Here is a 72089-nt window from a genome sequence, read left to right on the forward strand (position 1 = left end):
CATATGGATGGCCTGAGCATAATGAATTACTTCGAATTGTCCCTCTTCAATGTGGAATTAAAGGTGAGTTTAACGTTTGATATCTACGCGACATGCATGTATTAATACGATTGACATTGTGACAAGATTTTTTAGATTTTACGTCCAAGAGTGTGTATTATGTTACGGATAAGGCAAGGTATGAATATCAGTTGGGGACGTTGATTCATGATGCAAAATTCAAGCCCGGTGAGGAAACATGAAAGGTAATGGCGTGGATTTCATTTCCAAATTTGTTACTAAATGTTTTCATCAAGGAGTGCCTATTCTTATTAGCTTCAGGTGTGGGTAAACCTCTTCATCTTGACATGGCTACAATTAATAAAACGAGGTCTAGTTGTGCGCGAGTGGAAGTTCTTGTTGATCTTCTAGCTGACTTACCTAAAAAAGTACGTATGGACATCGAGAATGAGGCAATTGGATTCGTGAGGACTGAATGGGTGACCATTAAATATGATTACCTACCCAAATACTATAAAGAATGTAAGCAGGGCCATGACATGATTGATTGTTGGAGGCTTCATCCAGAATAAATTAATAACTCTGCTAAGTAACATGCTGGGAATGAGGCTGCGAAATAGGTTGATCATGATAATTTACCAGCAAATTTGAATCAACAGGGACCTTTAATGACCCAGCCGAGTGGGAAAGTTATAGGCAATGTCACTGGTAATGGGAAGGAACAATGTAAAGTAGTTAGGTATTACCGTGCTAAGAATGTTGTTAACCAGAAGGAAGCTCAAAGAACTACTTGAAAAGAAATAGTTTCAGTTATTCAAGGTGAAGGGCAGAAGATGCAAGTGGGAAATAAATTTGCAGTATTGGAAGTTGAGGAAATTGGGAATGAGAATTTAACTATGGTGCAGAAGCAGATTCAAGTGGATAATAATGTTGTGGTAGTGCAGAATAATGGGGGAGATCATGAGGCTAATAATCAGCTAGTAGTAATAGAAGATGGTAATAATCGAACTCCTAGACCTAGTCCGGTTCCTACTGGGAAAATACTAGTGAATGCCAACAATGTTCAAAAACATCCAAATCCTACTCCTAAGGACACTAGGATAATCCTAAACCCTAAAACACCTAGTTTCATTCCTACTTCATCTGAGATTAATGCAACAAAAGAGGCTAATGTTACAAAGAAAGACAATCATGATGTGGGGAAGTGACATGACACTTTAAAGGAAACCACAACTAAATGGGTTAATCGAGCTTTTGTTACAAACAATGTCACTATGAATCAGTCATGCCAAGAAATACCATCACAGTCACTTGTTACTGGTGCACTTGCTTAGCATGAATTGTTGGAGGAAGAAATCAATTTCACAGGTGGAAGGCTGTGGTGTGATCACGAGGAGGATGATTCAGATGAAGGTGATTTATCTGAAGGGTACGAGGAGAAAGATAATGCTATTTTGGAAGCTGAGGATGAGCCACAAGGAGCAGAAATCAGTGTTAATGGAAAAACTAACAAAGATGATGTGCATACGGTTGAGAAGGTTCCAAAAATAACTGATGCTTCAACTGAGGTTGAAGGTTAAAATACAAAAATACAGAATTTAACTAATAGATCTAATACAACTTTTATACCTAAAGCACCTATTGAACCAATTGATCCTGGTGATTCTGGTGGAGGTGAGAAGCAGCAAAGTGCAAATAAGGTGATTGAAAATCAAGCTCATGCTACCTTGGAATTGGTGCAGAATCCTGAAGGAATTACAAATACAAAGAGCCTAAATGTTGCTGAATGGAAGATCAAGGAAAATGCAGAAAAAAGTTTGATTCCTAAGCCTGCTAAAAATGCGGTTGTAGCATCTCAACAACAGAAGCAATTGGAGGATAATACGGTGCGTAAGGGCAGAGATTTGGATGCAGAATCAACATGCAAAAATCTCATGAATGTGGCTAGGCAAGGGGACTTATCTCCTTGACATATAGAGAAAGGAAAGTTAGACGGTCGAGGCAGAAAGAAGCAAGTGCATGAACCTAATGTACAACCAGCTGGAGTCCAAATAAGGAGGACTATGTCTAAATCCATTAATTAGAGATGCATGCTCTGATATGGAACATTAGATCAGTAAATACAAAAGAGCCTTTGAAAGGATCATAACAATGCATAGAAAATACTATTTTCAGTTCATAGGAGTAATGGAGCCAATGCAACAATCAATAAAACTAGATAGATACAGGAAGTAGATAGGTTTTGCACAGGCTATTGTGAACACTTCTAATAAAATCTAGGCTTTCATAGACGAAAAATATGATGTAACAATGGAGATTGATTCGGTGCAACAACTAACTCTAACGCTATTTGATAGAGAAGCGCAGAAAGTTGTTATGCTCACACTAATCTACGCTAAGTGTGATGCTATAGAGAGAATTGAGCTCTGGGATTCTTTGTATTAGCTTGCTAGAGACATGACTATACCATGGCTGGTAGGGGGATTTTAATATTATATGGGATGAAGAACAAAAGTTTGGAGGCCTGTCAGACTCATTTAATGAAGTAGATGACTTTAGACATTCTATGAACACCTGCAACTTATCTGATATGGGGTTCAAAGGAAGTATCTACACTTGGTGTAATGGAAGAGCAGAAGAAGACTGTATTTTCAAGAGATTGGCTAGATGATTTGCAAATATTGAGTTTCAACAGTTGTGGCTAGGAATAGAAGTTACGCACCTACCCAAGTTTGGTTCAGATCACTGCCCTTTGCTGATCACATATAATCTAGATGCTATCCAAATTAAGAAGAGCTTCAAATTCCTATCTTTTTGGACAAAGCATGATACATTTAAGGTAGTGGTTAAGGAGAATTGGCAAGCAGACTTTCATGCCAATCCTTTTGTTCTGTTCAATCACAAGCTTAAGAAGTTGAAAAAGGCACTGCCAGCATAGAGCATGACAACTTATGGTGATATATTTCAAAAGATCTCGAGTCTAGAAAAGGTGTTAAGAGTCCATGAAGCACAATTTGAATTCAGTCCTACTTTTCAAAATAGAGAAAGATTGCAGAAAGTCCAGGTAGAGCTGTTTAGATATTTAACTTTGGAGGAGTAGTTTTGGAAGCAGAAATCAGGGATGACCTGGTTTAATGAGGGTGACAGGAATACCAAATTTTTCGATGCACGTGTTAATTGGAAAAGGAAGAGACTACAACTGAAGAGAATCCAAAATAGTGAAGGGAACTGGATTGAAGATACTGAGGCAATGGCTGAGGAAGCATTGAAGTTTTTTCAAGCTCAATTCCATGAAGATAGTGTACCTATACATTTTGGAATAATCAATCATCTACCTTGTATGGTCACTAGGGAGCAGAACCGGAACTTGACAAGATTAACTACTACAGAGGAAGTAAAACAGGCAGTGTTTAGACAAAATGGAGACAGTGCTGGGGTCCTGATGGATTCAATGGCAACTTCTTTCATGTCTGCTGGGATATAATTAGTGCAGGTATGGTGGGAATGGTGCAGGCATTCTTTACTGGGCAGGAGCTTCCTAGGTTCATTACCCATACGAACCTAGTGCTATTACCAAAGAAAAAAAGGGATCAACACCTTCTCATACATGAGGCCAATAAGACTCGGTAACTTCATTAACAATATATTCTCTAGAGTCATTCATGAGAGTCTAGTTGGTTTGCTTCCCAATCTTATTTTTGATGAATAGGCAGGCTTTGTCAAAGGTCCAAGCATTGTTGAAAATGTCCTATTAACTCATGAAATTATCACAGACTAAGGCAGGACCTAATGTAGTTATCAAACTACACATGACAAAGGCGTATGATAGATTGTCATGCATCTTTTTGACAAAGGTGCTGCGAAAGATGGGCCATAATGAGAGATTTATTGTCCTAGTGTTTGGAACTATCTCAAATAACTGGTACTCAGTGATTATAAATGGGCAGCCTCATGGATTTTTCAAGCCGACTAAGGGGGTCAAGCAAGGTGATCCTCCATCACCTGCCTTGTTCATCATTGCAGCAGAGACATTATCAAGGGGATTGAATGCTCTTCATTTGAACTTATATTTTTGTGGTTATGGTTTGCCTAAATAGAGCCCCAAGATCAACCATTTGGCTTATGCATATGACACAATAATATTTTCCTCTTCTGATGAAACTTCTCTGCATTTGATAATGGAAGTACTGGTAGCTTATGAGGTAGCATATGGTCAGTTGATAAATAAAGCTAAATCAGATGTGTACATGCATCACCTTACGGATGAAACTGTGATAAAGAAGGTAGAAAGAGCAACTAGAATAGGGAGGCAAGAATTTCCATTCACCTACTTGGGATGTCCAATCTTTTATGCTAGAATAAAGCTAGCATATTATCAAGGACTAATCATTAAAGTACTTGATAAGATACAGTCGTGGTAAGGCAAACTATTGTCTATAGGAGGTCTAGCAGTTTTAATCTCTCATGTTCTACAAAGTATGCCCATACACCTACTCTCAGCAATTAATGCATCTGAATTTGTGATCAGTAGAATACATAAGCTTGTGGCTAGATTCTTTTGGAGTAACTCTGTAGATAGGACAAGCAGACATTGGGCTTCTTTGGACAATCTATGTTTTCCATATGAATAAGGAGGAATAGGTTTTAGATCATTGCACGATGTGTCTAAAGATTTATTTTGCAAGATATGGTGGAATTTTAGAATGAACCCTTCCTCGTGGAGTTCATTCATGAGCCAAAAATATTGTAAAAAGTTGAATGCTATGGTTGTTTCTTGGAGAGATGGGTCACATATGTGGAGGAAAATGTTAGAATGTAGAGACTACATAGAGCATCAAATTGCTTGGTAGCTAAAAATGGGCTCATCTCTTTTCTGGTTTGAAAACTGGACAGACTTAGGTGCTCTCTATTTTGTAACTCCCCCAGATTTCTTTTGTGATGAAACAGTTCAAAATGTATATGAAGTTGTACAAGGGAATAGGTAGAATATAACTCGTTTAAGGGAACAATTACCTGAGGATTTGGCTGACTTTATATAGAACAATGTGAGGCCTCCAGTTCATCAAGATACTTTAGACAAACGTGTGTGGAATCTTGAACCAAGAGGTGAATTCAGTGTTAATTCTGCATGCGAATATGTTAGGAGAAGGAAAGATCCAATCACTGTATATAGGAATATTTGGATGAAGGGTCTGCCATTTAAAATATCCTTCTTCATGTGGAAGGTTTGGAAAAATAAGTTACCATGGGATGATTTCTTCAAGATGTTGGGATATTTAATGGCATCAAAGTGTTGGTGTTGTGTGCTGCCACATGAAGAAACAAGGTCACATTTATTTTTCACATCATATACTGCCAGAAAAGTGTGGAATTATTTACTTGCAACTGCAGGAATTGCTATGGAAGGATTGGAATTCCATCAAGCTATCGTGAAATGTTGGACCGTGCAGATTATCCCAAGCCTGCAACCAATTCTTCAAGCTCTGCCTTCGATCATTGTTTGGGAATTATGGAAAAGGAGAAATGGTTATAAGTATGGGGATCCAGTTTCTGTAAATAGGGTGATATACTAAGTCTCAACTATGCTTCAATCACTAGTGAAACTTAGGAAATCAAGCATGCAGAATGTCCCACACAAATGGTGAGATTTAATAAACATGATGGAGCAGTATACTCCTAAGTTGAAATACACTAAAGTTCTATGCGAACTTCCTGAGCAGGGCTGGATAAAAGTGAATACAGATGGTGCTTTGAGAGGCATCCCAGGAAGGAGTGCATTTAGTTATGCCCTAAAGAATGAAGAAGGGAATGTTGTCTATTCATGTGGCAAAGAGATCCAGGAAGGAACAAATACAAAAGCTGAAGTGAGGGGTATTGTAGAAGCCTTGGAATACTGTGTGGACAATGACTACATACTCATTGACTTACATACAGACTCGATGATGATCAAGAATATGTTACAAGGGGTGTGGTATGTACCATGGACAATTACAGCAGAAGTGGAGGAGATACATGAGTTAATGGAAAGATGTAATCTGAAGCTATCACACACACTCAGAGAAGGCAACCAATTAGCAGATCACATTGCTAACTATGCTCTATACACAGGACCTTTGGAATGCCATTGTTTCTGGGATTTGGATGTCAAAGGAAGAAAGATTGAGAATAGTGATAAGTTACAATGCCCATATCTAAGAGTGAAGGTTGCAAGAAGCTAGGCGGAGAGGAGGAAGGAAGTAGCAAGAGCAGAAGGAATGCTGGGAACACACTAGATCATCATGCTCAAGTCCATATGGAGGAGAGTATGGTGATCAGTTTTACTAACCTAGTTTCCGTTTTTGCAGGGAATGTTACTGTGGTCATGCCCTATCCTTTGAACAACTCCCATTTCATGGTATAAGTACTATATACTCATTCCAATGGGAGGGAAGCAGGGGTAGGCACGAGCATGGCATTGGAGATACTCAGCAAAACACTGAGATATTACGTGCTTCTGGTGGAACTTTGTCACGAGAATTTCCATGTTCATGGTTCTATTTTGATCAGGAATGTATTTAACTCAGCAATTGCTTGCAAGATACAAGCTGTCAATGATCCAAAAAGACACAAGACACATTCACTGCCTAGATTTACATGCACAAGGCAATGTATTGCAAAGGAATCCACAAGATGCACATGCTGGACAATAGGTAGTTGTTTTATACCAACAACACTGCTAACATGCAAAGAAGTTGTTCTTGAAGAGAAGTCACACATGTAGTCAAGGATTGAGCTGCAATTCTGGACACAAGTCATAAGGTCGAGGTAGGGTAGTCATATTAGATGGATATTAAGGAGATGCTCTACATAAATAACACTACTAAGCTACAAGGAAGGTTTTATGGGAAAGACAACTGCTGCAACAAATGGCTAGATGTTTTCTCTAATCTTCATGTATTCTATCAAAAAACAGAATTCAAGGAAGATGCAACATATGAGTGCGAAATACAAGCTGTACTATTTCTGCACATCTGCCAGCTGCTTCTGCTATTATGAAATAGACAACATGTGTACACAAGTGAAAGATATCACTGCACTACTCAACAACTTCAAGGGACTATCCGACCTGCTGTACTTATACTGTAGAGCTGGTTTTTCATTCACTGGATGCACTGGATATGGCACTTCAAAGTCATAGCCACGTAGCTGAGTTTTGTACAAAAGGTACCACAGAAAAATGTATCGCAACCAAATAAAATAAGTATTCTTTGCATACAAAGTTGCAGGAAGTTTTCAACCCCAATGAGAAGATGTTCGCAATGCTTTTCTTGAGTCGGCAACATTTGGACATTTCAAAATTACTACCTTTTTAGTTTTTATCTATGATTACGCTACTCCTACATTGTATTTCGTAGTAGTAGCCATTTGTTTTCTTTTGTTATTTTTGGTCTAATTTTTTTGAACAATCTGTAATTTTGACCCAATTTGGGAATTATTAATTAAATTAGCTACTAGGTGAACAACCTAGCAGTATAATTTGCCAGGAAAAAAAAAGTTGAAAGAGTTGACAGAAGTTTCACTTTTACGTAGATAATTTCGGAATGGTGTTTTGATGGTACAAATAGATTTGTATGGTAATTTTGGACTTAGGCACATATCCGAATGTTTATTTGGAGGTCCATAGGTTGATTTGGTGCTTTTTGGTGTAAGTAGGAAAGTTGAAGGTTGAGAGAGTTAAGAGGTTTGATCGGGAGTTGACTTTTTGATATCGGGTTTAGATTTTGGTTTCAGGTGTTGGAATAAGTCAATTGTGCCATTTGGGACTTGCATTAAAAATTTGAGATCATTCGGAGTTGATTTGATATGCTTCAGCATAAGTTATGGAAGTTGAAAGTTCATTAGTTTCATTAGGATTAAATTTGAGTGAGATTCGTGATTTTGGTATTGTTTGATGTTATTTGAGGCTTTGAGTAAGTTTATATCATGTTTTAGGAATTGTTGGTATATTTAGATGGGATCCCAAGGGCCTCGGTTATGAATCAGACAAGTTGTAGATCATGTTTGGACTTAGATGAGTGGTGGAGGATTGCAGGTTCTGGTACAATCACACCTGTGAGGGGTTGGCCGCAGGTGCGAGGCCGCAAAAGTGGCATGGTAATCGTAGATGCAGACTCGGCAAAAGCTAGGGAAGAGAACAAGTGCAAGGGTATTTCCGCATCTACGAGCCCGCAGATGCGGGCATGTTAGCGCAAAAGTGAAGGAGGGAGCCTACAGAGAAAGCCCACAGATGCAGGCACTAGGGCGCATGCATAGATGTGCAAAGTAGACCGAAAAGCTAAATGTTGCTGGAAGGTCACGGACCCCAGATACGGAAAGAGTACGCAGAAGCAGACTTGCAGATACGGTGGAAAGTCCGCAAAAATAAATGGTCGGGCGCTTAGAGGGAGCCGCAGATATGGCCACCTTTTTGCTTAAGCAGAACAGCAAATGAGGTTAAGTGAGTCACAAGTGTATGAATCGCTGGGTAGAAGGTTTTAAATGTGGGTTTGGTAATTTTCTCATAGTTGGAATTTTGGAGCTGAGTTGGACGCATTTTTTGAGAGGCTTTTTACTACAATTCAAGAGGTGAGTAAACATTATTCAATTTTATTGATAGATATTGATTACCCATTGATTATTACACCTGGTTTATGTGAATTTGAAGTGAAATTTGGGAATTTTGGGCTATGTTATTGATGAGTGAGATTTGGTGATTTGAGGGTCGATTTATGGATGGAATTGGATGAAATTAGTATGGTTGGACTCGTAATGGAATGTGTGTTATGAATTTATGAATTTTGTAGGGTTATGGGGTGCAGGCCCTAGGTTGAACTTTTGGGTTGAATTTGCATATTTAATTCAGGACATACATTTATCTTTTGGAGGTGTTTTCGATGGGTTATATCGATGATATTAAGTTGCTTTGACTTAGATTTGAGTAACTCGGAGGCCGATTCACGTGGTAAGGTCATTTTGGAGTACTGGTTTTCACCCTTTGAGGTAAGTAATATGTCTAAACTCGGTTTTAAGGGTACTTAACCCTGGAAACTATGTTATATGAGAGGTACGCGTATGCGTGCACCGACGTGTTCAAGATTAGAGGTGGATCTTAGGCTATCATGGGATGATTTTGCTATATTGCCTTGTTATATTTGTGTTTCCTAAACCTGTATGATGAGCTAGTTAGAAATCATGTCTAGACTAGGTGTTATTTGTTTGAGTCTTGATAGGACTATACTTGCCATTTTTGAGCTATTTGTCTTAATTGAACACATATTCTCAGTCATGATGCTACATCTGTTCCAATTTGATTCCTCACATGTTGTTGATGTCTCATATGTTTAACATTGTTGAAATTGAATATTGTGAGATATGGGTAATTAAGACCTGACCAGTTAAAGACTGAGCTTAGGCCACAGTGCCAATTTGGTATTGATTTTGAGGTGACGTGTACTCCAGCCTCATATCGGGCTAAGTGTTATTATTTTGGGGTGACGCATGCACCACGCCCAATTCTTTGGGGTATGTGATTATAATTAGCGCTTGTGTAGGATTTGCCCCTCCAAAGTATGACATACCAGCAGTGGGTGCAAGCACAGTGTTTTATATACGTGCTTGATGATGGGCAGTTATGCCAGTCACCCACACAACACTAAGTGTTGATGTGTAGTTATTCATAATAGTTTTACTATGATATTATTGTTTTGACAAGTAGGGATACAGATGTACCTTCCTCATGCTAGATGGTAAATAAAACGTCTTATTAGTGTTGGGCTTAAACTGCTATATTTGGAAAGCATGCCTAAATTTATTAAATGTGAACAAGCTGAACATAATATCATCCAATTACTTGCTTCTACTATTTCCTTCATATTCTAAACAGATATTGGTTATTGATATAGGTATCTGAATGTTTATTCTTAGCTCGTCACTACTTTCAGATCAAGGTTAGTTTTGTTACTTATTGCATAGGGTTGGATGTACTCATACTAGACTCTGCACTTCGTGTGCAGATCCAGGTACTTCCGGACAAGGTGATCTCTAAAGTTCTTGTAACAACATGATTAGTCATTTTAAGTATTGTAGCCATGTTCCCCTATTTATTATCTTCTCTTTTAATATTGCTATTATTACTACTCTACTATTCAGATGGTTGTATTGAGAATTTGCCGTTGTAATTTTATACTCAGTAATGCCCATGTACTCGTTGATACCAGATCTTTGGGATGGTTATAGTAGTATTGTTTCTACTTTCTCAACTATTTTAGGATATTTCCACTTTTGAGTTTATTAAACCTTGTTTTACCAAATTAGTTGTTCTCATGTGACTGTTGGCTTGCCTAATAAGTAGTGTTAGGAACTGTCATGACCCCGGTGGGAGTTGGGTCGTGACAATTGGTATCAGAGTACTAGGTTGCTTAGGTCTCATGAGTCATGACCAAGTTTAGTAAAGTCTTACGGATCTGTACATAGACGTCTTTACTTATCTTGGAGAGGCTACCGATCTATTAGGAAACTTCACTTTCTTGCATTCTTATCATGCGGATTTGTTATTTCTGACGTTTGAACCTTGACTCTTCTATTCTCTCATAGATGGTGAGGACACGTGCACGAGCCTAGATCAGGTGGTTTTGATTCTAATTGCACCGGCTACCTCACATGCTGGGGGAGGTGCCTAGACTCTCACTGCCCGTAATCCAGAACAGCTAGCTCAGGGTCGTCAGACATCGAGGGTATTACAAGTTCAGTTGGTTGCTTCTGCTTGGGCCAAGGTTGGTCCATCTATGAATGATGAGGAGCAGGAAAGGTTGGAGCGATTTAGGAGGCTTAAACCTCCAAATCTCAATGAAGAGGAGTTGGAGAATTCTTAGGATTTTCTAGACCGGTGTCAGCAGATTCTTCACATTGCGGGTATTTTGGAGACCAGTGGAGTTGTATTTACTATTTTCAAGCTGACATGGGAAGCCTACAGATGGTGGAAGGATTATGAGTTGAGCAGTCCAGTTAGCACAGCACCACTTACATGGCATGAGTTCTCAGTTCTCTTCTTAGAGTAGTTTGTCCCACAGACTCGCAGAGAAAGGCTAAGTAGAGATTTTGATCATCCACGCTAGGGAGCTATGAGTGTGACTACGTATGAGATAAGATTCATGGATTTTTTCCTGTCATGCTATATGGTTGGTTTCCAATAAGAGACAGAGAGTTTCAATAGGTTCATTGATGGACTCAACTATTGATTGCATTACAGTTTGCCTTGAGATGTCGAGATGGATGCTAGGTTTGACCAGGTGGTCGAGATGTCTAGGCGCTTGGAGTAGGTTCGCAGGCTTGAGCATGAGGAGAGAGAGGTAAAGATGCCTCGTGGTTTAAGTGTTCTTAGTGATACCTCATTTGGAGGTCATTCACATCACAATAGAGGTCGTTCCTTATATACCCACTCAGATGGCTCGTCAGGTTCATCGTGGTTCATCTGCTAGCCACGGTTCATATAGCACTCGTCCAGTTCAATCATATTTCAGTGCTCTCCTAGCTCAGAGCTCCTACCATTCCCAATCAGTTTAGGGTTCACTAGTACCTAGTTCTTCAAGTGTTTATTCTACCTCTCGGGGTCCTATTTAGGCCCCACAATAATTTCCAATTAAAGGTTTCTACAATTGTGGAGAGTTGGGCATGCGAGGAAGTATTGACCCGTCATTACAAAGGTCTAGTGCAGCAAGGAGGCCATTCTATGACTACTGCAATAGTTGCTACACAACCCGCTCATCCAACTTGAGGTGGAGGTCATGCGGGTCGAGGCCGCCCCAGAGGGGGAGGTCGGTCAGGTTTTGTTCAGGCTCATTTTTATACATTTCCTATCAAACCATTAGAAGTTACTTCCAATGATGCGATCACATGTATTGTTTCAGTGCATCACAATGATGCTTCCGTATTATTTGACCCTGGTTCCACTTATTCATGTGTGTCATCATAATTTGCTCGTTACTTAGATATGCCTTGTGATTCCTTACTTATACATGTTCATATATCTATATCGGTGGATGATTCTATTATTGTGGACCGCATGTATCGATCGTGTGTGGTGACTATTGGGGGTTATGAGAACAGAGTTGATCTTTTAGTGCTTAGCATGGTTGATTGTGATGTAATTTTGGGCATGAAATTGTTGTCGCCATGTCACACTATTCTTGATTATCACGCTAAGACCATGACTTTAGTGATGCCGAGGTTAGAGTGGAGTATCTCCTTGGATTATGTTCCTAGTAGGGTGATTTCACATTTGAAGGCTCAACGGATGGTTGAGAAGGGACGTTTAGCATATTTGGCCTTCATGAGGGATGTTAGTGTTGATACTCCTACCGTTGAGTAAGTTCCAGTAGCGAGAGACTTCCCATATGTATTTCTAGCAAACCTGTCGGGCATGCCACCCGACAGGAACATTGATTTTAGTATTGACTTGGTACCGGGCACTTAGCCCATCTCTATTTCACCATACCACATGGAACCTATAGAGTTGAAGAAGTTGAAGGAACAATTGTAGAAATTACTTGATAAGGTCTTCATCAGTCCTAGTGTGTGACCTTGGGTCCATCAGTTATATTTGTGAGGAAGAAGGATGGTACTTTGAGGATGTGTATTGACTACAAGCAATTGACCAAAGTTACAATATGGAACAAGTACCCACTACTACACATTCATGACTTACTTGATCACCTTCAAAGTGCTAGAGTGTTCTCGAAGATTAATTTGAGGTCGGGATATCATTAGTTAAAGATCCGGGATTCAAACATTCTGAAGATGACATTTAGGACCCGCTATGGTCACTATGCGTTTAAAGTGATGTCTTTTGGGCTGACCAATGCCCCAACAACCTTTATGCACTTGATGAACATCGTGTTCCATCCATATCATGATTCCTTTATCATAGTATTCATTGATGATATATTGGTGTGCCCACGCAGCAAGGAAGATTATGAGCGATATCTGCGGATTATATTCCAGATACCAGATTAACATCAATACGCTAAATTATCTAAGTGTGAGCTTTGGCTTGATTCGGTGGTGTTCTTGGGGCACGTGGTGTCTAGAGAAGGGATTAAGGTGGATCCGAAGAAGATTTAGGCAATTCAGAGTTGGTATAGAGCGTCTTCAGTTACATAGATTCGGTGCTGTCACGTCCCAAACTCGGGGAGCACGATCGGAACTCAACCGAGTGAACCCAGCCGAGCAAGCCTATTAGATTTACTTCTACCAAAACTCATCCATGAATAAAGAGGAGATGCACTCCATAAATCAAACACTGCAAATATTTTATTAACAACTCCCATTTCATTCCATTAGCTACTTCATTCATAATTTTCAAAGTATTACAAGTTTATAGATATAATGTAAAACTTGTTTTCAAAATAGCAACATTTCTAGTTCAATTCCCAACATCATACACCACCCACAACCTGTCTACGGAGCCTCTAAATATGACAGAAGAAAGAATGGAAGTGCCAGCAAGAAGGCACCGGCTATACCTCAAGACACAAAGTGTAACATCAAGTGACATCTGTACCGAAATAGAACAGGGATCACCAAAACCTGCTAAATAGGGAGTAACTACTAACGAGGACCAAAGTTGCACCGCTGATGAATCACCTGCATCCATTGAAGATGCAGTGCCCCCGGCAAAAGGGACATTAGTACATATGGAATAGTACTAGTATGTAAAGCTAGCTGTCCTCTTTCAAAATAAAAACAATAAGTCACAATCTTGTTACCTTGAGAAATGGAAGAGTGTTAGAAGAAGTTCCAAAGAAAAAGAAGTATATGGCTAGTCTTGAAGGAGAATTAATTCCCAAGCTAGTTGAGGAGAATGAGAAAGACAAAAAAGGATCAGAGCCAGTAATTATGACAAGGCCACCACCTCCGTTTCCACAAAGACTGCAGAAGCAAAAAGATGATGCTAAGTACAAGAAATTCTTAGATATTTTGAGCCAAGTGCGTGTGAATTTGCCTTTGGTGGAAATTTTGCATGAAGTGCCTAAGTATGCAAGGTATCTCAGAGATATTGTGGCAAACAAGTGATGACATATAAAGTTTGAAACAGTTGCACTTACTGAAGAGTGCATTGCTAAAGTTGAGAGTAAACTTCCTCCTAAGTTGAAGGATCCTGGGAGCTTCACAATTCCTCTATCTCTTGGAAAACAAGAAGTTGGTAGATCCCTGGGTGATTTAGGGGCTAGTATAAATTTGATGCCATCCTTTTTGTTTAAGCAACTCGGATTGGGGGTGCTTAGACCTACTACAATTACTGTACAGTTAGCAGATAGGTCACTAGTTATGCCAGAAGGAATTATTGAGGATGTGTTAGTTCGAGTTGGAAAGTTTATTCTTCCTGCTGATTTTATTGTTCTTGATTATGAGGCAGATGAGGAAGTGCCCATTATTTTGGGGCGACCATTCTTAGCTACTGGTGGAGCGATTATTGATGTGAGGGAAGGGAAAACTCGAGGAGATAGACCGACACTCAACCGAGTGAACCCGGCCGAGCAACCCTATTAGATTTTCTTCTACCAAAACTCATCCATGAATAAAGAGGATATGCACTCCATAAAACAAACACTGAAAATATGTTATTAACAACTCCCATTTCATTCCATTAGCTACTTCATTCATAATTTCCAAGGTATTACAAGTTTATAGATATAATGCAAAATATGTTTGCCAAATAAAAATATTTCTAGTTCAATTTCCAACATCATACACCACCCACAACCTGTCTACGGAGCCTCTAAATATGACAGAAGAAAGTATGGAAGTGCCGGCAACAAGGCACCGGCTATACCTCAAGACACAAAGTGTAACATCAAGTGACATCGGGCCCGGAATAGAATAGGGCTCACCAAAATCTGCTGAATAGGGAGTAACTGATAACGAGGACCAAAGTTACACCGCTGATGAATCACTTGCATCCATTGAAGATGCAGCGCCTCCAGCAAAAAGGGACGTTAGTATATATGGAATAGTACTAGTATGTAAAGCTAACCATCATCTTTCAAAATAGAATACCAATGTTACAAGGGGATCAATAAAAACAACAAGTCATCAATGATATTCAAATACCAAGTGAAAACATAATAATTTCCAAAATATGAAGATAACAATGGAAGTGATAATCAAATTATGATGATAATATTATTTTTGGTTGGGAGATCTTTAGCACCGATATACCACTGTTCACAATACCAATGTTCATAATACTAGTGTTCACAATACTGATGTTCACAATACCAATGTTCATAATACCAGTGTTCACAATACCGATGTTCACAATACCAATATTTATAATACAGATGTTCAGAATACCAATGCCACTGTACTTTTAGCACGGAGTCCGATCACGACCCGATCGGATAGGCTATCTCATTAGAGAAATCAACCACAATTACTATCAATACCAATACCATCGTAATTTTAGCACGGAGTCCGATCACGATCTGATCGGCTAGGCTATATCACTAGAGAATCAACCACAATTACTATCAATACCAATATCACTGAAATTTTAGCACGGAGTCCGATCACGACCCGATCGGCTAGGTTATCTCATTAGAGAGTCAACCACAATTACTATCAATACCAATACCACCGTAATTTTAGCACGGAGTCCGATCACTACCCGATCGTCTAGGCTGTCTTATTTGAAAACATCAACCAAAATCTCAATATCAATTATAATTTCTAGCACAATCACCACCATGTGTGCGACATGGTGTCCGATCACGACCTGATCGGATAGGCTGTCTTATTCGAGACATCAACCCTTTTATATCAATCAATCTTATCCCAATTAAGAGTAATAATTTTATCACATCAATCTCATCCCAAATAAAGGAAATAATTCACAAAAATAACATAGGTGCAAATGTATTTACTTCATCATCTTCTATATTGTATAAATCTCCACTAGTAGTTTCAACCAATAACAACAATAATATTTCCTTCGCTCTTTTGGCCATTCACAAGATTCTTTATTCAAGGCACGGTGGCCATATTTGTTATTCCATACTTTTATTTCTTCCCTCTCATGTATCATAATCATAAATATCAACATACATATAATATTCCATAAATCATAACTTTAACTTTATTAGAAATGAACAATTTAGGCACCATAGATTTCTTTCCGAGAAATGGAGTAAAATGATTGGCAATTGATGCAAAAGTTAAAATCATCAACAAATAATACACCATTTATTCTTGACTCATTTCCCCCCACAAAGGGCAATACACAATTTCCACTCACGAATATGCAAGAACGCAAAACACATTGAAAATACTCACAAATCATAACGTCTATTAAAACAGCCACATATGAGCATGACTTGAGATTATAGGCTTTTAGGAAATTCTATTTTCGAAGTCAATTCGGAATAGTTAAATCAAGGCTCATTTCATAACCTTTCTCACATCATTTCGTTTCATTGGCTCCATTGGCCATAAGTATGACTTTCACTCATATCAATCATTGCATTTCATACTTCTTTCGCATCTTGTAATTCATTAGCACCATTGGCCACAAGTATAACTTTCACTTATATCAATTATTGCATTTCATACTTCTTTCACATCTTTATCGGTTATCAACAGTAAGACATTTCCAATCAAGTCTTTAAGTACACATATGAGCAATTAAGAGTCTTAATCATATTGAGTTTTATCACACAATTTGGAATCATAACCTTCATTTGAAACACAACTAAAAGATATAGCATTTAAATACACATATCATTCTTGAACACATTCCCAAAGGATAACATAATGTGTTTGGAACATTCGGAACACATTTTGAATACTTTATTCTCGACACTTTACTTATTCGGGACAATCAAATTTATTAGAAACAACTCGGAACATAGAACAAGGAACTTGAGACAACCATACTTGAAACTTATGAGAACATCATTGAATTCAATTCTAAGAGAGTAGTTTAGCCAACATACCTTGCTTTGAGCTTTCCTTAAATTACTACAATGTTCCGAAAATTCTAGCAATCCCAATATATTTTGAGACATAATAAAATTGAACCATTATTAGGAAGATATTAATGATCTCAGCTCATTTGAGCATTTTATCAAGCACTAGGTGTGCAAATTTAACTACAAGGTTATCCTACAAGATTTCCTTCACTCCACAACCCAATATTTACTTATTTGAGCTCAACAATCTTCCCACAAACCTTATTAGTACAAGCATGTATAAATAATACTCTTACTCCCAAAAATCATACTCCCAAGAATCATACTCCCAATCACCCATCTTTTACCCCAAACTCGAAATTAAAGACTAAGGGTTTGAATTTTACCTCTTAGATGAAGATCTTATGAGATTTCCTTGTTGGATTTCAAAGCTTGGGCAAGAACTTGATGAAAAAACACTTCATCTACTTTATCTCTCTAGAACACTCTCACTTCTCTCTAAAAGCCCTTAGATAATTGCCCCGAAATAAACCCCAATGCCTATTTATCAATGGACCGCAGAATGGCTATGCGGGTCGTAAAATGGTCGCAAAATTGGTGCCTAGAACGGAGCTGTTCTGGTCCATTCTGCGACCAGTTTGCGGTCGCAGAAGCACTTTCGCGGCCGCATAATTATTCTGAGATCGCAGAATTGGTCGCAGAATTGTATTTTTCCAGCCTTTGGTAATTTGATCATAACTTCTTGTAGGAGTGTCCAAATAACAAACGGTTTAAAGCTTTAGAAACTAGACACATATACCTTACTGTTGATAGGTAATACATCATATAACTCTACTTATCAAGAGAGGTATGCTCGTTTGAAATTAAATTTTGTGCAAACTCACTTGAAACTTTATCCCATCATAAAATTTTCCACTTGACTTAGCCTTGGAGCTCTTCTTAGACCATAAACCATTCTTAATGCACATCAAACATATATTATCATGATCAATTGATATAATTCATATAATATTCCTTTTCTACACATAAAATAATATAATTAGCGCACATCAACTTTCTTAATAGCGCTTAAGTACTTCAAAAAATATTTTCGGGGTTTAACAGGTGCTTGTTGGGTTTGGGAGGTTATAATCGCTGTTTTGTGGAGGGTGTCTAGTCCATTGATGCACCTTTGACTAGATTGACCCAGAAGGGTGCTCCTTTCAGATGGTCCAACAAGTGTGAGGTGAGATTTCAGAAGCTCAAGAATGCATTGACTATAGTTTCAGTTTTAGAGTTGCCTATAAGTTTGGGGTCTTACACTGTGTATTATGATGCATCGCGTATTAGTCTTGGAGCGGCGTTGATGTCGGACGCTAGGGTGAGTTTTCAAGAGAAGAATTACCATGTGCATGACTTAGAGTTGGTAGCAAATGTTCAGGCACTGAAGATTTGGAGGCACTATCTGTACAACGTTCCATGTGAGGTTTATATCGACCATCGGAGTCTGCAGCACCTGTTCAAGTAGAAAGACCTTAATTTGCGGGAGCAGATATGGTTAGAGTTTCTAAAAGCCTATGATATCACCATATTATATCATCCCGGGATGGGGAATGTAGTGGCCGATGAATTGAGTGGGAAGGCTGAGAGTATGGGCAATTTGGCATATATTTCGGTAGCGAAGAGTCCACTAGCCTTTGATGCTTAGGTTTAGGCCAATTAGTTTGTGAGATTGGATGTTTCGGAGCCTAGCCGGGTCCTTACTTGCATTGTGGCTCAGTCATCGTTGTTGGAGCATATCAAGGCTCGCTAGTTTGATGATCCTCACTTGTTAGTGTTGAGGTACACGGTGTATCGGGGTGGTGCTAATGATGTTGTGATTGGTTATGATGGTGTTATGCGGCTTCAAGTCCGGATTTGTGTTCCCAATGTTGATGGATTGAGAGATTTGATCCTTTAGGAGGCTTACAGCTCGCGCTAGTCCATTCACCCACCTATCACAATAATGTACCATCACTTGAAACACCACTATTGGTGGCGTAAAATGAAGAAAGATATTGTTCCTTATGTCTCTCGATTTTTGAATTGTCAACAGGTGAAGTATGAGTATCAGAAATGGGGAGGGTTGACTCACAGATTGGAGATATCATAGTGGAAGTGGGAGGGAATCACTATGGATTTTGTGGTAGGCTTACCACGGACCTTGAAGAAATATTACACAGTATGAGGTATTATGGACCAGTTGACAAAGTCCGCACACTTTATTCCGGTGATGACTTTCTATTATTCAGAGGGAATGGATTAGATTTACATCCGGTAGATTATAAGCCTGCATGGCTTGCCCGTTTACATCAATTATGAATGAGGCACAGAGTTCACTTCACAGTTTTGGAGAGCATTGCAGCTAGAGTTGGGCACACGGGCAGAGTTGAGTATAACATTACGTACCCAGATGGACGGGCAGTCTAAGCGCACTATTCAAATCTTGGAGGACATGTTACGTGCCTGTGTTATGGATTTCAGAGGTTCATGGGATCAATTTCTACTGCTCATAAAGTTTCCTAAAACAACAACTTTCAATTGAGTTGTAACACTCTATGTCTTCGTACGTAAGAGTACGTCATAAGACAATTGATGTAAGATCATAAATGAGATAATTATTTAAAGTGTATAAATTAAGTTAATCATGTTACCTTAGAGTTTATAAATCTTTAAGATAATGAATAACAAGTACCAAGAGGGCTGGAAAGCTTAGAAGCTAAACGAAAAAAATGTTTCGTCGAAAGTCGATATGTTTTGAATGTTATAACATGCACTGTGGGTGAGCCTAGTGTTATTAACATGATAAGGAGGTTATGTTATGAGTTATTTTAGTCGTATGATAGTCGTGTGTTACGTTTTAAAGTCAAGCGACTCGTGGAACAAAAGTTGGCAAAGGTCATCACAAGTTACATTCATAATGTGCTGAACATTAGGTCAAATGTAGCAGAGCTTTTCTCCTAATATACTTGGAAATACATAATTATCCCCATATCTAATTTAATATATACGAGTCTATTTTCTAACGCATTAAACCGTTCGTCGATACGATATCGAAGTAGGGAGATATTTGCGTTTTTGCAAGACTGCGCAAGCAGCTCCCAATGGGACCCAGGTAGATGGTGGTCGACCTACTTCACTTTAAAAATGATTTGAACGACCTTCATTTATCAGTTTTCGACCCAACCTTGTCCCTACACTCCTCCTAACCCTCCTAAACAGATACCATAAGGGTTTGAAGTGATTCCAAAGTGATTACACCACATTTCAACATCAAAAGTTTGTACTAGTGAAGAACAACACCTCACTGAGGTTGTGTTGTCATTGAGGATAATTGTGGGCAGTGTTTGGAAGAAATTTCAAGTTTTTGCTAATGGATAAGGTGAGTGTAACAGCCTACTATTTGTGCTTAAGCTTGCTTGTATGTTGGTTAAGTTGTTAGGATGATAAACTACAAGATAATACTTGGATTAGCTTGAGATTTTAATGTTATTGCTGGATTGATTTGAAAGTTGCTATTATGGACATTAAGTGGCTGGAAATTAAGGAAAATAAGTTGGCTATGATATTTTCAGTATGATTATGTTGGTTTACATGTCAATATTGTTGAGAAAATTACTAACTAGAAAGGAAATGGCTATAAAGCACTTGGAAGTTGTCCATAATAATATTATCTTGTGTTAGGCTATTTCGCATAACTTTGAATTTGAGAACAAGGTTGGAAATCCTTTAAAAATGTATTGGTTATTATACTGGGTATATTACTAAATTCAAGAATGAATGATAACTGGGTTGAAGAGTGCTAAAGGGATTCAATCCGAGCTTGCCGCTCGTCGCGATATGTTGATGACTTGTTAATGAAATATTTTGTACCCTATTGTTGGTGTTTTTATTATTGTATTTATATGGTTGTTGTTCTTGGTATATGTTATTTGAGGGTGCCCTTGTTATAGGGGATATGCTATCCAAATGTTACATAAACGAGCTACTAGTTTAAGTGGCGGACTTAGCCTTTACTCAGCACTGATTTTGAATCTCCTTGTGCAATGGTAGATTGAGTTGAGTTGTTTGAAGAATTGATTGGAAGGTATTAAGAAATCAATGGAGTTAAGTCATGTTAAGGCTATCCATTCTTTCCTTTGGGCATGATCCATATTATACAAAAGAAACGAGCAAACACGGAACTTTTACAAATGACTCTATTCTTAGAAGTACTAGGGGTGCATATGTTCTTGATTCCCCATGTGTCCTATTACTATATTTTCTGTTCATGGGTCTCAGAAAATACGTAAGTTGATAAATTTTATTTCATGATATGAACCGAAGGCATATTGATTTTATGACATCCCGAGAGATCTTATTGACTTACTTCTTATGCATTACATTCATTTATACATGTACCTTGACCCATGAACACATGGCTTTATATACGCGTATATTATATTTATATGGGGTATGGGGAAATGGTATGGCGTTATATATGCACCACCACCTGATCAACCGGTATACGTTGATGATTTCGCCCATAGAGGCCGAGATGATATGATAGGATACCCTCAGAGGCTTGATGATATTATGTACGCATATACATATGCATGATATGACATTTATACGCATATGCATGACATTATAGATGTTTCATGATTCACTGAGCTATTCAGACTTACAGGTTGAATTGTTTACTCCATGTTTCTTTCATGTCTTCTATATAATGCTTTCCTGCCTTACATACTCGGTACTTTATATGTAATGACGTCCCTTTTTCCTGGGGATGCTGCGTTTCATGCCTACATGTCCCGATAGATAGGTGACAGTCCTCCTAATAGACTATCAGCTCAGCGGAAGGTGTTGGTGCACTCCACTTGCTCCGGAGTTGCCTATTTGGTCAGTATGCTTTGGACATATATTGATTGGTATGGCGGGGCCCTGTCCTAGCCTTTATGATGTTTATGTACTCTTAGAGTCTTGTAGATTATTTTCATGTAGATGGATGATTGTATGGCCTTGTCGGCCTATATTTTGAGTGTACAAATGATCATTTCGATCTTATAGGCCCGTAGGTCACATTTATAAGTTTTTATATCATATTGGGTCGTCTTATCTCGAGTATTCCCTTAGATTATTCTGGTTATCTCATGAGGTCCTTCTGGCCCATTTCCATGATGGTATGATAAGAAAAAATGCTACGTTGGTACTCGATTGAGTAAGGCACTAGGTGCTTGTTGTAGCCCTTGGTTTGGGTCGTGGCACTAGTATCCAGATGGCTCCTTATGAGGCCGTGTATGGGAGGAGATTTAATTATCTGGTCAGTTTGTTTGAGCATGGGGAGGCTAGATTGTTGGGCACTTATTTGATCTGTGATGCTATGGAGAAGTTTAAGGTGATTTAGGAGCGACTTTGTACAACTCAGTCTAGACAAAGAGTTATGCAGATAGGAAGGTACGAGATGTAGATTACATGGTGGGTGAGAAGGTTGTACTTAGCGATTCCCAATAAAGTGTGTGATGCAGTTCGGGAAGAAGTGTAAGTTGAGCCATCAGTATGTTGCCCCTTTTGAGGTGCTTGAGAGAGTGGGAGAGGTGGCCTACAAACTTGTCTTGCCACTATTCTATCGGGAGTTCAGTTAGTACTCTGTGTTTTGATGTTCTGGAAGTATTATGGTGATCCATCACATGTTTTGGACTTCATCACGGTGCAACTAGATGAGGATTTGACTTCTGATGTGGAGCCGGTGGCCATTTTGGGTTGGCGGGCTCGAAAGTTAAGGTAAAAAAATATCGCATCAGTGAAGGTGAAATGGAGAGTTTAGGCAGTCAAGGAGGCTAATTGGGAGACCGAGAATGAGATGCAGACCAGATATCCTCACCTTTTTTAGACTCCATGTATGATTCTAGACCCGTTCGAGGAGGAATGTTTATTTAAGAGGGGGAGAATGTAACGACCCGGACAATCATTTTTTGTATTTCAGCCATGTTACACTATTTATTGACTATTTTGTGTTCATTTGTTGTTAGGTTACTTAAGGAGGTGGTTGTATTGGTTTTGGGGATGTTTCGGAATGAATTAAGACACTTAGTCTGAGGTTAAAATCTTAAGTCGAAAGAGTTGACCATCATTTGACTTCTTTGTAGACGATTTCAGAATTGTATTTTTAATGTTTCAATAGCTTCGTAGGGTGATTTTGGACTTAGGTGCATATCCGGATGTTGATTTGGAGATCCATAGGTTGATTTCGTGTTTTTTGGCGAAAGCAAGAAAGTTGAAGGTTTGGAAGGTTGAGAGGTTTGACCGGAAGTTGACTTTGGGATTGGAGTTTTCGTTTTGGGAGTTGGAATAGGTCCGTTGGGTCATTTGGTACTTGCATGAAATATTTGAGGTCATTCAGAGTTGATTTGGCATGGTTCGACATGAGTTTTGGAAGTTGAAATTTCATTCATTTCATTAGGCTTGAATTGGAGTGCGATTCTAGGTTTTCATGTTGTTTGATGTGATTTCGGCTTCAAGTAAGTTCATAGCATGTTTTAAGACTTGTTGGTATATTTGGATGGGGTCCAAGGGGCCTCGGGTGTCACTCAGATGAGTTACAAATCATGTTCTGGATTTGGAGGAATGGCTAAAGGATTATAGGTTCTGGTGCAATCACACATGCGAGGGGTTGGCTGCAGGTGCGAGGCTGCAGAAGCGTCTTGGTGATCATAGATGCAAGCACGGCAGAAGCTAGGTAAGACAACAAGTGCCAGGGTATTTCCGCATCTACGAGATCGCAAATACGAGCATATGAGCGCAGCAGCGAAGGGGGAGGCTACAGAGAAAGTCTGCAGATGTGGGGATCGAGGCACAGGTGCGTATGCACAGATGTGCAAAGGATACCATAGAATAAAAATGTTGTTGGGATGTCGGGGATCGCATATGCGTAATGAGTTCGCAGATACGGTGGAATGTCTGCGAAAGCAGATGGTCAGGCACTTGGAGGGAGCGACAGATGCGGCCACGTTTCTGCTAAAACGGGACCACATATGTTGTTAAGTTAGTCGCAAGTGCGAGAATCGTTGGGCAGAAGGTTTTTGAAGTGAAACTTGGGGATTTTAGGCTATATTATTGGAGAGTGAGATTTGGTAATTTGAGGGTCGATTTGTGGATGGAATTGGATAAAATTAGTATGGTTGGACTCGTAATGGAATGTGTATAAGGAATTTGTGAATTTTATAGCGTTTCGGGATGCGTGCTCGGGGATGACTTTGCATATTGTATTCAAGACTTAGCTTTATTATTTGGAATTGTTTTTAATGGTTTATATGTATTATATTAAGTTGCCTAGATTTGAGTCACTCGTAGGCCGATTCTCATGGCAAGGATATTTTGGAGTATTGATTTGCGTGCTTTGAGTTAAGTAAAATATCTAAACTCGGATTTGAGGGTACTTAATCCTAGAAACTATGTTATTTGAGAGGTATTGGGATGACATGTGTGCTAGGGCACGGGCGCGTGTGCGTGCACCGAAGTGTTCATGATTAGAGTGTTCTTCTTTCCAAAACCTGCACGATCATTTGAACTGTGATTCCTTTTAGAAATCATTTCTAGGATATGTTCTATTTATTTGAGACTTGATAGGACTATTCATGTCGTTTCTGATCTATTTTCCTTAATTAAACACATACTCTCAGTCATGATGCTACATCCGTATATGATATCTCTGTCTTAGTACGTTCTTATTTTATTCCTCACATGTTGTTGATGCCTCATATGTGTAACATTGTTGAAATTGAATATTGTGAGATGTAGTTAATTAAGACTTGACCAGTTGATGAATGAACGTGGGCCATAGTACCAATTTGGTATTGATTTTGAGGTCACACATAGGCTCATATTCGGATAAGTGTTATTGTTTTGGGGCGACGCGTGCACCAGTCCTCATTATTTGGGCTATGTAATTATAATTAGCGTTTGGTAGTTATGCCAGACCCGTACAGTGCTAAGTGTTGATGTGTGGTCATTTTTAATGGTTTCACTATGATATTGTTGATTTGACATGTAGGCATAGAGACATACCTTTCTCATGCTAGCCGGTAAATGAAGTGTCTTATCAGTGTTGGGCTAAAACTGTTATACTTGGAAAACATGCCTAAATTTTTAAAATGTGAACAAGTTGAACATAATATCATTGAGTTATTTGTTTCTACTATTTCCTTTATATTCCAAACTCTTACTCGTTATTGATATAGGTATGTGACTATTGTTTATGAGCTTGTCACTGCATTTTGCCCAAGATTAGTGTTGTTACTTATTGAGTACATGGAGTCGGTTGTAATCATACTATAGTCTGCACTTCATGTGCACATCCAAGTACTTCCGGACGAGGTGATCTCTAGAGTTTTGTTGCTACTAGTTTTTGAGACTACAAGGTAGTTGCTATACCATCTTAAGACCTTGAGCTTCTCTTTTATTATTTCTATCTTTACTACTCTACTCTTGAGACAGTTGTATTGAGAATTTGCCATTGTATTTTGATATTCAGTAGTGCTCATGTACTCATTGAGACCAGATCTTTGGGATGGTTATAGCAGTATTGTTGTTACTTTCTTAGCTATTTCAGGATATCTTCATTGTTGAGTTTATTAAACCTTATTTTATCAAATTTGTTGTTCTTAAGTGGCTGTTGGCTTGCCTAATAAGTAGTTTTAGGCGCCGTCACGGACTCGGTGGGAGTTGAGTCGTGACATAGGCATTGAGTGTGCATACGATGAAGTTTACTAGATTCCAGACTTTTTGTGGATCTAGTAAATAGTGTTTGTTGATTCCTCCTAGAGATAGTTGATTATCTTCAGCCTTTCTGTCATTTATTCATTTTATTATTTCAGGGGCATGTCCCGAAGATATTATTTCAGTTTTATTTAGTAGAGGCTCATGATTGTCATTAGAAAGTTTAGATTTTCATATATGATTTTGTTAAAATATCATTAGCTATTTTTAGATGGTTGTAATATAAGACTTATTCATACTTGGGTTATTTAAATAACCTTACCAGCATGTATAGTTAGATAGAAAAGAGCTTGCTCGATGGGGTAAGGTAGGTTGAGCGCCATCACGTCCCTCTCCAGTTTTGGGGCATGACAACAACAACAATAACAACAACAACAACAACAACAACACCAGCAGTAGCAGCAGAAACAACAATAACAACAACAATGATGACAACAACAACAACAACAATAATAATAATATTAATAATAATAATAATAATTGTCACGATCCGAAATCCCACCAAAGAAGGTAATAACGCTAACCCCGCTCGTTAGGCAAGCCAACATAATAACAATCATAAATCTAAAGCAGATTAGTCAACCTTTAACAAAATGCTCAATAAGATAAGTAAACCAAGATAATCTCAAGTCTAATTATATAGATAACTATCCAAGGCAGGGTCTAAATACGACCACAACTACCAACATCACCCAAAAACGGATGTCACAATAATCACAAACATCTAATAAATGAATGAGAAATCATCTTAATACACTGTCTATCTAAATAAAAATAGATAGACATAAGAGAAACATAAGCATGGAGAATCAAGGTGTTGCGAATCGATCAAGTAGAGCATCTCGTCATGAAATCTCTACGGATACACCTACCATCCCGGATGAATACAACTCAAACTAGCCGCAAACCATGCACAAAATATGCAGAAGCGTAGTATGAGTACAAACAACGGTACCTAGTATGTATCAAATCTAGCCTCGAAGGAGTAGTGGCGAGGTGTCGACTACCACACTCACTAGCAGTCAAATAAACAGGTGAGAGAAGAATCTAATAGAAAGCTAGACATTATGTCATCAACAAGCATAGAAGCACAAAATACAGCTCACACAAAATTTAGGCATTCTTTTTAAATAACCAGAATCATATAAAATAGCAATTATCTCAATTCTCGTGCAAAACCGATACCCGCCTATAACACTTACTTGAATTCATAGCATAAGTCTAAACAAAGATAAATATGCATGCTCGGGATCCTTTTCTCAACAACTAACAGCATAGTCCATGTGCATGACCCAAGCCACGTGTCCAACAAGCTCCAAAAGAATCACGGGGGCCAATGGTCACAAGTCCCAAGGTAACATGGGTAATCATGTGACTCCGGGGGGGACATATACATAATCCAAGCATCGATTATTTTACAAATAACAATCATCAATCAACTATTGAAGCATGCAATCCGATCAAAATCATTACCTCATCGATCTAATAATTAGTACAAATACCCGCTCAAGTGACCAAATGCCAAAATTCTCAACTTTGCTCAATAACCAGTTTCTACTCATGCATATGCATAAAATTCATAACCCTAGGTATTCTATTAAATTATAAATATAAATAATCGAGTATTCATTGAATCAATTTCAATATGGATAACAACTTCACATAATCAAATAAAGCACAATTCGAGTCAACAAATACCGGATACGGTCCAAAACCGAGCTATGCATATACGCTCCTCACCTCACATATATGTGTCTCCAAAATCAAGAATCAAATATTAATCAAGTCACATATGCGGAAAATTCTATCTTACAAGGATAGACAAAAGACTTACCTCCGCCCGGCAACCTCAAATAATGAATGCCCAAAAGGTGTGGATATCTGCTATGCATCTCGTGCTCGATCTCCCAAGTCGCCTCCTCAACTATTGGCCTCTCTATTGAACATTCAATGATGCAATATTCTTCGACTTCAGCTTCTGACCCTCTCTATCCAAAATGGACATCGGCTGCTCATCATAAGCCAAGTTCTCATCCAACTACACCGAGCTAATATCTAATACATGTGACTGATGCTCATGATACTTCCAAATCATAGAAACATAAAACACCATATGAACTCCCGATAATATGGGTTGCAAAGCAAGTATGTAATCCACCTCACCAACCCTCTCTAATACCCCAAGTAGACCGATATAACGATGACTCAACTTGCCCTTCCTCCCAAACCTTATCACACCCTTCATAGGCAAAACATTGAGAAGAACCTTATCACCCTCCATGAAAACTACATCACACACCTCCCTATAATCATAACTCTTTTTCCTGGATTGCGATGAGAAGAACCTTCTCACCCTCCTTGAAAACTACATCACACACCTTCCTATCATAATAATTCTTTTGCCTAGATTGTGCTGTGTGAAGCCACTCCTGAATCAATTTCACCTTCTCCAAAGCATCACGAATCAAAGTGGTGCCCAGCAACCTAGCCTCCCTATGATCAAACCAGCCAACCAAAGAACGACATCAACTCCTGCAAAAGCCTCATACCGAGCCATTTGTATACTCGATTGGTAGTTGTTGTTGTATAAAAGCTCCGCTAATGATCGAAAATGATCCCACTGGCCACCGAAGTCAATAATGTATGCCCTCAACATATCCTCCAAAATCTAAATGGTCCGTCGGACTCCCCTCCATTTGAGGGTGAAATGTAGTGCTGAACTCAACTTTCATGCCCAACTCACACTGAACAACCCTCTAGAAATGTGAAGTAAACTGATTGTTGCCATCCGATATGATAGAAAAAGGTATACCATGCAAGTGGACAATATCCTGGATATAGATATTAGTTATCTTCTCCAAACTGTAGGAAGTCATGACTAGAATGAAATGTGAAGACTCAGTCAGTTTGTCCACAGTGACCCAAACTATGTCAAATCTCCTCAATGTCTGTGTCAAACCTAGCTCAAAGACCATAGTGTTTCTCTTCGACTTCCATTCCAGTATCTCTAACTTCTGAAGCAAACCACCAAGTCTCTAATGATCATACTTGACATGGTGACAATTCAAATATAGAGCAACATATCAAACATCTTTCAAATCGCGGTACATCTTTGTAGCACCCGGGTGAATAGAATATCATGAACTATGGACCTCCTCAAGGATCAACACTCTCAACCCATCCATGTTAGGAACACAAATCCTACCGTGAAGCAGCAACATACCATCATCACAAATAGATACTTCCTTAGCACCACCTCATAGCACCATGTCCTTTAAGAAAACCAAATATGTATCATCATACTAGAAAACCTTTATGCACTCAAATGCGGACGATTGATATACAACGCAAGCAAGAAATTTTCTAGGCTCCAAAATATCCAATCTCATCATCCTGTTGGCAAATGCATGAACATTCATAGCCAAAGGCTTCTCCCCACCTGGAATAAATGCCAAACGCCCCATACTCCTCGCCTTTCTAGTCAAGGCATCCCCTACCACATTAGCCTTCCCCATATGATAAAGAATGGTGATATCATAATTTTTTAATAGCTCCAACCATCTCCGCTTGCTCAAATTCAAGTATTTCTATTTAAATAGACATTATAGACTCTTATGATCCGTATACATCTCGCAAGACACGCCATACTGATAGATCCTTCAAATATTGAGCGTGTGAACAATAGTTTGTAACACCAAATCATGTACCAGGTAGTCTTTTCATGAGGCTTCAACTGGCGGGCCACGTAAGCATTCATCCTACCTTCTTGCATCAACACATACCCAATACTAATCATTAAAGCATCTCAATACACCGTATATGACCCCGATCTAGAAGGCAAGACCAAAACTAGAGCCGTAATCAAAGTTGTCTTGAGCTTTTGAAAGCTCTTCTTACGTTCATCCAACCACCTGAATAGAGCGCCCTTTTGAGTCTACTTAATTAATGGGTCTAAAATAGATGAAAATCCCTCTAGGAAGCGATGGTAGTAACTAGCCAAACAAAAGAGGCGCCTGATCTCTATTGCGCTAGAAGGTCTGGGCCAACTCTGGACTACATCAATCTTCTTCGGGTCCACCTTGATCCCATCACCAAATACCACATGGCCCAAGAATGCCACCGAGTCTAACAAAAACACGCACTTGGAGAACTTAGCATTCAACATCTTCTCTTTCAAAATCTGAAGCATAATCCTCAAATGTTTCTCGTACTCCTCGCTGCTACGGGAATACACCAATATATCATCAATGAACATGATAACAAAAGAATCCAAATAAGGATGAAATACACCGTTCATCAAATGCATGAAGGATATTGGGGCATTAGTCAAACCAAATGACATCACCAACAACTCATTGTGCACATAACGAGTCTAGAAGGCAGTCTTAGGGACGTTTGAAACTCTAATCTTCAACTGGTGATAACCCAATCTTAATTCGATCTTCGAGAACACCTTAGAATCCACAAGTCGATCAATCAAATCATCAATGCGCAGCAATGGATACTTATTCTTTGTAGTAACCTTGTTCAGCTGCCAATAGTCAATACACATCCTCATAGACCCATCATTCTTCTTTAAAAATAACACAAGTGCACTTTATGGTGATACACTAGGCATGTTGAATAACTTATCCAGCAACTCTTGCAGTTGTTCCTTCAATTCCTTCAACTCTGTTGGAACCATGGGATACATAGGAATAGTTATGGGATTCATGCCGGCACCAAATCAATACCAAAAATCAATATTCTTATCGAGTGGCATGTCTGGTAGGTATGCAGAAAACACATCCAGAAACTCCCTCACTACTTGAATTGAATGAACAGTAGGAGTATCAATACTAATTTCTCAAACAAAAGTAAAATATGCCAAATATCCCTTCTTAACCATCCGTTGAGCTTTCAAAAACGAAGTTACCCTACTATGAGTGTGACCAAGAGAACCACTCAACTCCAGCCTAGGAAATCCCAGCAAAGCTAATGTTATGGTCTTAGTGTGATAATCAAGAATAATATGGTACGGAGATAACTAATCCATAACCAAAATCATATCAAATTCCACAATATTAAGCAATAGGAGATCAACACTGGTCACATACCCACAAATAGTGACAACACAAGACTGATACACATGCTCTACCACAATAAATTCACCAACAAGTGTAGACACATGCATAGGAGTGTCGAGAGAACGACAAGGCATGTCCAAATAAGGAGCAAAGTATGATGACATATAAAAATAAGTAGATCCTATATAAATAACAGAAAAAGCATGTATCCGACATACCAAACAATATATGTGATCACAGCATCATAGGCCATTTCCTCAAGCCTCCCTAGAAAATAATAGCAACGGGGCTGGCTATCACTTGCCCGACTAGCACCAACCTGACCTCCCCCTTGAGAGTGTCCTCTCACTGCATGACCTCCCAATCTAATTGTTCGAGCTAGAGGTGATGCAATTGGTGCCACAACTACATACTGAGAACCCTAATGAGTACTGATATGTTTGGGGAAATACATCTATATGCCCAAGCACTCCAAACTCATAACAACCCTGAGATGAATGAGGTTGTTAAGACTAATACTATCCTTGAGGACCTGAATACCCACCATAGGAACCCTTCATCGACAGAGCACTGTATGAGCTCGCTGGAAGAGAATTGAAGGATGATAGAACTGGAGAACTAAAAGATGACCGAGCCACTGCACTGCGGGCCCCACGCTACACATAGTAAACTGGCCCTCTAGGAGGGGCCCTGCTGGTTTGCCCTCACCTCCAAAGGAGGTACCACTAAAACCAATAAAATGACAATGCCTTTTATCCCTTATCATGACCTATCTACCTTGGCTGCGAACACGCTTGATCTTACGAGCTACCTCTGCTGCCTGTAATAAAGTAGTCTGCATCTCTGACTCTCGATCCATAGTAACCATGATGCCATAAGTCAGACCATCAATACACCTCCACGCCTTCTCTACCTCGGTGGGATAAGGAGATCTCTATGACGAGACACTCAGTGAATCTTGCCTCATACTCAATCACTAACATACGACTCTATTGAAGGTGATCGAACTGGACCCTAAACTCTTCCCTCATCGTGAGTGGAATGTACCTCTCAAGGAATAGGAGGAGCTGAACCGGCTATCCTTTCTATCTCATATGTCTGCCACTACCTCCCAGTAGCTCTCTTGCACTAAGAAGTAGTAAAGTCCACACCGTTTGAATCTATGAAGCCCAAATTACGTAACATCTAATTGCACTTGTCGAGAAAGTCCTGGGAATCCTCAGAAGCATTGCCCTCAAAATGTGGAGGAAATAATTTTTGGAACCTAGATCTCTAACCTATTCTACTCATCAACAAACATGGTAGATGGCTGCTCTGGTGTACGAGCCACAAGGGTCTAAGCCCCCCTCTTGCAAAATATATGGCTCGAGCCACTGGGACCACCCTGGCCCAGGTTAAAGCATCGATGAAACAAACGATCTTGGCCATAGCCTCTTGAAATATGGGTGCATCAATGAAACCCCATAGTTGTTGAGTGTACACTAGAGCCTCAATATGCTCGTATATGATCTGCTCCTCTACCTGCTCCATAAGTGGGTTCACTGCAATATCCATGGCCTGGCCATTGGGCCATGGTGGATTACCCACCCCACCACAACATATGCCTCTCTCATCACAACTGGTGGTACTACTCATGCATCCTCTGTTTCTCCAGGCGTGCGAGTCCTCACTGTCTGAGATAGAACAGAATAGAAGGATTTAATTTCAAGTCAATAATCAACGTGCGATGAGGAATACAGACAAGGAAGATTCCTAAAGACCTATAGCCTCTCAAAGATAAATATAGACATCTCTGTACTGATCTATAAGACTGTACGAGGCATACTTGTGATTTGTGATACTCTTAGAAACATGGGCTCTGATAACAACTTGTCACGACCCAAAAGTTCCACTAAAGGTCGTGATTGTTCCTAACCCACTTGCTAAGCAATCAAACATAATAACAATCATAATCCTAAAACAGATTAGTCAACCATGAATAAAATGCTCAATAACATAAGGAGAACATGATAATCTCAAGTCTAATGATATATATAACTATCCAAGGAAGGGTTTAAACGCGACCACAACTACCAATACCGCCTAAAGCATGATGTCACAATAATCACAAGCACCTAATGAGAGTATGAGAACTCATCTGAATACGTTGTTTGTCTAAATTTAAATAGATAAACATAAGAGGAAAGTAGGGAGAGGGACTCCAGGTGATGAGAATCGATCAAGTAGAGTAGCTCACAATGAAATCTCCATGGATAGACCTATGGTATCATATGAATACCACTCGCACCAGCCTCAAAACCTACACAAAATATGTGAAGTGTAGTATGAATACAAAAAACAATACCCAATAAGTATCAATTCTAGCGTCAAATGAGCAGTAGCGAGGGGTCAACTCCGACACTCACTAGTAGGCAAATGAACAGGCGAGAGAATAATCCAACATAAAGCTAGACATTATGTCATCAACAAGCATAGGAGTACAAAATACAACACACAGAGAATTTAGGCATGCTTTTCCAATAACTGGAATCAAATAAAATAACAATTATCTCAATTCTCGTGTAAAATTGATACCCATCAATAATACGCACTTCAATACACAACATGATCTAAATAAATATAAATATGGATTCTCGGGATCCTTTTCTCAACAACTCACATCACAATCCTTGTGCCTAACAGATGTCACATATCCAAGAAGAACCAAAAGAATCACATGTGCCTATACTCATATGGTCCAATGTTACACTGGTAATTATCTAACAATGGAGAGACAGATCCGTAATCCACGAGTTGATCATTTTATAAATAATCATCATTAATCAACTGTTGCGACGCGCAACCCCATCCAAATCATGTAACGATTTGGCCTGTCATTTTGTATATTTGATCTTTATTTCCCTAATTAATGCGTTCTGTATCTGTATTTATTATTATATGACTTGAGGGGATGGTTGTTTTGGTTTTGAGAAGGTTTTGGATTATATTGGAAAACATAGTTCGAAGGTTGGAAGCTTAAGTTATAAAAGTTGACCGGGGTTTGACTTTTGTGTAAACGATCCCGAAATTCTATTTTGATATTTCTAATAGGTTTTTATGATGATTTTGAACTTAGGGGTATGTCCCAATTTGGATTTGGAGGTTTTCTAGGTTGATTTGTTTCTTTTTGGTGAAAGTTAGAAAATTGAATGTTAGAAGTTCATAGGTTTGACCGGGAGTTGACTTTGAGGCTATCGGGTTTGGATTGTTTTTCTGAGATTTAGAATAGGCTCAATATGTCATTTAGAACTTGCGTGCAAATATTTGGGGTTAGTTCGAGTTGGCTAGACGTGGTTTGGCAAGAGTTTTCGAAGTTTAAAAGCTAATTAGTTTATTATGATTGAATTGAGGTGCAATTCGTAGTTTTGATGTTATTTTATTTGATTTGGGACCTCGAGTAGGTTCGTGTTATATTTTGGGACTAGCTGGTATGTTTAGATGGGGTGGTCCCAGGGGCCTCGCGAGTATTTCAAGCGAGTCTCGAATCATTTTGAGGTTTGTAGGCAGTTCTGGACTTGTGTTTTAGCACCTGCAAGATTGGGTCCGTAAGTGAGAATACGTAGAAGCTGAACTGTGACAACACATGTGGAGTTGGCTAGGATTAGGGGTTTCTGGAGGTGCACCTAAGCATCCACAGAAAAATAGCGTAGGTGAGCATTATTCTCCGTAGAAGAGGCTACGTAAAAGCATTCTTCTATTTGCAAAAGTGAATGGGCCAAGTATTAAGTGGAAACTGCATCTGCGAGGATTTTCCTGTTGATGCATAGTCACAGAAGTGGGATTTTGTCCTCAAAAGATGAATCCCTGGGCAGAATATATCTTGAGCGAGGGTGTAGTTTCATTTATCACATTTTGAGCTTGGGAGCTCGGATTGAGGTAGTTCTTTTAGGCATTTTTCACCCACTTGGATTGGGTAAATGTGCTTGACTTATATTGTATATTGGGACTCATATTCGAATGGGTGATCGGGATTTATAATTTTTGTTGTTTTTCGGGAGGCAGGCTCGGGTTGAGGTTTGGTTTAATTTTTTTATATTTGATAAAGATCGAAGTTTTATTAACTGGGATAGATTTTTATAGTTGTGCATGTGGGGCGAAATAAGGGTGGTGTTTTCTCGGGTTGTCCACGTGGCCAAATAAGGGTGGTGATATGCGTATATGGTGAAATAAGAAGGGCATTTTATTATTATATGCACATGTGACGAAATAAGGGGACATTGTTGATTATATTATGTGATGATGTGGGGGCGTCTTTCATGATGTTGTTTATGTGTGGAACGGGAATGATATTTTGATCATAAACATATTTTTCTTAAGACTCTGTCTTGCATTTTGAATGAGTTCTTGGTGGATTTTGAATTGCTATCATGTGCCCCACCTCTATTTGATGATTTTTTGACAAAGGTGGATTTTTCTACATTGACTTATTATCACATGTTCTACGAGATTGTTGATGTTGTTTTCCATTGTATATTCTATTGCCAATTATTGATATATTGCTTAAGTTATTGACTAGTGAGTATCATATGACCTGAACCTCATCACTACTTCACGGATGTTAGTCTTGATACTTACTGGGTACCAAATGTGGTGTACTCATACTATAGTTCTGCACATTTTTATACTGATCTAGATGTTGAAGGAAACGAATCTTGAGAATGAGAGCTTGCATCACATGTGACGATTCAAGGTAGAGATGCATGTTGTCGCAATCCCTTGCAGTCTCACCCTATTTGTTGATAATGTTGATTATTTATTCGAATAGTATTAAATATTGAATATTCTATATGTATTTAGTTAGAGCTCATAACTATGTACTACTTAATTTTGGGGAGACATTTAGGTATTTCCATTTTAGCTGATATTAACTCTAATTATGCTTTTATATTAAACTTTGCATTATTATTTCTTGCTTTATCGATTTAATATTGTTAAATGATTGGCTTACCTAGTCTTCACGAGCCCGTTGGTCGGATTTTGGGTCATGAAAAGTTGGTATGAGAGTTGTAGGTTCATAGGTTCGATGAGTAAGTTTAGTAGAGTCTTGTGGATCGCTACGGAGATGCTTGTACATATCTTTGAGAGGCTACCAAACTGTTAGGCAGATTCATGTTATTTCACTCTTTACCGTGTAGATTTGGTTATTCCAAGTTTGAATCTCTATTATTTTATTCTCTCACAGATGGTGAGGACATGTTCTGCCAGATCAGCTCAGCAGGCACCAGCGCCCCCTATTAAACCACGAGAGAACGGGGTCGAGGTAGAGGCCGAGGAGGGGCACGTGTTATAACAAGTGAACTTACTAGAGTAGCAAGTATGGAGCCTCCAGTAGCACCTGTTGAGGATCAAGAGCCCGAGCACGTTGAACGTGAACCAGAGCAGCCTATTGCTACACCAGGAGACCTTGGCACTCTTTATGAGTATGTTTGGGAGATTCGCCTAGGTAGGGTTGAATCTAGTTGCACCAGCTACTTCACCGGGTGGGGAGGAGTTTAGACTCGTGCTGCCCGTACACCGGAGTAGCCAGCTCATGCTTACCAAACATCAGGTGTTGTGCTGGTGCTGCCAGTAGTTGTAGTTCAGCCCGAGATACGGACAGTTGTGTCGGCTGAGGGATGGAGGAGTTGGGAGAGGTTTCAAAAGTTTCATCCTCCCCAATTCAATCGAGGGGCTTCTGAGGATGCACATGGTTTCTTGAATTAATGTCACCACCTTTTGCATACTATGGGTTTAGTGGAGTCAAGCGGAATCAGCCTTACTACTTTTCAGTTGACAGGATCGGAAAATAAATGGTGGCAGACTTGTGAGGTGAGTTGACCATCTAGCGTAACAGCACTTACATGGTCCCAGTTCTCTTATCATTTATTTTAGGAGTTTATTTCGCAGACTCACGGGGACGAGTTGCGCAACGTGTTTGAGTATGATATGAGGTTTACAAAGATATCTCGTCATGCACCTTCCTTGGTTCCCACAGATAGATAGAGAGTCCATATATGTATTGAGGGACTCGCCAACAGTTTCACATTTTGGATGGCACGGGATTTAGAGACTGAGACAACATTTCATCAGGTTTTAGAGATTGTTAGGAGGTTAGAGCGTATCCCCATGCAGGATAGGGAGGATACGAAGACTCATGGTTTTAGAGAATTTGTTAGCTCCTACTCCATCGACATGGTCTGTCATGGCACAGGATTTATCAGTCGACCAGTTCATTCCCCACATCAAGTTCTCCGTTGTGTTCCAGCTAGCCATGGATGTCAGAGCACTCGTACCCGACAACCATATATCAATGCGCCTTCTTCCCGGGGTTGCTACAATTGGTATTCTAGTCATCCAGGGCAGACTGAGTACCAGCAACCACACTCACATATGGGTTATTTTGAGTATAGTTATACTAGGCACATTATGAGATATTGTCCCAAATTTCGGGTGGGTGGACCTCAGTAGGGTACTCAAGCTATGGTTCCTGCTCTAGTTGCTACTCCACCTACATAGCCAACTAGAGGAAGAGGACAAGCGGGTAGAGGCCGTCCTAGATGGGGAGGCCAAGCTTGTTGTTATGCTTTTCCTAGTAGGACTGAGGCAGTTGCATTACAGGTATTGTTCCAGTAGAGATGCATCAGTTTTATTTTATCTAGGTTCTACTTATTCATATGTGTCATCCTACTTTTCTTCATATTTGGATATGACTCGTGATTCTCTAGATACTCTTGTCTATGTTTCTACACCTATTGGGGATTCTATTGTGGTGGACCATATTTATCGCTCATGTTGGATCATTATTGGATGTTACGGGACTAGGGTTGATCTTCTGTTACTTAATATGGTGGATTTTGATGTGATCTTGGGTGTGTATTGGTTATCTTTGTATCATGATATTCTTGAGTGTCACGCTAAGACCGTGATGTTAGTACGGTGGTTTATTTTTTGAAGGCCTAATGAATGGTTGATAAGCATGCTTGGTTTACTTAACCTTTGTTAGAGATGTGAGTGTTGATACTCCCAAAATTGATAGGTTTACAGACCTATCGGGTATGCCACCCGATAAGGACATTGATATTGGTAGTGATTTGGCACCGGGCACTTAGCCCATATCTATTCCAACATGCTGCATAGGTCCAACAGAGTTAAAGGAATCGAAGGAACAATTGCAGGAATTTCTAGATAAAGGTTTTATCAGGCCAAGTGTTTCACTTGTGGTGCTCCGGTTCTATTCGTGAAGAATAAAGACGATTCCATGAGAATGTGCATTGACTACAGGCAATTGAACAAGGTTAATATCAAGAACATGTATCCACTACCGCATGGTTATGATCTATTTTGTCAGCTTCAGTATCCTAGGCTATTATCAAAGATTGATATGAGATTCGGGTACCATCAGTAAAAAATCAGGGCTTCAGACATTCCTAAGACGGCCTTCATGACCCGTTATGGGCATTAGAAGTTCTTGGTGATGTCCTTTGGCTTGACCAATGCCCCAGCACCTTTCATGCATTTTATCAAACTTTGTAGAAGAAGAAGCTATATTCTTAAGTTCTCCAAATGCGAGTTTTGATTAGATTTAGTGGAATTCTTAGGCCACGTGGCATCTAGTAAGGGGATTAAGGTTGATCTGAAGAAGATTGAGGCAGATCAGAGTTAGCCCAAAACTTCTACCGCTATAGAGATTTGGTGTTTCCTATGGTTGGCTGGGTATTATACTACTTTGTAGAGGGGATCTCATCTATCGCAGCCCCATTGACTAAGTTGACTCAGAAAGGTGCCTTATTCAGATGGTTGGACGAGTATGAGGTGAGCTTTCAGAAGCTCAAGACTACCTTGACTTTAGCTCCATTTCTGATGTTGCCTTTGGGATATGGTTTATACACAATCTAGTGTGATGCTTTGCGAGTGGGTATCGGGTCTATGTTGATGCTAAATTATATGGTGATTGCCTATGCTTTGTTTCAGTTGAAGCCACATGAGAAGAACTACCCAGTACATGATTTGGAGTTGGCAGCTATTGTACATGAACTCTAGATTTGGAGGTATCATTTAAATGCCGTGTCTTGTGAGGTGTGTATGGATCACCGGAGTCTTCAATGTCTATTCAAGAAAAAGGATTTGAACTCGAGGCAACAGAGGTGGTTAGAGCTATTGAAGAACTATGAGTCACCATTCTTTATCATCTAGAAAAGCCATTATGATGGCCAACGCATTGAGTAGGAAGGCAAAGAGCATAGGGAGTCCTACTTTTGTTCCGGTTGGGGAGAGGTTGTTAGCTATGAATATTTAGGCTTTGGCCAACATGTTTGTGAGGTTGTATTTTTCGGAGATAGCAGGGTTCTTGTTTGCGTTGTATCTCAGTCGTGTTTGTTTGAGTGAGTCAAGGTGCGTAAATATAATTATCCCCACTTGCTTGTCCTTAAGGACACGGTGCATCATAGTGATGCCAAGGAAGTGAATACTGGTGATGGTGGTGTGTTGGAGCTTCGCGCTGGATTTGTGTGCCTAATGTGGATGGGTTGCAGGAGCTTATTTTTTAGGAGGCCCATAGTTTGCGGTATAGAATTCATTCGTGTGTTGTGAAGAGGTACCACGGTTTGAAGCAGCATTATTAGTGGTGCAGGATGAAGAAGGACTTTGTGGAGTATGTTGCACGGTGTTTAATCTATCAGAAGGTTAAATATGAGCATTAGAGACCGGGTGATTTGCTTGAGAGACTAGATATACCAGAGTGGAAGTGGGAGCGTGTCATTATAGATTTTGTGGTTGGGCTACCATGGTCCATCAGTATATTTGATGTTGTGTGGGTCATTATGGATAGACCGACCAAGTCTGCACATTTCATCCCAGTCATGACTTCCTACACTTCAAAGTAGTTGACTCGGATAAATCCTAGAGAGATTGTTCTCATATATGGTGTGCCTGTGTCTATTATCTTGGATTGAGGCACATAACATACATAACATTTGGAGAGTGGTGTAGCGTGAGTTGGGCACACAGGTCGAGTTTAGTATGGAATTTTATCCCCAGACAGACCGGCAGTCCTAGCGTACAATTCAGATATTGGAGGACATGTTGAGAGCATGTGTCATTGAATTTCGGAGGACAATGAGACTAGTTCTACCACTAGTAAAGTTTGCCTACAACAACATCTATCAGTCGAATATCCATATGGCTTATGTGGGAGGCGATGTCGTTCTCTAGTTGGTTGGTTTGAGACTAGGAAGGCTAGGTTGTTGGCACTGCTTTGGTTCGTGATGCTTTGTAGAAGGTGATATTATTTTTGGAGCAGCTTTGTACAGCATAGTCTAGGCAAAAGAGTTATGCTGATAGGAAGGCTTGTCATGTGGCATTCATGGTTAGTGAGAAGGTCCTACTCATAGTTTAGCCCTTGAAGGGTGTGATGAAGTTCGGGAAGAAGGGCAAATTGAACCCTCGGTATACTGGTTCTTTCGAGGTGTTAGAGAGAGTTGATAAGGTGGCCTACATACTTGCTTTGCCACCCAGCTTATCGGGTGTTCACTGGGTGTTTCATGTTTTCATGCTTCAGAAGTACTGTGAGGATCCGTCACATGTGTTGGATATTAGCTCATTGCAGTTAGACAATGATTTGGCTTGTGATGAGGAGTCAGTGTCCATTTTCGCTAGGCTGGTTCGGAAGATGAGGTTAAAAGATATTGAATTAGTGAATGTTCAGAAAAGAAGTCAGTCTGTCGAGTAGGCGACTTGGAAGACCGAGCATGATATGCGGAGTAGATACCTACATCTTTTTGATATCCTAGGTATGACTCTAAACTCATTCGAGGATGAACGTTTATTTATGAGGGAGAGAATGTAATGACCTGGCCAGTCATTTTGTATATTTGAGCCTCATTTTGCCATTTTGATGTTTAATGTATGTGTATCTGTTATTATGTGTCTTGAGAGGATGATTGGTTTGGTTTCACGAAGTTTTCGGATTGAATTAGAACACTTAGTTCCAAGGTTGGAAGCATAAGTTATAAGAGTTTACTAGGGTTTGACTTTTGTATAAATGACCCGGGAATGGTGTTTTGATGGTTCCAATATGTTCATAAGGTTATTCTGGACTTACCCGTTGATTCGGATTTGGAAGTTCCTGGGTTGATTTGGTTCTTTCTGGCGCAATTTACAAATTTGAAGGTTTAGAAGTTCGTAGGTTTGATCGGGAGTTGACTTTGAGGCAATCGGGTTCATATTGTTGTTACGAAAGTTGGAATATGTTCAGTATGTCTTTTGTAACTTGTGTGCAAAAATTTGGGTTAGTCTGAGTTGGCTAGATATGGTGCGGCATGAGTTCTGGATGTTTTAAAGTTGATTAGTTAATGAGTCTTGAATATAGGTGTGATTCGTAGTTTTGATGTTATTTTCTCTGATTGTTTACCTTGATTAGGTCAGTGTTATATTTTCGGACTGGTTGGTATGTTTGGACAGGGTCTTGGGGACCTTGGGATTGTTTCGGACGAGTCTCGGATCATTTTGAGGTTTGTGGGCAGTTCTAGTCAAATGTTTTTGTAGTACGAGATTTGGTCTGTAGGTGCGAGTACGCAGAAGTGAACCTTTGACCGCAAATGCGGAGTTGGATGGGATTAAGGGTTATCGAAGGTGTGTCTGTGCCTGCATAGAAGAGAGAGTGCATGTGTGCACTATTGTCCGCAGAAGCGGTTATGAAGAAGCAGCCTTCAACCCGCAGAAGTGAAGGGGCGGAATCTTAAGTGGAATCCGCATCTGCGAGGGTTTTCCGCAGATCTTGTGTCGCAAAAGTGGGATTTTGTCCGCAAAAGAAGAATTTTTGGGCAGAATATATCTTGAGCGACGGGATAAGTTTCATTTATCATATTTTGCGATTATGAGCTCGGATTGAGGCGATCTATTTTACGCATTCATCACCCACTTGGATTGGATAAGTGTTTTTGACTCAGATTAGATTATTATTCATGATTCAATCTTTGATTAGTGAATTTAAGTGAGAAAATTTGTGGATTTTTGCAAAATGTTTCTACATAAAAAAATAGAGATTTGACCCCCCTGATTCGGAGTCGAATTTGGATGAAACTTTTATATTTGGATGGGTATTCAAATGGGTGATCGAGATTTGTAAATTTTATCAGGTTCTAGGAAGCGGACCCGGGTTGACTCTTTATTATTTGATGAATAACTAAGTTTTATTACTTGGAATCAATTTCTATAGTTGTATTTGATGTTGTTGAGTTGTGTTTTCTAGATTTGACCCGTTTGGAGGCCGATTAGAGAGGCAATGGATTTTTAGAGTACTGATTTAGCTTGTTTGAGGTAAGTATCTTGCCTAACCTTGTGTGGAGGAATACCCCTTAGGATTTTGCCATAATTGTTTATTCATGTTAGGTGAAAAGCTACGTATACACAAGGTGATGAGCGTGTATATGGGTGCTATGTGTGGCTTATGACTGGATTAGACCTTAGGCTATTAATATGCCTTAATTTGATGATGTACTTTATGTGAAATATTCTTAACTCCCATTGTGACTCCATGATCATGATCGCTATCATTGATTTAGCCATAGTCATGCTTTATGTGTTGAACACTCATCCGCCTTTTTATGTTATTGTCTTGTCCATGTGCACCTTGTTATGAGTTGTGAGCTTATATCATTCATGAAACTTTGATATAATTATTTTATGACATGTGAACATGTGGAGCGGATTAATTGGGGATGTCAGCACGAGGTCTTTATCATGCGATTGTGATTATTTATGTGCGCGTGGGCGAAATAAGGGTGGCATTTTCTCAGGTTGCCCATGTGGCGAAATAAGGGTTGTAATATGTGCATGCGGCGAAATAAGGAGGAAATTTTATTGTTGTGTGCCCATGCGAAAAAATAAGGGTGGCTTTATTGATGATGTTATGTGATGATTTGGGGGGTGTCTTTCTTGATATTGTTTAAGTGTGGAAACGGGAATGATATTTTGATCATAAACATGTTTTTCTTATAACTCCGTCTTGCATTTTTAATGAGTTGTTAGTGGTTTTTGTCATGATATCATATGCCCCCACCTCTATTTGATGATTTGTTGGTGAAGGTAGATTTCTCTACATTGAGTTGTTGTCACATGTTCTACGAGATAGTTGATATAGTTTTATCTTGTATATTCTATTGCTAGTTATTGATATATTGCACTGGTTATTGACTAGCGAGTATCATATGACCTAAACCTCCTCAATATTTACCGAGGTTAGTCATGATACTTAGTGGGTACCGAATATGGCATACACATACTACACTTCTGCGTATTTTTGTGTAGATCCAGGATTTTTAGGCAGCGGATCTTGAGATTGAGAGCTTGTAACAATCATCAGGCTTCAAGGTAGAGTTGCATGTTGTTGCAGTCCCTTGGAGTCTCACCCTATATGTTGATACTATTGATTTTTCATGCGAACAATATTTTATTTTTAATGTTCCGTACGTATTCAATTAAAGCTCATGACTCTGTACTACCTAGTTTTGGGGAGACATTTGGGCATTGCCATTTTGGCTGATGTTAACTTTATTTCTACTTTTATATTAAACTCTTCCTTATTCTTTCATGCTTTCTTGATTTAATGTTGTTAAATGATAGGCTTACCTAATCTTAGAGATTAACTGTCATCACGACCCCTTTGGTGTGATTTTGGGCGTGAAAAAATGATAGCCTCATCAATCCAATAATCAGTACCAATATCCGCTCAAGTGCCCGAATGCTAAAATCCTCAACTTTTCTCAATAACCACTTTCGACAAATGTATATGCGTAAAACTGATATAATAAAGGGCATAATATGTGATAATAAGAATGCAGATAAAAAGCTAATATGCCTAAGTGACTGCTATGGCAAATCATGTATCTTATTTATCATAATGGCTCAATAGGATATCTAGCATATTTCTAGCTTAATCATATTATTTTCATTGAGCTACTTAGGCCATAGAAACCATTGATATCACGGAGAAATTAAAGCAAGTATATGACTATGAGTTTACAATAAAGTCTCATTAACCCTCATGCCAAATCGACAAGTCATAACCCTAGTCATGCTCGTAAATTATGAACCTATTATCGAGTAGTCATAGAATCAATATGAATATGGATAGCATCTTCACATAATCAAATAAATCACAATTCATGTCAACAAATATCGCATACGGTAAAAAACCTAGCTACACATATACGTGGCTCCAAAATCATGAATCAAATAGCAATCAAGTCACTTATGGGGAATATTTCTTGTTACAAGGATACCCAAGAGGATTACCTCCGCTCGGCAACCTCAAATCAAGCAAAAACTGCATAACCGCCCAAATTCAACTCCAAATGACCCAAATCTAGTTTTTTAAAAAAACTCAATAAGATCAAATAAACCCATATGAAACAACCCCAAACATTAAAGCTTCTATCTTTATACAATATGAAAAGTCAACCAAAAAGTCAAACTTGATCCGCACCCTGAAATCCGACAAAACTCACAAATTCCGAACACCCATGCTAATATGAGTCCAAATATGGGAGTTTCATCCATAACTGACTCCAAATCGATTTCAAATCTCAATTTTTCACTTTAGAAAAATTTAGCCAAAACCCCAAAATCAAAGATAGAAACATGAATAATAATAAAATCCGAGTCAAGAACACTTACCCAATCCAAGTGGGTGAAAGCCTCCAAAACAATAACCTCATGTACGATAAAAGGAGCTCAAAGTCCCGAAAATAACATCTTATAACACTGCCCAGTTATACCGTTCGCGAATGCAGCACGTGCCTCGTATTGGCGTAGCACAAAAGTCTGCTCCAAAAAACCTCCTTCAGAAATACGACATGGGTCTCATGAATGGAAAGGCCAAATGCTCCCTCCTCTTTTTGAACGCGCCCAAAAGCATAGCGAATGTGAATGCCTACTGCCCAGCACCACTTCCTTCTTCGCGAATGTGGTTGCCCCTCTGCGAATGCCTTATGTATATTTTTTGGTATACTAGTGGCGGCAGATCTATGAACTGATATATTTATTGAATCCGTCAGGACAAACGGGACTCGAACCAGCAGCTTCTGCCTTGACAGGGCGTAGCTCTGACCGATTGAACTATAATCCCAAGAAAATTAAGAAGTACGTAAAGACCAAAATGCCTAGCTCCCAATTCCTTCACTGTCAATGCGATGCTCTCACGCGAAAGCAAAAGACATCAAACATTAGAAAAGATCTGATGGCGAAAACACCCCGAGCCCCCCGGGACCTTATCAAATCACACCATCTAGTCTTACTACCTTATTCAAAATTGTCGGAATGCTCCAAACACCACAAGCAACATAAAAACCAAGAATCGATGGCCGAAACACATGTTAAGTTTCTCTTAACTTCATCATATTCAATACTTCAAACAAAACAACAATAACAACAACAACTACTACTACTACTACTACAACAACACCAACACCAACACTAACACCAGCAGCAGTAGAAACAACAACAACAACAACAACAACAACAACAACAACAACAACAACAACAACAACAGCAGCAGCAGAAATAACAACAATAACAATAACAACAACAACAACAACAACAACACCAACACCAGCAGCAGCAGAAACAAAAACAACAACAACAACAACAACAACAACAACAACAACAACAACACCAGCAGTAGCAGCAACAGCAGAAATAATAACAATAATAACAACAACAAAAACAACAGCAACAACAACAATAACAAAAACAACAACAACAACAACAACAGCAACAACAACATCAACAGCAACAATAGCAACAACAACAACAACAACAAAAACAATAAGAACAACAAGAACAACAAAAATAATAATAATAATAAGGCAAGGAATAGAAGAGGGCGAATGATGAAGGGTATAAGAGGACAAAGAAGGAGGCAAAGTTAGCGCTTATGGAGGCAAAGATAGTAGCCAGAGACATGAACGTGTACAGGCTAGCCTAGGCGAGAGAAATGAAGGCTCGTGACCTGCACCAAGTGAAGTTCATAAAAGTCAAGGAAGTTAACGTACTGTATGGAGAGGCACATATTAGATAGAAGATTATATACATACCTTCATAAATGCTTGAATGAAGATGGGTATAGGACTATTGTGCTCGGTGATTTAGGGCACTCTGAGAGTCGACGTGACCGGTCCAGATGAGATTTCGAGAGTGGACGTGACTGGTTTGTTGGTACCCAAAAAATGCACTTCCCGAGGTTTCTTGAAAATGATGGGTTTCAAGAAAAATGATGAGTTACTCTGTTTGAAGAAGTCTTATATACCATTTGAGTTCCTTTATGAGCGTTATGGGCACAGCAAGTCATATAGCCTTTACCATGATGAACTTGCCATTACTTCTTTGGGTTTGACACACCGCCGGGTTTTCGTATTCATTGTTTGTTTTCTAGGGATGATTTTATTTTCGATGAAGGGAGAAAGGATCCACACTCTCCTAGATATTGTTGCTAGGACTTTAATGGATGGAATTTAGGGGCAAACTTACACCATTGTCCCTATGATCTTGGCTGAGATGTACCGAGTTTTAGACCATTGCAAAAAAGGGTATGGGCACTTCGAGGGTTGCAATCTGTTGCTGCAAGCATGGTTGTTAGAACACTTTCAGAGAGGTGAATTCCGTCAAGAACTTCCGTGACGACAATGGAATGACCACATAGCCTATCACCATCCGAAGTGAATGACTTTTATCCCAAACAAGTTTGTGCAACCAGGAAATATTATGAGCTAGGTACGTTTCTTCAGCAATTTGACTGATGAAAAACTGCATTGGATGTTTGAATGGTTCTCTAGCAGTGACTTTATCATCAGGTCAAGAGAGACTCCTCATCTAGTGCTAATCGGTTTAAGAGGAATCTATCCTTATGCTTCTATAAGGGTTATGAGGCAAGCTGGAAGGAAGCAGGTTATACCTCGAGTTTCCAACATGGTCTAGTACAAAGCAGACTTCAAGGGGAACACTATTCCATTCAAGTTCGAGGCACAACATATGTGGCATCAAATGATCATTGTGGAGAAAGATATCATTGAGCCAGATCGGTATCACGCCGGCCATCTGTACTTCTACCCATCATGGTTGGTAGAAAATACAACAGAAGATGTCAAGCCAGTGATTAATCTGAGGAATAGGGTCATAGACGACGCTGCTGAGGCACAAGTCAAATACAAGATATTGCGTAAAAGGGTTTTCGAATCTGAAGCCAGGCATTTAGAACAACACAAAGTGGACATGGAAGTAATCAACGAGTGGAAATGAATCGCTACTAAATCAACAAAGAGGTTGGAATATTTGGAGCAGGGGTTGATGGAGCTTGAGGGAAAGATGAGGAAAAGGATCTTAGACTGTCAGAATGCAGAGGGCAATGAAGGAGGGCATCTAGCAAGGGCTTATCGGCTGTTGGACATGCGCGACCTGGGGAACCTGATTGATGGAGCTAAGAAGGCCAAGCATGGAAAAGGTCCCTCTGGGGCCAAATAGATTAGGAATAATGTTTTATTTGCTTTCTAGACTCGTTTTAGACTTATTGTAATAAGGCAAATGCCATTAGTAACTCTTTATAATTAGTCATTTTAGTACAGATTTGGTTCATTTATCATATTAATGAAATGACGTAATTATTGGCATCAATTTTCTCCAAACCTATATGTCGCTTAAGCCTACATCGGTCACAATGAGGTCCCCAAAATTAGGACACAAATTTATAATACTACAAATATCCTCTTAATAATCCTTATTGACTTGTTTACCTTTTTGGTTTTTTTTTATTATTATTCCCATTCCATAAGGTTGGTTCATGCATACTGGCATCATCAGCATATCATACTAGATCTAGAGGTCCCCCACCTCCTCCTCCTCCAAGTGATCCCAAAAATAAAGGAAAATCCAAAATGGATGATATAGGTGGTATCAGAAAAGATAACGCTACACATATAGAGAATGTCGAAACTTCAGATGGTCGAAGTACTCCGGCACAGAACGACTTGATTTTACGGTTAGAATAGAAAATACTGGAGTTATAAGGGGAACTTAAGCAGGTCCGAAACTTGGCAAACCTTTCCCTTACCGTGAACGTCCCCAACATCAACCAACAAAACACCCAAAACCCAGCACCTCCCCAGAACACACAAAGCCAACACCCGTAGAATCCTCTCGCACCTCATCAATATGACACACCTCCTCAAAATCCCAACCCTCCTCCAGTACCGACCACTCCACAACATCATCATCATCTGACCCAGTATCCACAAACCACCACCTACCACACTCCTCAAAATGCACCACAACCTACACCCGATCCCCAAAACTCAACCAACGACCACTACTACGCCCAAAGTCCTGGAGTCCATCAAAGCAACCCCATATACATAGAAGTCTTACCTCACACCCCACAACAGACCATGTACACACCGGAGTCCGTCAAGAAGGACCTACTCATCAAGAACATAGCAGAGGAACTCAAGATGCTTACTAGCCGAGTCCAAGGTGTCGAAGGGGCTAAAGGAGTCGAGGGTTTGAATTATGAAGATTTGTGTATTTAGCCGGACGTAAAACTGTGTATTTAGCCGGACGTAAAACTGCGAGAGGGTTACAAACCTCCTAAGTTTGAAATGTTTGACGGGACATGTGATCCAAAAGTACATTTGAGAACATATTGTGACAAGCTCGTAGGGGTTAGCAAAGATGAAAGAATCCGCATGAAGTTGTTAATGAGGAGCCTCACTGGAGACGCCCTATCATCATACATCAGTCAAAACCCAAAGAAATGGGTTAATTGAGTGAGCATGGTGTCAGATTTTATGGATCGGTTCAGGTTTAACACATAAAATGCACCAAACGTCTTCTACATTCAGAATCTTAATAAGATGTCGACAGAAACTTTCCGCGAATATGCTAATCGGTGAATGTCAGAAGCTGCAAAACTAAGGCCAGCTCTTGTAGACGAAAAGATGAATAAGTTCTTTGTCTGAACTCAGGATCCGCAGTATTATTAGAGACTGATGGTTATTGAAAACCATAAATTTTCCGACATCATCAAATTGGGAGAAAGAATAAAAGAGGGAATTAAGAGCGGAATGGTGATAAATTTTGAAGCACTCCATGCTACAAACAAAGCCTTATAGTCAAGCGGTATTTCTAAAAAGAAGGAAGTAGGGGCAGTGATGGTGGCCCAAGGTCCAAAGTCTCATCTCACATACGAAACACCCCCACCCACATATCAGCCTTCACCTCCCAGATACCAATAACCCTCCGCCACTTACCATACTTGTAACACCCAACCAGCATACTACCACTCACCACGAGCCCGCCAAAACTACCAAAAACCTAGACCAAATTTCGACCGCAGACCACGCGGACAATACACCCCAATTGCTGAACCCATCAACCAGTTGTATGAGAGACTGAAGGCTGCCATTTATGTCACTCCCGTTCTCGCTGTTGCTATGGAAAATTCCTCCTAATGGATTAACCCAAACAAGAAATATGCCTATCACTCAGGCATGAAAGGTCATACTATTGATGATTGTCGCACTTTGAAGGATACTATCCAAACGTTGATTGACACCAAGGTTATACAAGCAAAAGAGTTTGCACCTAATGTCTGCAATAATCCTCTCCCGAATCATATGGGCGAGGGGGTAAATATGATAGAAACTGATGAAAAATAGGATCTGAAAGGGTCAATTGGACTCATTCATGAAGGGGTAGTCCTAAAATACCTCCAGTCACTCTCACACCCATCGTGGTACATATTCAGTCACCAATTGACGTTGAAGTAGCCACACCAACTCCGTTTAAGGTTGAAGCAACAACGCCTTCAGCGACACCAACTCCGTTCGAAGTGGAAGTGACCATACCCTTCACCGTAACGGTAGCACATGCACCTTCCTTTAAGTCCAATGTTATACCTTGGGACTATGCTGCAGAAGCGAGAAGGAAAGGAAAGGCATAAACTGAGGAAAGGGGTGCAACACAAGGCATGATTAGAACTGGTAGGGTTTATACGCCCGAACATTTGGGAGGGACAAGTAAAGAAGCCACTTCTAAGCCGCTTATCATTGAAACTGGCCTGGATGATCTTTGGAGAAAGGTGAAAGCAAGAGAGTATTCTGTGGTTGATCATCTGAATAAAACTCCTGCTCAGATATCCATTCTATCACTACTGCAAAACTCCAAGGAGCATAGAAATGCATTGATGAAAGTGTTGAACGAAGCCTATGTACCCAATAACATTACCAGTAGGGATATGACCAATATGGTATGACAGGTATTGGAAAGCCATAAGATCACTTTTCACAAAGACAAACTGCCACCCGAAGGATAGAGTCACAACTGGGCACTACATATCACAATGTTGTCTAAGGACAAATTCATTGTCAGGGACTTGATAGATGGGGGTTCAAATCTCACCATATGTCCGTTAACCACTTTGAAGAGGTTGGGTAAATGTTTGCATGAGATACAAGCAGGGAGTATGAACGTGAAGGCATTCGATGAGTCCCAAAGGGCCACAATTGGGGAGACCAACCTCGATTTACAGATGGGCATGACCTGGTTTGATATTGAGTTTCAAGTGTTAGACATATCCGTCATACAATCTGTTGTTGGGATGAACTTGGATATATGTTGCTTGGGCTGTGGCCTCTACTCTACACGAGACCGTAAAGTTCAAATGGAATCATCAGGAAGTAATCATCCACGAGGACGGGAGTAACCCCATTTACACCAATCAGACTGTTCCGATTGTTGAGAATAGAATGAAGTTGGGTGGAGAAACATACCATCGCGTCGAGCGCGTCAACGCAATTGAAAAGGACAAATGGTGGAGCAGTAAGATAGAATGCATATTGGCATGGACAGGGTATGATCCTGGCAAGGGTCTCGGTAAGAATCTCTAGGGGATCACCGAACCGATACAGCTAAAGTGTCACGATGCAACTTTTGGGCTTGGGTATGAATACATCTGGCACGAGTATCAGAATTGGTCGCCAACATGGTGTGGTCCTTATTACCCTCTAGAGCGACCAGTACCACATTTGAGCCAGTCATTTCATCAAGCTGACATGATGTAGGAGTCCGAAGAAGATGACGTTCTAGCTGGCATAAGAAATCTGTTTCTGGATGATGAAGACATGGATCGCGGTGCGATAGTTGAGGAGGAGGAGGAGGAGGAAGGCCTTATTATTCAGACCGTGGAGAAGGGAGCTATTCTAAAGAATTGGACTACTGCACCATCAAGGACTTGTCGATTTCCTGTTTAGCCTGGAAATTAGCATCATTTATTTGAAAGCAATTTTATGAGCATCTAAGACATTTTCAGTATTTTGTTTTAAGCATATTTTGTTTTGAAATAATTGCTCGAGTCATCGAGCCGTACTTGTTTGACGTTTCCAAAATTTATCTAATGCATTGTTATTTTAGTATTTATTATTATTCTTTACATTTTCTCTACAGAATTATTATTACCTATCCCGGTGAACTTATGACTGTGACATGTAATGAGACAACGTAACATAAGGATAATGATTCATATGATCTGGAAGAGGATATAATACTCGAGGAAATTGTCAGAGAGGTAGAAAACTTTGAAAACAAGCCTAAGTCCAATTTGGATGAGACCTAAACAGTTAATTTGGGACACTCCGAAACAGTCAAGGAAACGCGTGTAAGGATTCACCTATCGCCGTCAGGGAAGGAATAGTACATCCGGTTCTTGAAGGAATATGAGGATATTTTTACATGGTCCTATGATGATATGACCGGTTTGAGCACGTCCATAGTGGTTCATAAACTACCTACAAACCCTATGTGTCCGCTTGTAAAGAAGAAGCTCAGAAAGTTCAAGCCGGATATGAATCTGAAACCAAAGGAGGAAGTCACCAAGCAGATCAAAGCCAAGGTTATCAGAGTGGTTGAATATCTGACCTGGTTGGCTAACATTGTGCCAGTTCCAAAGAAAGATGGGAAATTCAGAGTGTGTGTCGACTATCGGGACTTAAACAGAGCAAGTCCTAAAGATGATTTCCTATTGCCCAATATACACATACTGATCGACAAGTGTGCCAAGCATGAACTCCAATCTTTTGTGGATTGCTTCGTGGAATATCATCAGATCTGGATGGATGAAGAGGATGCCGAAAAGACAACCTTTATTATACCATGGGGGGTGCATTGCTACAAAATGATGTTGTTTGGCCTAAAGAATGCTGGAGCCACTATATGAGGTCCATGACAACCATTTTTCACGACATGATACACAAAGAGATAGAGATATACATGGATGAGGTCATCATCAAATCCAAGAGAAGCACAAATGATACAGCAGATTTGAGAAAATTCTTCGATCGACTTCAAAGATACAAGCTGAAACTAAATCCCGCAAAATGTGTCTTCGGAGTCCCTGCCGGAAAGTTATTAGGGTTCATCGTCAGCCGTCGAGGAATTGAGCTACACCCGTCAAAGGTCAAGGCTATCCAAGATTTTCCACCTCCGAAGAACAAGAAAAATGTGATTAGTTTCTTGGGGTGTCTCAATTACATCAGCCGTTTCATAGCACAATCAACTATGATCTGTGAACCGATTTTCAAAATGTTAAAGAAAGACGTTGCAACAAGTTGGACTGAAGAATGCCAGAAAGCTTTTGACAAAATAAATGAATATTTGTCCACACCACCAGTCCTAGTCCCTGCAAAACCTGGTAGACCCCTTCTACTCTATTTGTCCATACTAGATGGGGCTTTCGATTGTGTCTTGGGACAACACGATGAGACGGGGAGAAAGGAGTAGGCTATATACTATCTGAGTAAGAATTTCACACCCTACGAGGCACGATATTCTTTATTGGAATGCACCTGTTGTTCCCTGACGTGTATAGCTCAAAAGTTGAGGCACTACTTCTGTGCCTATACCACGTATCTCATATCAAGGATGGATCCTCTGAAATACATTTTCCAGAAAACCATGCTTACAGGGAAGCTGGAAAAATGGAAGATCCTATTGAGTGAATTTTACATGGTCTACGTAACTCAGAAGGTGGTCAAGGGACATGCATTAGCAGATCATCTGGTAGAAAATCTTGTAGGATGAGAATACGAACCGTTGAAAATGTATTTTCCCGATGAAGAGATATCATTTGTAGGAGAAGAGATCACCGAAACCTACGACAGTTGGAGAATGTTCTTCGATGGGGCTGGAAATTTCAAAGGAGTGGGTATCGAAGCTGTTTTGGTATCATAGACAAGTTAACATTACCCGGTATCTACAAAACTCAGATTTCTGTGCACCAACAATATGGTAGAATATAAGGTTTGCATCTTGGGGCTCAATTTGTCCATTGACATAAACATTCAGGAATTGCTGGTAATTGGTGATTCAGACCATTTGGTACATCAAGTTCACCAAAATATTACCATATATGTACTATGTACAAGAGTTGATGAAGAGATTCACAAAGATAGAGTTCAAACATGTTCTGAAAATCCAAAATGAGTTCACAGACACATTGGCCACCCTGTCTTCCATGATACAACACCTGGATAAAAATTTCATCGACCCTATTCTAGTAAGGATCCATAATCGGCCAGCTTATTGTGCTCATGTTGAAGAAGAAACGGATGGGAATCTGTGGTTTCATGACATTGAAGAATACCTAGAAAAAAGAAGACTACTCGGAGCATGCAAATCATACTCAGAAATGCACACTCCGAAGATTATCCAACCACTTCTTCCAAAGTGAAGGAATTTTGTACAAAAGGACTCCAGACCTAGGATTATTACGGTGTGTTGACACCAAGGAAGCTTCCAAACTGCTCGAAGAGATACATGCCGGAACTTGCGGACCACACATGAACGGTTTCGTTTTAGCCAAGAAGATAATAAGAGCCGGATATTTTTTGATGACTATGGAAACAGACTACATCAGGTATGTTCAAAAGTGTCATCAGTGTCAAATACATGCAGATATGATACGGGTGCCACCAAGTGAACTCAATGCAATAAGTGCACCTTGGACTTTTGCCGCTTGGGGAATGGATGTCATCGGTCCGATCGAACCCGCCGCTTCAAATGGGCACAATTTCATTTTAGTGGCCATAGACTACTTCACAAAATGGTTGAGGCTGCATCTTACAAAGCTGTAACCAAGAAAGTCATCGCAGAATTTGTCAGGGATCGCATTGTTTGCCGATTCGGGGTGCCAGAATCCATCATCACCGACAACGCCGCCAACCTCAATAGTGACTTAATGAAATCTATGTGTGAAACCTACAAGATCAAGCATAACAATACCACAACATACAGGCCTCAAATGAATGGAGCCGTGGAGGCCGCAAACAAGAACATCAAGAAAATATTGAGAATGATTGTAGACAACCACAAGCAATCGAGAAATTACCATTTGCCTTATTGGGGTATCGTAACATAGTCCGCACATCAACCGAAGAAACACCCTACTTGCTGGTCTACGGTAATGAAGCTGTCATTCCCGCTGAAGTCGAAATTCCATCTTTAAGAATTATGCAAGAGGCTGAACTCAGTGATGCAAAATGGATACGAAGTCGTTATGAACAATTAGCTCGTATTGACGGGAAAATAATGAATGTGATATGCCATGGTCAACTTTACCAGAACAGAATGTCCAGAGCTTTCAACAAAAGGGTCAGACCTAGATAGTTCACACCGAGGCAACTGGTGCTGAAACGGATCTTCCCGCATCAATATGAAGCCAACGGGAAATTTTCACCCAATTGCAAGGGCCCTACATGGTTCATAGAGTACTAATAGGAGGAGCGCTTATACTTGTGGAAATGGACAGAGAAATTTGGCCAAAGCCCATCAACTAAGACGCAGTCAAGAGATACTATGTTTAGATTGTTCGTATTTCTTCTGATGTAACTGAACTATGCTTGACTTGATTCCCGTTTAAGAGGGGATACGTAGGCATCCCTGTGGGTTCGGTCACAACTCAATAAAATATTCATTTTTACCATGGTCAGAAACTGGGTCAGAATTTTGAGGAGGATCCTTAAAATTTTGGAGGAAGTCCAACCAACTTCGTCATATGCAGAACGGTCAAAGAATCGCTTATTGAACTGGGGCAGAATTTTGAGGAGGACCCTCAAAATTCTAATGCAAAGAAGTCGCAATGTCTCTAAAAGTTTCACAGTCATTGGTTCATCTAACTTACTTGATATTGCATACTACTATGTTTTTAATTAGCTATATTCATCAAATACACACATATTTTGCTCAAAAACGTTATTTTATAAATAGCCAGATGCTACCCAGGACAACTCGAACATGATCTTGAAACAAGAGCAAAAGCAAAGCAAGAAGGTGAAAGCACATTCCAACCTTCCCCTCAAAGCTCACGATGTTTCTTTGGAGACAGGCACAATGAACATAATAGGAATATTCACAAAAATCACTATTTTCATAACGACAAAGTTGCCAAACGCAAACATATCTCCAGCTAAGAAATACTCTACTATCACTCATCGCCCTCTTTTTGCATGAGGCTAAGCATTGCCTCCCTAATTGCATAAGTCTAAGCTCTTCCTTTCCTTACATGAGACTAAGCGTTGTCTCTTTTTCCTTGCATGAGGCTAAGCACTGCCTCCCTAATTGCATAAGGCTAAGCATTGCCTTTATTTGCATGAGACTAAGCACTGTCTCCTTTTCTTTGCATGAGGCTAAGAACTGCCTCCCTAATTGCATAAGGCTAAGAATTGCCTTCCCTTGCATGAGACTAAGAATTGTCTCATTCCCTTGCATGAGACTAAGCACTGTCTCATTTCCTTACATAAGACTAAGAACTGTCTCTTTTTCCTTGCATGAGGCTAAGAATTGCCTCCCTAATTGCATAAGGCTAAGTATTGCCTTTCTTTGCATGAGGCTAAGCACCGCCTCCCTAATTGCATAAGGCTAAGCTCTGCCTTTCCTTGCATAAGACTAAGCAATTGTCTCCTAATTACATGAGACTAAGAACTGTCTCCTTTTCCTTGCATGAGGCTAAGCACTGCCTCCCTAATTGCATAAGGCTAAGCATCGCCTTATCCCTACATAATACCAAATGCTACCTCCGTTATGCTACTTGAAATCTATCACTATTTTCTACTTTCCCGGGGCTAAGCTCTGCCCCAATCTTACACAAGACTAAGCTCTATCTTGTTTTGCTTCGCATATGACCAAGCATCATGTCTTTGCATCTCATGGACTGAAACATAGCCGGAAGACACCATGCCATGGCCTGAGAACCTCTAAATATTACACATCATTATTCAAAGGCGTCATGGTTAAGAGGCACCATTCTTATGGCCCGAGAACATCATTACATGGCATGCGAATCCTTTATCACGCGATTCATAGCCCAGGACATCATGGTCTAAGGACATCATCCTCATCGTCCAAAGACGACTTTCATGGTCCAAAGATAATTTGCATCATGTTTAAATTCTTGCAATAATCCCATATATACTTGCATGCATTGTGTTTAAGTTTTGCACGAAATCAGGAAGTAACCTTTCTCTTAATAGGAGCAATCTTTGCTCTGGTTTCCGTTCAATGCTCACATCCTGTAATTATTTCAAACACAGTCAACCACCATGAGTTACCACTTTTACTTGATAACTATTCAGATACCCGTTCTGAGATACATCCGTTCACGATTTTGTATAAACTCATTTGATATTGTCTTATCTAAAAGAGCCTTTCCGAAGCATACGACTACTCCTATATGAACTCTATCGGTTCAGTTTACCGTTGGATCCAGAACTACACACGGCCTGATTCCCGTAACACTAGAGATGTATAGGCAAGCTCAGAGACAAGGGTGTGGCCTACATTTTTCAACATCCTATTCGGTCAAAATCGGTCATCATTTCTTTACCCGACAATTCTTTCATCATTCCCAGGTAAAGAGGGGCAACTATTGATATCCAATTTTTCCCTCATATTTTCTAAAAATGCATATATACTTTCCAAATGACATATTTGCATCATCATTTAGTTTACAAACCTATACAAGCATTTTCTATAATTGTCCATAATGTTTAAAGCTCTAAATCAATTTCTTTCTACATTTTTATTATATAAATATCAAATAATTATCATTTAAATTATTTTGTGATGACTTAATCATCCAAACTTATTATGAACACCAACATGTATGTTTTATAGTATTTTACTTCATTTTTTCTATAATTGCATTTGCATTTTTAGGGTAATTGCACAATTTTGCAATAATAGCCTATATTCATGTATAATTATATTATTTGTGCCAAAATATATTTTTATATTTTTATAATATTACGTTATTACTTTCAATCATTTTAGTGCACAAATAATATTTTTTGTTATTTAATAATTACTTTTATAAATTATTTTTGATAACTTTTGGGTATTTTAACAACAACCCAATTATTAAACTAATTTTGGACCAAATGAATGGCCCAAACACTCAAATACCTAGCCCAATTACCCCAGCCCAAAGCCAAATGACCCATGTCTATTACCCGATCATGACCCGCTTCTAAAAGACCCGCCTGTCCAATTTGTTAATCTCAGTCGTTGATCTCTCAAGATCAACGGCCATCGTCCACTTTCCCCTATTAAATTAACCTAACCCAGAACCCTATCCATTTCCCCTTAATCTGCCGCCCCTAAATGCTCAACTCTCCTATTCTCTCTTCTGGAGAACCCTAGCCGCCTCCCCCTTAATCCCCTCTCCTAATCCCACTGATAATGGGATTCGACTACCATTCTCTTGCCATATTCGAATCATTTTGGTACTGGTTGTCCATTTGTGGTGTTACCTAGGTGCTTGCCTAAACATGGCAAGCAATATCTTCCGAAATCAAACCAAAGTGGTTCGAATCTTTGATTTTGAGCAATATTTCGTCCATATACGTTCTATACCATACTGTGTGAGTTCGATTTTGTTTGGATTCTTCTGATTTGCACTTTCCCTAAAAAAACTAGGGTTTATAGATTTTCTCTCTTAAGTTGATTTCAAATCGATTTGCATATTTCTTTTCCTTGTTTGTTGCTTAAATTATTCTATTTCCTTATATATTTGCTCGATTTTGACTGCTATTTAAACCTCTCCCCCATTCCCTTTTGGAGAAACCTTTAGTCACAAAATTTCCACTAAAAAGCTAAATATCTTCACTATGTTGTTCGCTTATTATCTGTGTTGATATGTTCATTGTGTGATCACTTTTGCAATGCATGTTCCTAAAATGCAAATGCACTTCTTCAAACTCTGCTATTTGACTACTATTTTTATTCTCATTGGTTGTTTACCCTATTCTGAACCTATAATTCTTGGCAGACTGAAAGACAAGGACGCTAAAGCTTTCTCTATTAACCTCCCTAGTATGAGCACTGCTCGGGGTCCATTTTGAGACCCTTGTGAACTATGACACACTAGGGCCTGAGGTTCTTTGGCCATTTTCCTTACTACTCAGTTATGTCTTTCTTTCTGCCTGTTGAATGTGCAAATTGACTTGTGTAAGTGATTGTTTCCTGGATCCTATGATCAAACCATAGTTGTTGGGTTTGGTTCGAGTTCCCCTATGGTTTTAGGCTATGTTGAGATCTATGTGGAGAAAAAGGTTAGTTGAAGGCTTGTCAGTGCTGTGTATGGCTAACGTGCCAAGAGTGAAAGTTGTACTTATGGCCAATGGTGCTAATGAAATGAGAAGATGTGAGAAATATTATAAAATGAACTTTGATTCAAATGTTCCAAAAATTGACTTCGAAAATAGAATTGCCTAAAAGCTTATGAACTCAAGTGATGCCCATATATGGCCGTTTTATCTAATAATATGATTTGTAAGTAGTTTCGATGTGTTTTGCGTTCTTACATATTCGTAAGTTATGTATTGTCCTTTTTGAGGAAAAGTATTTCAAGAATAAATTATGTGTTACTTGTTTATTATTTTAACTTGCGCATCAATTGCCAATAAATGTACTCCATTTCTTGGAAAGAAATCCATTGTGTTTAAAGTATTTGTTACTAATGAACCTAAAGTTGTGTTTTCTAGAATATTCTATTTGTTGATATTTCAGATGATGATCCATGAAAGGGAAGAAATGAAAGTGTGGAATATGTAATACGACCGTTGTGCCATGAATGAAGAATCATATGTATGGCCAAGAGAGCCAATGAAATAATGATCTTGAAAGTTGTTGAAAATGCCAATGAGGCTATATATGTTATGAAAGGTTATGAGGTAAATGCGTTTGTATTGTTGTTTCCTTTGTATGCAAATCAAAAATATTTTGGGGAGTATCGATAGTCACCGAGGAAGGGTAGGTTGAAATAACCTAACCCCGAAATTACATGTGCCGGTGTAGGAGTGAATTGTGATTATTACCCTTATTTGGGATGAAATGAATGTGATAAAATTATTCCCCTTAATTGGGATGAGATGAGTGATAGAAATGGATGTTGTCGATACACATGGTATTGTGGTGAGATGGCCTAGCCGATTGGGTCATGATCGGACACCATACCGCACACATGGTGGTTATTGTGATTAAAATTGTGATTGTGGTTGATGTCTCGTATGAGATAGCCTAGCCGATTAGGTTGTGATCAGACTCCATGCTAAAAGTACGGTGGCATTGGTATTGTGAACATTGGTATTGTGAACGGTGATATTGTGAGTAGTGGTATATCAGTGCTAAAGATCTCCCAACATAAAATAATATTATCTTCATCTCTTGAAAATTTCTATGTTTTAACTTGGCATTTGAATATCATTTATTGTTGATTATTGTTTCTGTCACGACCCAACTGGAGGGTCATGACTAGCACCCGGGCCATACTTGCCGAGCACCAATGTACATTTTATCTAACCTTCCTTATTATCTTTAAGGGCCGACAAGATCAATATAAATAGTAGACATGGATCATGAACATCCAACAATGAAAGATAATGTCATGAACATACATAACATGGGACGACAAGACTGCCAAGAAACTATATATAAGGTACGAGCTACCATGATGCCATGAAAGACTATACAACAAAAATCAGCCGACAAGGCATTCTAAACCATACATAAGTCGACACCTGTCTATGAGCCTCTAAAGGAACATAAGTGCTACAACATTGCCGGAACAGGGCCCCGACATATCCATAATGTCTATAACAAAAATGCATACCAAGACCACGGCAAGTCCGGAGAAGGGATCTCGCCAATAACCGCTGAACTGGACAGCCTACTGTGGTGGGGGAGCTACGTCTACCTGTCTATCAGGACCTGCAGCACGACATGCAGCGTCCACAAATAAAAAGGACGTCAGTACGAATAAAGTACTGAGTATGTAAGGCAAGAAAGCATAAGTAAGAACAGTAATGTAAACAGGGATAGAGAATATACAACCTGTGACATCTGGGTACCTCTGAGGGCTACTGACATGAAATACATGATACATACATATATATACATAAACTTTTAAAACATACGCCTTTGTGGGCATCACCATCATCATATCGTACCCGGCCATAATAGGCTCGGTAAAACGTACCCGGCCATCATAGGGCTCGGTAGAATCGTACCCGGCCACGTGGAGCTCAGTAAAACCCAACTGATCAGTGGTTGCACAATAGGTGTCGTACCCGGCCGACTATAGCGCGGCTCAGTAGAGTAAAATAGATACATATATATATGATGCATGCTGGACTCATTGGAATCACATTTTGAACCTTTCGGAGTGGCATAAGGTTGGTATCCTTCGTACACGTTATTAAGATTAACTCTTCATCAAGAATCTTATAAGAATCAGGAACTACCAACAACATTGATAATATAAGAATAAGAGAAGTAACATCAATATCAATCGTTTCATAAGAAGGGCAGCAATGTAAGTACTGCTAGCTTCTAATAGTAGAGTATCTTTAGGAGCTCGTTCATTACATTATGTACAATCGGAGTCGTGCAAAAGAATGAAGGGGATAGCCTCACATACCTTGTATATACTGCCCAACCTCAAGCTATGCAAATGTCATGACTCCTTAGTCTACAATAAGACAAATGACACTATCATTATCGTTTAAGCGTCGTAACTATTATGTATCGACCATAACCTATTTTATGATGAAACGGACAGCACCTCCCCTATTTATATGGCTTACCACAAGTCAATACAATCACCAAACAGCCCAAACAACATCATTAATAATCATATTGAGCCTCCAAAAGAGTCCACCAACCAACAACATTACTACCAAGCCTTTCGATATATATTTCACAAGTTCTAGCTTCAACGACTTAGTTGCAACTTGGATAATCTTAAATATATATAGAGTAAGAGGCTCATTACCTTTAAACAGAAAGAACAACTCCAATTTGACCTTAATTTTCCACGAAATATCCCTTCAATTCTGCCACAAGAACAAGGAAGTGAAACTAGCAATTAATTCGGGTTTTTCGGCACTAGAATTACTTTAGTAGACTTGAAATCACCTAGGGTTGATATTAAAAACTTGAAGGTGTATTTAAAGGACATAAAACACTTAAAACAAACTCCCACACGAGCTGGAACAACACAAAAATCAGCAACAACAAAAAGAACAAGAAACTTACTAGCGCCACGGGATTCCCGACATTTGATTTGTGTTGTTTGCCCTTTGTTTGGGTCTTGGATCATGAGAGAACCTTGAGAGACTGTTTTTAGGGTTATAAGGTCTGAATATACTGAAACATAATGACTTAAAACGGGGTTGAGGTATCTTATATATGTCCATATGTCTTAAACCGCCTTTGTGGGCCCCATAGAGAGCAGCTTGGCGTACTCTCGCGAAAATGCGAATATCTCTCTATTCCGAGATCGTATCGACGAACGGTTTAATGCGTTGGAAACTAGACTCATAGATCTTCAATTTGATAGGTAGATCACCCCATAATTTCAAGCATATTGGGAGAAAAATGCAGTAACATTTGACCTAAAGTTTAAGTAAAATTATAAACCTAAGTTGCGACAACTTTTATCGACTTTTGTTTCATAACTCGCTTGACTTCAAGACTTATGATGCGGATATTATATGATTCAAATACATTAAAACAATACCTCTTGGGACAATTAATCACCTCTAGTGTTACCCAAAAATATGGGTTACAACATCCTTGATTCGTTTAACTTCAAATACTTGTTAACCACTCTTATACACCCTTGTATCGTTTAAGACCAATAGGATTAACTTCTTATCATCTCAAAGATAATCTCTTCTTGGATTTACGTCGACTAACTTATGGCATGATCTATGGTATGCGAATTTGGGTTGTAACATCCTATCCCCCTTAGGAACATTTGTCCTCGAATGTAAGGGTTTATGGGGTGTCTAACTCATTGTGGATTCCGACGGAGATTTCCGGCTGAGTTTCCCCTATAAAATGGACACTAGCCAAACTTGCAAGCAGTTAAACCTAACCTATGGCCTTACAAGACTATACAAAGCATTATGGATATGTACATTATCTGCATATTACCATTTTGTATTTAAAAAAAGAGTATTCACAAGCTATTGCTTACCTCATAGAGCCGTTTCACCTTATAATGCGTCCTTCTTTCCCCCGGCATCCTCGTTATCTTCACTCTGGAATAGGTAAGGGTATTTAGACTTCATCTCCTCTTCTGCTTCCCATGTCATTTCTTCTATATTCTTGTTCCTCCATAATACTTTCACGGAAGCTACATCCTTTGTTCTCAGCTTGCGGACTTGTCGATCTAATATAGCCACTAGCACTTCATCATATGATAGATCCTTTGTAACTTGTACATCTTTGATAGGGACGACCCGAGAAGGGTCTCCAATACATTTCCTCAACATAGATACATGGAATACCGGGTGGACAAATTCCAATTCAGATGGCAATTCTAACTCGTAAGCAACCTGTCCAATTCGTCGAAGAATTTTGTACGGCCCAATATACCACGGACTCAACTTACCCTTCTTCCCAAAACGCATAACACCCTTCATCGGCGAGATCTTCAGGAAAACCCAATCACCAACCTCAAATTCCAGATCACGACGTCGGACGTCGGAATAAGACTTTTGCCTGCTTTATGCCGTCCTCAGTCGCTCTTGTATCACTTTCACCTTCTCAATGGCTTGGTGAATCAAATCTGGCCCATATAATTCTGTCTCACCGACTTCGAACCATCCAACTGGTGATCTACATCTCCTCCCGTACAGTGCCGCATACGGGGCCATTTTAATACTAGAATGGTAGCTATTATTGTAGGCAAATTCTATAAGTGCCAGATGGTCATCCCAATTCCCCTTGAAATCTAGAACACATGCTCGTAGCATATCTTCAAGCGTCTTGATGGTACGTTCAGCCTGTCCGTCAGTCTGCGGATGGAATGCAGTGCTGAGATTTACTTGTGTGCTTAAACCCTTCTGAAAAGACCTCCAAAAGTTAGCCGTAAATTGAGCTCCTCGGTCTGATATAATAGATACCGGCACACCATGAAGCCTAACAATCTCCTTGATATACAACTTCGCATAATCTTCAGCCGTGTAAGTTGTCTTAACTGGCAGAAAATGGGCAGATTTTGTAAGTCGATCAACTATCACCCAGATGGAGTCAAACTTATGATAAGAGCGAGGTAATCCAATAATGAAGTCCATATTAATCACCTCCCATTTCCAGGTCGGAATCTCTATATTCTGAATCAATCCACTAGGTTTCTGATGCTCGATCTTTACTTGTTGACAATTAGGACACTGGGCTACAAATTCTGCAATAGACTTCTTCATGTTATCCCACCAATACTGCTCCTTAACGTCATGATACATCTTTGTCGAGCCAGGATGGATAGAATATCGGGACTGGTGAATCTCAATCATAATCTTCTCTCGCAACCCTGCCACACTAGGTACACATAATCGGCCCTGGTATCTCAGTGTCCCATCTCCTCCGATCTTGAAAGCTATAATCTTACACTGCTGAATTCCCTCTCTCAATCTTACTAAGGTAGGATCTTCATATTGCCGTGCTTTTACCTCGGCTACCAAAGATGATTCTGCTGTATTCTGTACAGTAACACCTCCGTCATCAGAGTCCAACAATCTGATTTTCATATTGGCCAGCTGGTGAAGCTCTTTGGTCAACCCTTGTCTACCTGCCTCAATATGTATTAAGCTTCCCATTGACTTACGGCTGAGAGCGTCTGCCACAACATTAGCTTTACCGGGATGGTACAATATCTCGACATCGTAGTCTTTCAGTAATTCAAGCCACCTACGCTGCCTCAAATTCAACTCCTTCTGCTTGAAGATGTATTGTAAACTCTTGTGATCTGTGTAGATGTCAACATGGATGCCGTATAAGTAGTGCCGCCATATCTTCAAAGCATATATTGCTGCAGCCAATTCCAAATCATGAGTCGGGTAATTCTTTTCATGCTTCTTCAATTGTCTTGATGCATAAGCAATCACCTTCCCACGTTGCATCAATACGCACCCCAAACCTATACCTGAGGCATCACAATATACCACATAACCTTCTGTTCCTTCTGGGAGAGTGAGCACTGGCGCGGATGTCAATCGATTCTTTAGCTCCTGAAAACTATGTTCACAAGCATCAGACCACTGGAACTTGGTAGCTTTCTATGTTAACTTAGTCAATGGTGCTGATATAGAGGAAAACCCTTCTACAAACCGCCTATAATATCCTGCTAGCCCCAGGAAGCTGCGGACTTCTGACGGTGTTGTAGGTCTCGGCCAATTCTTCACTGCATCGATCTTCTGAATGTCGACACTAATACCCTCATCAGATATCACATGGCCAAGGAATGCTACTGAGTTCAGCCAGAATTCACATTTAGAGAGCTTAGCATATAACTTATGATCCTGAAGGGTCTGTAATACTATCCGCAAGTGGCCCGCATGTTCCGCCTCCGAACGAGAATACACCAGAATGTCATCAATGAATACGATCACGAACACATCAAGATAGGTCCTGAATAGACTATTCATGAGATCCATAAAAGCTGCTGGGGCATTTGTTAGCCCGAACGACATCACCATGAACTCAAAATGCCCATATCTTGTCCGGAAGGCCGTCTTTGGAATATCCTTCTCCTTAACCCTCACCTGATGATACCCTGAACGCAAGTCAATCTTGGAGAAATACTTGGCACCCTGGAGTTGGTCAAACAGGTCATCAATTCTTGGAAGTGGATACTTGTTCTTTATTGTAAACTTATTTAACTGTCGATAATCGATACACATCCTTAACGACCCATCTTTCTTCCGCACAACCAAGACTGGCGCACCCCAAGATGAAGTGCTAGGCCTAATGAAACCCTTATCCAGCAAGTCCTTCAACTGTGCCTTCAACTCTCGCAACTCTACCGGGGCCATCCTGTATAGAGGGATAGAGATCGGTTGAGTGTCAGGCAATGCATCAATGCTAAACTCAATCTCCCTTTCAGGAGGAAGGCCTGGGAGTTCATCTGGGAAAACATCTGGAAATTCATTGACCACGGGGATTAATTGTAGAGTAGGCGGCTTCGCCTCCGCATCCCTAACGCGAACAAGATGATAAATGTAACCTTTTGAGATCATCTTCCTTGCCTTAAGATAGGAAATAAACCTACCTTTCGGCGTAGCAATGTTCCCCTTCCATTCAATGGTGGGTTCACAAGGAAACTGAAACCTAACCATCTTCGTACGACAGTCAACATTTGCATAGCATGAGGCCAACCAGTCCATTCCCATTATCACATCAAAATCAACCATTTCTAACTCAAATAAATTTGCCGAGGTTTGACGACTACAAATCATCACAGTGCAACCTTTATATACCCTTCTAGCAATCACAGAATCTCTTATCGGAGTGGATACCGCAAGTGGTTTACTTATCAATTCAGGTTCAATGCCAAACTTATTAGCCACAAAGGGTGTAACATATGATAAGGTAGATCCTGGATCAATTAGCGCATATACATCATAAGAAAACACAGACAATATACCTGTAACAACATCCGGAGATGACTCGAGATCTTGTCGACCTATTAGAGCATAGGTTCGATTTTGAGCACCACTCGAACTCGGCACTGAACCTCTACCTCTACCACGACCTGTCGACTGTTGAAAACCTTGTGCTGGAGGTCGAACTGATAAGGAAGAACCAGACACAGATCCAGTCGGTTGAGCCATACCACCACCTCCTCTGTTAGGACAATCCCGCATCATATGGTCACGCTGTCCGCAAGAATAGCACGCATCGGAACCTCGACGGTACAGTCCAAAGTGGGCCTTGCCGCACTGATCACAACGAGGTGTTGGGGGTCTCGTCTGACTAGTATCTCTATGAAATTGTGAGCCTGATGCCCTCAAACTCTGACCTGAACCAGAATAGGTAAATCGATCATACCGAGGCCTCTGAAACTTTGGAGGAGCACTAGCTACAGGTGGCGCCGAACTCCTCGAAGATTGGGGCCTGATACTGCCTCTGAACTCATCAGAATACCCTGCAAATCTCGCCCTCTTATGCTAGCCCCTATCCTGCTCCCTATCTGCCCTTTGCTGGCGCTTACGATCCTCTAGGGTCTGGGCATAAGCCTGAATACGGGAAATATCCATGCCCTCTACCAAGGAGGTTGTTGTGCACTCATTTATCAGATGTGGTCCCAACCCATTCACGAACAGATGCACCCTATCACTCATCTCGGCCACCATATGGGGAGCATACCTTGCTAAAGAATCAAACTGTATACTATACTCTCGTACACTCATATTACCATGTCGAAGGTTCAAGAACTTATCAGCTCTAGCTCGTCGTATCTCAACTGGCAAGTAGTGACAAAGAAAGGGCTCAGAAAATTCCTTCCACACGGCTGGAGGAGCGTTAGGACCCCTAGATCTCTCCCAACTATCATACCATAAAATCGCTAAATCCCCTAACCGATAAGAAGCCAACTCTACTACCTCCGTATCACTAGCATGCATAACCCGCAATGTACAATGAACCTAATTAATAAATGTTTGCGGGTCCTCCTTGGGGTCTGATCCGGTAACATTAGAGGGTCTAGATTAATTAAATCACAAACTCTCGCACTAACTGGTTTATCAGCAGCACCGGTATTCTGCCTCTGAGCCTGAGCAGCTACTAAGCTACTCAACAACTGCACTGCACTGCGCATATCGTGGTCTGTAGTGCCAGACGGAGGAACTGGATGTACTGGGTGCCTCCTAATATCCTCTGGAGGAGACAGAGAGGTATGAGACGGCATCTCACTCTGAGGCTCACTTTGGCCTGCTATGGCTGGAGGCACCTGAATGTTACCCTCTCCCACAGCTGTATCAAGCCGTTTACTAATCGCTTGCTTCCTAGTCGAAGGCATCGCTAAAAGAAAACAAGGTGAATATTAGATATGAACACTTACGACTCAACTCTACGCACGATCTAGATTCAGGAAGAAGGTAACAACCCTAGATGTCACGTAGCCTCCTGATTATAAATGTGGCACGCTACACATCAATAATCAAAACTCTACTAGACACGGCTCATAGACAACCCCTAGGACAGACTTGCTCTGATACCAAGTTTGTCACGACCCAACTGGAGGGTCATGACTAGTACCCGGGCCATACTTGCCGAGCACCAACGTACATTTTATCTAACCTTCCTTATTATCTTTAAGGGCCGACAAGATCAACATAAATAGTAGACATGGATCATGAACATCCAACAATGAAAGATAATGTCATGAACATACATAACATGGGACGACAAGACTGTCAAGAAACTATATATAAGGTACGAGCTACCATGATGCCATGAAAGACTATACAACAAAAATCAGCCGACAAGGCATTCTAAACCATACATAAGTCGACACATGTCTATGAGCCTCTAAAGGAACATAAGTGCTACAACATTACCGGAACAGGGCCCCGACATACCCATAATGTCTATAACAAAAATGCATACCAAGACCACGGCAAGTCCGGAGAAGGGATCTCGCCAATAACCGCTGAACTGGACAGCCTACTGTGGTGGGGGAGCTATGTCTACCTGTCTATCAGGACCTGCAGCACGACATGCAGCATCCACAAATAAAAAGGACGTCAGTACGAATAAAGTACTGAGTATATACAACCTGTGACATCTTGGTACCTCTGAGGGCTACTGACATGAAATACATGATACATACATATATATATATACATAAACGTTTAAAACATATGCCTTTGTGGGCATCATCATCATCATATCGTACCCGGCCATAATAGGCTCGGTAAAACGTACCCGACCATCATAGGGCTCGGTAGAATCGTACCCGGCCACGTGGAGCTCGGTAAAACCCAACTGATCAGTGGTTGCACAATAGGTGCCATACCCGGCCGACTATAGCGCGGCTCGGTAGAGTAAAATAGATACATATATATGATGCATGCTGGACTCATTGGAATCACATTTTGAACCTTTCGGAGTGACATAAGGTTGGTATCCTTCGTACACGTTATTAGGATTAACTCTTCATCAAGAATCTTATAAGAATCAGGAACTACCAACAACATTGATAATATAATAATAAGAGATGTAACATCAATATCAATCATTTCATAAGAAGGGCAGCAATGTAAGTACTGCTAGCTTCTAAGAGTAGAGTATCTTTGGGAGCTCGTTCATTACATTATGTACAATCGGAGTCGTGCAAAAGAATGAAGGGGATAGCCTCACATACCTTGTATATACTGCCCAACCTCAAGCTATGCAAATTTCACGACTCCTTAGTCTACAATAAGACAAATGACACTATCATTATCGTTTAAGCGTCGTAACTATTATGTATCGACCATAACCTATTTTATGATGAAACGGACAGCACCTCCCCTATTTATATGGCTTCCCACAAGTCAATACAATCACCAAACAGCCCAAACAACATCATTAATAATCATATTGAGCCTCCAAAAGAGTCCACCAACCAACAACATTACTACCAAGCCTTTCGATATATATTTCACAAGTTCTAGCTTCAACGACTTAGCTGCAACTTGGATAATCTTAAATATATATAGAGTAAGAGGTTCCTTACCTTTAAACAGAAAGAACAACTCCAATTTGACCTTAATTTTCCACGAAATATCCCTTCAATTCGGGCACAAGAACAAGGAAGTGAAACTAGCAATTAATTCGGGTTTTTCGGCACTAGAATTACTTTAGAAGACTTGAAATCACCTAGGGTTGATATTAAAAACTTGAAGGTGTATTTACAGGACATAAAACACTTAAAACAACCTCCCACACGAGCTGGAACAACACAAAAATCAGCAACAACAAGAAGAACAAGAAACTTACTAGTGCCACGGGATTCCCGACATTTGATTTGTGTTGTTTGCCCTTTGTTTGGGTCTTGGATCATGAGAGAACCTTGAGAGACTATTTTTAGGGTTATAAGGTCTGAATATACTGAAACATAATGACTTAAAACGGGGTTGAGGTATCTTATATATGTCCATATGTCTTAAACCGCCTTTGTGGGCCCCATAGAGAGCAGCTTGGCGCACTCTCGCGAAAACGTGAATATCTCTCTATTCCAAGATCGTATCAATGAACGGTTTAATGCATTGGAAACTAGACTCATAGATATTCAATTTGATAGGTAGATCATCCCATAATTCTAAGCACATTTGGAGAAAAATGTAGTAATATTTGACCTAAAGTTTAAGTAAAATTATAAACCTATGTTGCGACAACTTTTATCGACTTTTGTTTCATAACTCTCTTGACTTCAAGACTTATGATGCGGATATTATATGATTCAAATACATTAAAACAAGACCTCTTGGGACAATTGATCACCTCTAGTATTACCCGAAAATACGGGTTACAACATCCTTGATTCGTTTAACTTCAAATACTTGTTAACCACTCTTATACACCCTTGTATCGTTTAAGACCAATAGGATTAACTTCTTATCATCTCAAAGATAATCTCTTCTTGCATTTACGTCGACTAACTTATGGCGTGATCTATGGTATGCGAATTTGGGTTGTAACAGTTTCCATGGTTTTCCCTTTCTTACATTGGTATTCTATTTTGAAAGAGGACAGTTAGCTTTACATACTAGTACTATTCCATATGTAACGTCCCTTTTGTCGGGGGCGCTGCATCTTTAATGGATGCAGGTGGTTCATCAATGGACAACTTTGGTCCTCGCTAGCAATCACTCTCTATTCAACAGATTTTGGTGATCCTTACTTTATTCCGGGCCTGATGTCATTCGAGTTGTACATTGTGTTTTAAGGTATAGCCGGGGCCTTGTTGACGACACTTCCATACTACTCTTCTATTATACTTAGAGGCTCTGTAGAGAGGTTGTAGGTGGTGTTTGATGTGGGGAATTGAATTAGAAATGTTGGTATTTGGCAAATATATTTTTCATTATATGTATAAACTTGTAATATTTTGGAAATTATAAATGACGATGCTAATGGAAATGAAATTGGAGTTGTTAATGAAATCTTTTCAGTGTTTGATTAATGGGGTACATCTCCTCTTTATTCATGGATGAGTTTGGGTAGAAGAAAATCTAACAGACTTGCTTGGCCGGGTTCACTCGGTTGAACGCCGGTCGCTCTCCCCAACTTTGTGTTTGGGTTTTGCTACTTGATGCGAAAGATTTTAAGGGAGCATTTCTCCTGCGGTGATTGTTTCGTGATGTATCAGTCATTTAAGTGGGAGAAGTAGAGGTCCGATATGGAAATTCCTGTATTCATGAGGTTTAAAGACTACTTGATTATTCACACGCATGTTGTGGCACTGTTTAGGCCTTGTGGCAAGATGGTTCTTAAGATATTGATTTGGTCATTGCACTGTAGTTGTGCTTGTCTTTTATTTTCGTAGTGCATTATGCTATCTGTCTCCCAAGGTTTATATTTATGCACTTTGAATGCTTGTTGTTGATACACTTATATTTGATGAATATGAGGTTTATGGATCGATGGGAATTCTCACGAGAATTTTATAGGATTGGGTTGCACGCTGCAACAATGATATGTTGGATACGATTCCTTGTATATATTTCATGTGTTTTGATTCTTCTTTATGGGATGGATTCATCGAATTTTGTTTTGTTGTTATACTTGTTACACGAGCAAGATAGTTATCGTACTCGAGTTCCCTTTCCATCATTTGTCATATTCGAGTTGCTACTTGTTTGGTGCACGAATCGCATTGTATGAGATTCTAGATGGTATGTAATGTGCCCTATCAGTCGAGCAGCATATACTTGGTGAGACGAGGCTATTAAACCTATAATTAATGCCATCGAATTTGGATAAGGTATGTTTGGAATAAGGCTACCATTAGATAGCTAAGAATTTGGTAATGATTCTTGTCGGGTGAGAGAACTCGATCACTTGTAGTTCTGAGGGGTGGTTATGAGTTACTACACGTTTCATTCATCATTAGTAGTATAGTGAAGAAATATGAAATATGAGGCATGTTATCGGTACCGGGTTCAGTAATGAGCAGTTTTTGCAGGTTGAAGCTATTTTATGGGGATATGAGTTATGGGGCACAACATGCGGCTACCTCCTTGGTGTACATTTATGACTTGATGCACCTTGCGGGGATTGATACAATGCATACATACCACAATAGAAACTTATAGAGAATTCTCGATGTTGGAATTTGGTTTTAAGGGTTGTGGGGAAAGGTCGATGGAAATATGTCTAGTTGGGTGTGTGTTAATGGATCTATATGGATTGAGGTGGCATGGGTGTGTGTATGAGGAGCTTATATAATTATTTGACGGCTTTGGAATGAGTCTTGGCACGTTCAAGAATGAACATATGTTTTATTCGGGGAGAATGTAAAAACTCGACCGATTATTTTGGGCTTTAGCATTACGTTCGGGTTTAAAAGTTTGAGTAGCTTCTTATGATTCATTTTGATTTTCGTGTATTGTTTGTTTCGATGTTCGAGAGGTTCGGGATTGATATGGAAAAGGGATTCTCAATTTGGAAGCTTTAATTTGGAAGAGTTGGTCAAGGTTTTACTTTTTAGTAAACAACCTCGAAATCGGGATTTGAAGATTCCAATAGGTTCATATGGTGATTTTTGACTTAGGCGTGTGTTTGGATCATGTTTCGAGAGTAAATCGATGCTTATTGTCAGAGGTAAGTATTTTGAAGGTTTTAATATTTTCTAAGTTTGACTTGGAGTGGATTTTGT

The 72089-nt window shown here is 39.8% G+C and overlaps 1 protein-coding gene across 1 annotated transcript; it reads left to right on the top strand.

Moving 5' to 3' along the window:
* Window positions 1-13830: 13830 nt before the first annotated feature.
* LOC107794913 (uncharacterized) lies at window positions 13831-40571 on the top strand. Its single transcript, XM_075228719.1, has 3 exons — window positions 13831-14001; window positions 14101-14493; window positions 40401-40571. The coding sequence occupies exons 1-3, from the start codon at window positions 13831-13833 to the stop codon at window positions 40569-40571; spliced, it is 735 nt and encodes a 244-aa protein (XP_075084820.1).
* The last annotated feature ends 31518 nt before the right edge of the window (window positions 40572-72089 follow it).

The sequence above is a fragment of the Nicotiana tabacum genome, chromosome 13, assembly GCF_000715075.1.
Source record: "Nicotiana tabacum cultivar K326 chromosome 13, ASM71507v2, whole genome shotgun sequence".
Classification (NCBI taxonomy): Eukaryota; Viridiplantae; Streptophyta; class Magnoliopsida; order Solanales; family Solanaceae; genus Nicotiana; species Nicotiana tabacum.

Excerpts from the sequence above, each read along its gene's own strand:
- LOC107794913 (XM_075228719.1), top strand. The coding sequence starts at position 13,831 with ATGGCTAGTCTTGAAGGAGAATTAATTCCCAAGCTAGTTGAGGAGAAT. Across the intron at positions 14,002-14,100 it reads TCTTAGATATTTTGAGCCAA|TTTGAAACAGTTGCACTTAC; the intron begins GTGCGTGTGAAT and ends TGACATATAAAG. Across the intron at positions 14,494-40,400 it reads CTGGTGGAGCGATTATTGAT|AAGTACTGTGAGGATCCGTC; the intron begins GTGAGGGAAGGG and ends TTCATGCTTCAG.